This window comes from Solanum dulcamara, chromosome 10 (assembly GCF_947179165.1).
Source record: "Solanum dulcamara chromosome 10, daSolDulc1.2, whole genome shotgun sequence".
Classification (NCBI taxonomy): Eukaryota; Viridiplantae; Streptophyta; class Magnoliopsida; order Solanales; family Solanaceae; genus Solanum; species Solanum dulcamara.
The window spans coordinates 6,046,326-6,116,986 of NC_077246.1; the positions used below are offsets into that span (position 1 = coordinate 6,046,326).

The following is a 70,661-nucleotide window of genomic DNA, read 5'->3' on the forward strand; positions in this document are numbered from 1 at the left end:
ACATCTTTAATTTGCGCCCTGGAGCATTTCAGTATGCCCTGTCCCGTGACTCGCCTCAAAAACATTTTTGAAAACACTCGTTGCGAAAACTATCAAAATTGCTTAAATTCTTTGTATAATTTTACCAAAAAAATAAAGTAAAAGTTCATAACAAAAATATAATACAATACTCCAAATTTTTTTTCAACAAGTAAAATGTTATTTAATAATATGAAGCAACCATAGGGTAGGGTCCAAATTATACTTACAGAAAGGCGGTGAGATATGAATTCAACAAAATCGAATGAAACACAACATACAATCACTTAATTCCAATAAAAATACAATTACATATCGATTCAATAATTTAAGTTCAATAAAATGCTCTCTTAATTAAAAAAAACAAATGTAAGCAAAACTCCTACGGAGTAATAATAGAAGAATATGCGAGCACATCAATTATTTGCGTTTACATCAGAAGACCCACCAACTTGTTCATTCTCATCAATAAGCTTTTGAGAATTCTCCAATTTGGAAAATTTAGTTAGCAATTCATTGATACGCCTCTCTGCCAACTCGTCCTTCGCCATACAAAGCAAATTCGTTTGGCTTTTCCACCAGTTGTCTAGTTTCTCAAGGTGCCGCTTTAGGCCCCTAATTTCCATTTCCTTCGCTTCTAATTTAATTTTGTGAGTCTCTTCTAACTTATCAACTTTCCTTAGCAATTCATCAACTTGCCTCTCCGCCAACTCATCATTCGTCATACAAAATAAATCTTCACGGCTTTTCCACCAGCTATCTAAATCCTCAAGATGCCGTTTTACACCCCTAATTTCTCTTTCATTTTCTTCTAATTCAATTCTATGAGTCGCTTTTAACTTGTCAACTTTCCTTAACAATTCATTAACTTGCCTCTCAGCCAACTCATCCCCCACCATACAAAGCAACTCCTTTTGGCTTTTCCACTGGCCGTCTAGTTCCTTAAGCATATGCTTTCCATGCTCAATTTTCCTTCCCTTTGCTTCTAATTCAACTCTACGAGTTGCTTCTAATTTTTCAACTTTCCTTAGCAATTCATTAGCTTGCCTCTCTGCCAACTCGTCCTTCACCATTCTAAGCAAATCCTCACGGGTTTTCCACCGATTGTCTAGTTCCTCAAGCATTTGCTTTCCATGCTCGATTTCCCTTTCCTTCGCTTCTAATTCAACTCTATGAGTTACTTCTAACTTGTCAATTTTACTGAGAAATTCATTAACTTGCCTCTCCGCCAATTCTTCCTTCACCATATGAAGCAAATCCTCACGATTTTTCCACCAGTTGTCTAGTTTCTTAAGCATCTGCTTTCCATGCTCAATTTTCCTTTCCTTAGCTTCTAATTCAATTTTGTGAGTCGCTTCTAACTTATCAACTTTCCTTTGCAATTCATTAACTTTCCTCTCTGCCAACTCATCATTCATTATACAAAACAAATCCTCACGGCTTTTCCACCAGTTGCCTGGTTTCTCAAGATGCCGCTTTAGGCCCCTAATTTCTCTTTCCTTTGCTTCTAATTCAATTCTATGACTCGCTTTTAACTTGTTAACTTTCCTTAGCAATTCATTAACTTGCCTCTTTGCCAACTCGTCCTTCACCATATAAAGCAAATCCTTTTGGCTTTTCCACCGGCCGTCTAGTTCCTTAAGCATCTGCTTCCCCTGCTCAATTTCCCTTTCCTTTGCTTCTAATTCAACTTTATGAGTTGCTTCTAATTTGTCGACTTTCCTTAGCAATTCATTAGCTTGCCTCTCCTCTAACTCGTCCTTCACCGTATGAAGCAAATCCTCACGGTTTTTCCACCGGCTATCTAGTTCCTTAAGCACCTGCTTTCCATCCTCAATTTCCCTTTCCTTTGCTTCTAATTCAACTCTATGAGTTGCTTCTAATTTGTCAACTTTCCTTAGCAATTCATTAGCTTGCCTCTCTGCCAACTCTTCCTTCACCATACGAAGCAAATCTTCACGGTTTTTCCACTGGTTGTCTAGTTCCTTAAGCAACTGCTTTCCATGCTCAATTTCCCTTTCCTTCACTGCTAATTCAACTCTATGAGTTACTTCTAACTTGTCAACTTTCGTCGATAGCAAATGATTTTCGCTCACCAATGAGACTATGTTCTCGACCAAATCAAACTCTTTGTTTGGATCAACCTCCATGTTCAGATCAATCTCTCTATTCTAGTCGATATCAAACTCCTTATTCTAGTCCACCGTATCTTAACCTGAGAATAGTATTAATTCAAATTTGTTAATTAATAAACTATAACTTAAAGTAGTAGTTAAAAATAAAGAAAGAACAATTGCACAATTGAAGTAAATAAGAGACTAACTAAATATAGATATGCAATTCTCTAATTTGAACAAACAATTACAAGATTAAATTTAAGGAAGAGAAGAATTGAATGCAATCATAAATAATCTTACTGAAATATATTCAAGAGAGATCCAATATAGAGATGAAGGGGTAAACCTACAGAACTCCTTATTCTAGTCCATTGTATCTTAACCTGAGAATGGTATCAATTCAAATTTGTTAATTAATAAACTATAACTTAAAGTAGTAGTTGAAAATAAAGAAAGAACAATCGTACAATTGAAGTAAATAAGAGACTAACAAAATATAGATATGCAATTCTCTAATTTGAACAAACAATTACAAGATTAAATTTAAGGAAGAAGAGAATTGAATGCAAATCATAAATAATCTTACTGAAATATATTCAAGAGAGATCCAATGTAGAGATGAAGGGGTAAACCTACAAAACTCCTTATTCTAGTCCACCGTATCTTAACCTGAGAATGGTATCAATTCAAATTTGTTAATTAATAAACTATAACTTAAAGTAGTAATTGAAAATAAAGAAAGAACAATCGCACAATTGAAGTAAATAAGAGACTAACAAAATATAGATATGCAATTCTATAATTTGAACAAATAATTACAAGATTAAATTTAAGGAAGAAGAGAATTGAATGCATTCATGAATAATCTTACCGAAATATATTCAAGAGAGATCCAATGAAGAGATAAAGGGGTAAACCTACAAAACTCACCAAGAGTGTTCACCTAAAAATATTGTCTAAAAAAATAATATTCATCTTATTCTATTTATACTAGGGTTGTCAAAATGAGCTCAAATATATGTGACCCGCCCAATCCATCCAGAATTTATGGGTTGGGCTTAAGATAATTTAAAACTGGGTCAATCTCAACTTGTTCAAGCCATAACCTATTTTTCAAGAAACTTCAACTGAGCCTAGTTTAATCTCCAATTCAATCGATTTTAATTTGTAAGACTCTTTATTTGCATATATGCACTATATATTTCCATATTAGATGAGTGAATTATATTTATTTTATATATCTATCTATAGTTTCCATTTGTAAATTAAAATTTTACTTTTCTGGGACCAAAATAATCAAAAGAAATTAAACTATATTTGTTTTAGTAAAATACAGTTGAGTAATTCATCTTAAATATATGTTTTTTTTTCATAAAAGGGATATTTATATATATAAAATCAAAATCAAAAGGGTGACAAACTATTACCACCAATAGAAGAGATAGGAGTATGTGACGTGGTATGGCCACCTAAGTTACTAGTACAAGTAGATGTTTTCCGTAAGTAGGTCATTCTAAGAATGTCTGTCCAAAATACTTTAGTTGCATATATTGGTGGAACTGACAAAAACAAAAGTCTTCCAAAAACTTAATATTCTGTTCCTTCCTTGCTCAAAATATCTGCAACATTATTTTGCTTACGGAAGGTTTGCGTCATTGGTGCATCCCACATCCTCTGTATCAACAATCTGCACACTCAAGAAGATTGTTAGCATGACGAAGGCTATCCCCTTTTAGCATGTCGATAGTTTTCATTGAGTCTAGGTTTATTTCTAAGGGTGTGAGATTATGGTCATACGCCATTTGCAACTCCTATCTGAGGGCAAGAAGTTCTACCATAATTGAATTTGTATGAGGGATTTTGCAAATAAAACAAATGTTACAGTCTCTTTTATGGTTTCTGATAACCCCTCCCAGCTCTTTATTCCTTGGTTGATGTTTGTTGCTCCGTCAGTATTGAGTTTGAAGCTCCTAGGCAGTGGCGGACCCAGGAATTTTATGAAGGGGGTTCAAAAAATATTAAATACGCTAATCAGAAAAAAAATGTGCTTATTCGGATTCGAACTCGCGAGGTGAGACAAGCTAAGGCAAAATATTGAACCCTATTTTGTACTGAGCTAGTCCTTTGGCTTATGCTTAGGGGGTTCAATGTTAAATATATACACATAAATTAAAAAAATTATCTTATATATACAGTGTAATTTTTTAACAAAGGAGGTTCGGATGAACCCACTGAACTTGCCTTGGGTCCGCCCCTGCTCCTAGGTTGGGGGAGAGGGAAGGGGGCTCCCATTTAACATGGATGGTAGAGGGATGTCTGCCAACCTCTCTATGTGTTCAAACAAGCATGTTGTATTTCATTCTTGGTTGAACACTTGGTTAAAGGAGATACTATCCTTCTTGTCATTGAAGGAATTGTGGTTTCTTTGGATCCAAATATTCCAAACACAAAAAGGAAACATCACATCCCAGGGCAGAGTTGAATTCAGTTTTCCATGGACAAGTTGGGGCCATTAATACTAGTGGGAGGCGTGCATGACTTCCCTCTTCAATATCAAGAATTTTCTTTTTAATATTTTCTTAAATTGGAATTCAAATTATAGTTACAAAAGGTAAATCGCAATATGTTAATATTTTTGAGATTAAGCGCGTTAAATTGGGGGTCATGATCAACCCGATTTTTAGCCCATTTAAGCCAAAAATAAATTTGAATGGGTCATGACCCAACCCAATTTTGAGTTCAACCCATTTTAATCTCTCTAATTTCAACCTAATCTGTCCATTTGACACGCCTAATTTATACCACTAGGGTTAACTATGATTGAAAAGACTTAAATACCCTTAATTACATGTAAATCATACTATAATTAAAAAGAAATCTTAAAACATAACATTAATCTTTTCTTATATCGATTCTCTGATTTCCATATTCTCTCAAAACACTCTAAACTCTTGATGTCAAGTAGAAATTCTTCTATGCAATGAGTATTTTTCGAACATGCATTAGTAGATGATTGATGTGACAAAGTATTAGAACATAATTTTGAAACTATATTTGTATCGTAATTTAGCTATGCGCAATTTGATTTTTTTGTTGATACGGCGTATAATCATATTAAAGTTGAATATTTCAGTCTTTTGCTGTTAAGTGGTCACACTTGGAACTCCTTTGACAAAATGATAACCTCTAAATATATATTCAATAAAAATATGAATTCAATAAATCAACATAACATAACATTCAATGATTTAAGTTCAATCAAAATACAATTACATAATTATTCTCATGTTTTCCCTGTTTTTCATAATAGGCTTTGGCTTAGCCGCTATAAACGAATATAAATTTATAAGAAGAATATATATGTATTGTTAGGGGGAGGAAGCACCACAACTAAAGTTTGGTATATGATAATAAATAATGAAAATAAATTGGACACGAGATTTTACGTGGAAACCCCTCAAATAGATAGAGGAGAAAAACCATGGGGTAGAAGGATTTTACTATTATAATATGGAGTATACTTCTCTCAAATACAAGAAGAAAACAACAATAAACACTTCTCTCTTGTAAAAGAAATAACTCACTAAAAAGGACACTCAAGACTACAATATTTATCTTGGTGTATAACTCTCTTTGTGTTCTTACTCTTTTGGATTGTATTTTTTTTGTGGGATGATCTAAATGAGGGCAAGAGGCCATCTATTTATAAAAATTGGAAACGCGTAAAATACATATTTTCGTGTAAAATACGCATTTTCTTGTCAAAAGTTGCTAAATGAGGAAACAACTTTTGAAACGCGTAAAATACGCGTTTTCTTCTTGGACGGTGCATGTGCACCTCCCTTTTTGACTTTCTTGCATTCTCCCACTTGAAGATTTAATTGAGAATCAATTAAGTCTTCAGACCTTCCTTTCTACCCAATTAGTGCAATGTTATGTTTCTGCTAGGCCAATAGAAGATCGACACATATAAACTTGTTACTATTGATCAACTTCGTAAACATATCTGCTAGGTTGTCATTAGTGTGAATTTTCTGAATATCCACACTGCCTTTTTCTACTTTCTCACGAACAAAGTGATACTGAACTTGTATGTGTTTTGTCCTTGAATGAAATGTCTGATTCATTGCAAGATGCAAAGCGCTCTGACTATCACAAAACAGAGCAACCTTCTCTTGTTTGTGCCTGAGCTCCTTCAGTAACATCTGCATCCATATTGCCTCTTTGCTAGCTTGTGTAGTTGTTATATATTCTGCTTTCGTCATAGATGTAGCCATGATAGACTGCAATTTTGAAATCCAGCTTACAGCTCCTCCAGCAAGAATAAACGCATAACCTGTGGTGGACTTTCTTTTATCAAAATCGCCTGCATAATCTGAATCAACATAACCTTTAACAGTAAAGTCTGATCCTTCATAACACATTGCAATATTTGAGGTACCCTTGATATATCTCAGGATACTCTTAACAATATTTTAATACTCTCTACTAGGATTAGCCATGTATCGACTAGCCACTTTCACTGCGTGTGCAATGTCAGGTCTTGTACATACTATGACAAACATTAAACTTCCCACTGTTGATGCATACGGTACTCGAGACATCTTCATCCTCTTTGCTTCATTGCTAGGACTCATACTTGAGGATAACTTGAAATTAATAGGAAGTGGGGTAGAAATTGACATACAGTCTTGCATCTTGAAGCGTCGCAGGATTTTCTTCAAGTAGTTTTCTTGAGAAAGCCAAATATTCCTATTATTTCTGTCTCGATGAATTTGCATTTCGATAATCTTGTTTGTTGGTCCCAAGTCCTTCATTTCAAACTCCCTAGCCAACTGTGCCTTTAAATTTGTGAGACGATCTTTATTGGGGCCTTCTACCAACATGTCATCAACATACAACAACAAAATAATAAAATCTTCATCACCAAATCTCTTGTAATAAACACAAGGATCTGAACTATGTCTGTTGTATCCAAGACTTATAATGAAGAAATCAAATCTCTTATACCGAAACCTCGGCGCCTGTTTGAGACAGTATGAAGATTTGTTCAACCTGCAAACCAAATTCTTTTTTCTATGTTCTTCAAAACCTTTTAGTTGGAGCATGTAAATTTCTTCTTCAAGCTCTTCATGAAGAAATGCAGTTTTGACATCTAACTACTCCAAGTACAAGTCAAATGTAGCACACATTGGCAGGACCACTCGAATTATTGTGAGTCGAACCACTGGAGAAAATATTTCATTACAGTCTATACCTTCTTTCTGAGAGAATTCTTTTACCACCAATCTTGTACGATACTTCTCCACTTGATCATTATTATTGCGTTTGATCTTGTAGACCCATTTGTTTCGAATGGCCTTCCTTCCTTGTGATAATTGAACAAGATCCCATGTTTTATTTTTATGAAGAGCTTTAATTTCTTCTCGCATTACTGCCATCCACAGAGATAATTATTGGTCTTTCATAGCCTCGTGAAAAGTTGAAGGCTCTCCATCCTCTGTTAATAGACAATATGCAACATTGCCCTCCATAGAATAATATGAGTGTCAAGTTGGTTCTCTTCTCTCCCTAGTTGACCGTCGAACTTATGGAGTTTCGATCTCAGCTTACTCTTGTTCTTTGTGCTCTGGTGCTGCTTCAGAAGAAACTGAAACTTCTTTTATTTCTTCAATTTCAGTTGTAGTAGTCGCTGGTTTTTCTTTCGAAGTGCTACCTTATTTTGTTTGTATCTTGTTTTTAATAAATACAACATCCATGCTGATTACCACCTTGTGGGCATGAAAGTCAGGTGATTTAGCCATAGTATTTATATATTTGGCATGAAGTTTGATATTAACTTTCAATTGTGTTGGAATTAACTTCCAATGAAATTGGTATGCATTTGTCTTTCATTACTGCCTCTAAACTTGTATAATTTTAATTTTTTTTGTAGTTTTCATAAAGTTGATATGCAATAATTATGTGTATTTTATTGTACTGTAAATGGTATGAAATTGGCATAATATGTTAAGATATAAATTTTCAGGAAGGAGATACACACACATTGGAACAGAAAAGTATGTTGATTTTCAAATAGACGAAATTATATGTGCAGCATATGTCATCGGGAGGGACACAACAAGAAGACATGTTCAAATTATCCTGCTGAAAATTTATCTTAATTTATTTTAATTTTTTTTTTGTCTTTTAACTTAATGAATTCAGAGTATTTATTATGTGTGATAATCATTTGTGTATGCATTGTTTTTCAAATGTAAACTCAAAAACTAAAATTAATTAATGTTGGTAATCATTTGGCATCCACATGGTATTCAATTGGTATCCACTTAAAAAATTAAGTCCACCAATGTATGCAATTGATTTTCAATTGGTATCCTACTGATATCTAACTGAAAATATTAAGTCTAACCATGTATGCAATTAATATCTAATTGGTATCCAACTGAAAATACAACATATAATTAAGATTTCAACTGAGTAAGCCAAGCTAAAACCAGTTAATGTTGTATCCAATTGATATGCATTTGGAAAGCTTAAGTGTAACAATGTATGCAATTGACATCTAAATAGAATTTCAAAATATTTAATTCTTACTACTTTGTGTATGCAGTATTTTTCAAAACTAAAATTTCAATCTAGACACCAACTTTAATTAAAATTTCATATTATTATCTCCTTATTGAATCAAGATTGAATGAACGTTGCCATATTTCATACTGAAAAAAAAAGAAAAAAATTTTATGTTAATTTACAAAATTTATATAAAAAATAAATTAATTTAAAATCATGGATGAAAGCATAAAATTTGTATTGAAGACAAATAGGGAAGAAAAAAGAAAAGAAGCGTGCGTGAAAAAAGTTAAAGAAAAAACAACTAATGTGGGTATATTAAGGAAGAAAATTGTAAGAGAATATTAACGAGGGATTTAAGAAATAAACAGATTTAAGAAATAAGAATACTAATTTTTTTTTAAAAAAAGATTTTAATTTTTTTTAAAAAAAATGATATCAATTTTCATAACAATAAAAAAAATCGTAGAAAGAAGAAGAAAAGAGAAACTAAAACAGGATATTAATACTAATAATTAGGATATTAATTAGGAGATTGAAAACAACTAAAATAGTGTCCAACTAAATAGAGAAAATTAATGATTGATATATCTGACCATTTATAAAACACTATTTAAGAAAAAAAATATAGTTATTTAATTAGTATTGGGAAGAGGTGATTAGACAAGACATAACATAACTTTAGCTTATCTACGACATGATCTTAGATAGAAGGCTATATAGATTGCAGATAAAGATAAAAGGTTAGTAGGTAGTTGAGAGTTGTCGTATTACTAGCATGTTCATGTATTTGGCTTGATGGTAGTATAAAGCATCGTATCGATTTTAGTATTAGCCCATTCATATAGTCAGTGTATTTTGATATCTGATATCATATGTGGTTTATTGTGTTTACGTGATCTCATCTTATTGTTATTGTTACTATTACAATTCCTTACATATATTCTTCACATTGTTTTGCTATTAGTTGTCATATTTCTCTCCACTATCATTTTTCTTTTAATTACTGATTTGATTTGCTCAAGCCGATGATCTTTTGAAAACAGACTCTCTACCTTGGAGAGGTAGTGATACGGCATGCGCACATTCTACCTTTCATGGACTCCAATGTGGGATTTCACTAATACGTTATTGTTGTTATTGTTATTGTGGGTAATGGGGTCCCATATAAATAAGATGAGAAGCATTTATACGAGTACTGATGCCATGATATGAGTAAATTTGACTATTCATTGCTTGTTTAGATGTTTCCGTGACTTGTGAGCATGCCTATTCATACAATTGCTACATATGTTGCTTATCTTCCTCATATGATTGAGAATTAGTACTTTTATGATCACCTTTATGAATTCAGAGTTGGATTTTGACAATATTTCTTGATGATGATTATTGTCTTTGTTGTGTTATTATATTTGATGTTAAATCTTTGCACGAAGTAGAAAATTGAAAGTAAAGATAAGATCGACATGTGTTGATTAACTTTAATTTATCAACTATTTACACCATTTTAATGTCTTAAATTATTTGGAATCGGTATTGCACACTTGTATAACATATCATTTGGGATTAGTATTGCATGTCTGCATAACATATAATTTGGGATTACTATTGCATGCCTGCATAGTATATCATTGGGATCAGAGTGGTACGTTTGCACATTAATTATGGACCAAAAATGCACATTTGTATATCCTTATATGTATTAGAATGGCACGCTTGCACACGTATATGAACCTCGTGAGGGTAAAAGATACAAAAATTGGGATTAGATTTAGCGGAAATGGGTTTAGGTGAGAGTCTTTTTATTTGATAAAAAAAATTATGTGGACCAATGGACATTCATCACTTGTTTAGTTAAATTCCATTGTCATATTTTTGTTAACTAAAGGACATTTTGCATTTTAAAACCAATAGGAAGGAGGACATAATTGAACCATGTCTAACAAGTTAAGAACATTTTTGAATCTTTTTCGTTTTTAAAATTACTATTATATTTATATTTATATTAAAATTCAAATATTTTAAACAAAAAAAATGTATTTCCCACTAATCGCTTGATAGAGTGTATTAAAATAATGCTGAATAGAGTGTATTAGTAATGCTTGTATTAGTAGTATTTGTATTAATTATGCTTGCATTAATTATAGATAGAATATTTCTTATGCATTGTTTGATTTAGTGTATTAAAAAATAACATGCATTGCATAAAAATATTTATTTACAAAAAATATCCTCAACAATTATGATGAAAAAGATTTAAAAAAATTTTGAGGGGTAATTAAGTCTTTAACCATAATAATGCAAACATTAAATTCCTTGCATTACTAATACCTAAAAATCCATGGTATTAGTAATGCAAGCCTTAATACACAATAGAGTGTATAACTAATGCTCATGCCATGAAAAAAGTGTACCAAACAAGGTACTACTAATACACCTAATTAATGCATGCATTATATTTGCTAATACACTCTACCAAACGACCCCTAAATATGTACATTTTTTAAAATTTATGAACAAATATACATATGCGTCTTACATGATATAATATAAATTAGTTCTAATGTATCACACACGAATTGTTATGTAGAACAAATGTGTCTATTTGTTGAATTTTACACAAATTTAACTACAAACTTAAATTAGAGTACATAAATAAAAATTGAAAAATAAAGCCAAATTAAAAAACACATTTATATTATGCTCTTTTTCTTTTCCAAAAATTAGTACACAAAATTAAATTAGTGATTGCTCCAAAAGGGGCCCGATACATGACCCACCTATCTAGGTCCGATTCGCCGGCGGTTTATCCCATTCTCAAACCCTAATCCACTCATTTTATGTTCTCTTACAAGAGTTCAAGCCCTAATTGCAAATTTCCGAAGTTACTTCCAATCGCCAGATGTCGGTAAGTAGATTTCTTTGCTGAGTTCTCTGTACGGGTTATGAACATTTACTGGTGATGGCGCTTCACAGTTTTTTTTTTGTATTCTGTGTGTTTGTTTTCTTTCTTTATCCGTCAAAATTGGGAGAAAGTTGATTTCTTACATAAAATTCCTGACTTTACATTCGATTGATTTGCTGACCTGATCACTGGAAAATTTTGAGCCTCAAATGTCAATCTGTTAGAAGGATTTACTCTTTTGCTAGTGGGGGATGGTGTTGATGCAGCCTTTCCCTTGTATTTCTGCACACTGGTTGTTTCCTTGCGTCTTAACTGTGTACTAAATAGAAATGATCCAAATTTCAAGGAGCAACTTTCATGTTGCACCAAGACTGACTCTCAAATGTCGTTCTCTGATATACACCATAAATGTCTCTGTTTGCTAAATGTACAATCTGGTTGTCTAATTGTTTATTTGATCATCGTGTAATTGAACCTTCAATTTGATGTTAGTACAATTTCTTTTGTGCTGCCTGAGCATGTTTTACATGCTATTTACTACAGCAGGTGCCCCTCAATCCCAATGTAGTAGGGTTTTGGTAATGTGAATATTGGTGTTTAGTCAGTTCAAATTGGGGCCAATTTCATTCCTAGAGTATTTTTCATGCAATTTTGTTGACAAATTCTATATGGTTCTTATGCAGACTAGCAGAGGAGGGAGAGACAGAAATCGCAGGGACCATCCTCCAAGATCTGAAGAGAAGAGCCATCATGGTCGTGAAAATCCCCCTTCCAGGCATCTTTGGGTTGGAAATCTGTCTCATAGTCTTTCAGAAAGTACTTTGGCCAATCACTTCTTACGTTTTGGGGACCTGGAACGTGTAGCATTTCAACCAGGTCGAAGTTATGCTTTCATTAATTTTAAAGATGTAGAAGGGGCCTTTGCTGCTATAAGACATCTCCAAGGTTATGTTGTTGCTGGCAATCCACTTAGGATTGAGTTTACAAAGGCGGTTAGTTTTGTCAACCTTTTCCTACTTTTCCTTGTGACATTATTGTCTACGCATAGAGAATTCTTGGCAGAACACATGAAAGTACTATATTATTCCGTAGAAAATTTCTGTGAGATGCATTCTCTTACTCTTAGACGTCTGCTGTTAATGTCAATGCACCCATCCAAGTTTAATGTGGATCTTGATCTTCCATTTGTATTCTCTCTTCTTTCACTCAGCATCGTTGAGGTCATAAGATTTATTAACTACCACTATAGATTATAACAGTTGGTTGCTTGCTCCAAAAAATAAACAAAAAAAGAAAAAGAAAGAATCGCAACGGTTGGTCTAAGTGGTCAAACATTTAATCATCTGCAACCTAAGGGAAATATTGTCAAAACAAAAAAGAAGGAAAGATAGAAGATGATGACATGGAGAATCTAAAGACAATTCCACAAAATTTTCAGCAGATCAAAATTCCAAAATATTGCAAACTGTAGGATGTGACATTAACTTAGCAAATCTGAAATAGTAGAACGTGTTTATATTTTGCTCCCCAAGCGATCGTGTAGCCTCAATTTGTGAGGGTAGTGTAGTGATGAGAAATATCATAAGCTTCAGGAGAAGTCTTACTCCGCACCAAGTTTGCTCTTCAATCCACAAGTTATGAATGATCCGACTAAAAGTTGCACCAACTCCTTCCATTTCAGTGCCCTTTACTCTGTTGCCATCATAATCAATTATCAGGATTTGGGCTCCTTGCTCAAGCAATATCTGTACTCGATCATTATAAAATGCCATCAGAGTATGTGGGTGTATTGGGCTATGCATTACTCTTGCACTCTTTTAATTAATAACCGTTGAGAGAACAGATGCAGGTGTCAGTCTGTCGGATGCTTTAAATAGCAGGTAGACTCTCTCTTCAATCAATCTCCAGCTGCTTAGTGCTGCTATTGACCTGGACCATACAAGCTTCTCAGTGGCAGCATTTATCTACCAAGTCCATATCTTAGATGGTTACTTCTGTTCTAAGATAGCATTAGGTAGCACCTCTCAAACTTCATACCGGGGCAGCACTATATACGCATTTGCCAATGTTTGAATGCACATGATTCTTTCATATTCATATGCATTGAAGAGAGGATTTGTTCCCAAGGCATAGCACTAATCTTGACATGTTATTGAGATAGTGTGCTTGTTCCATTTTTGAAATCATTACTTATTAGTTTCCATGACAAAGCAAAAAGATGGTATTGATAAAGGGTGTTCTTCTCCTTTTCCTTTTTATCTTCAGTTGCAAGCAAAGGCAACAATATATGCAGCGTGTGGAATATGTTGAGAGTAAAACCATCAAAATTAGATCCTCTTCAAACTGGGAAAAATGTATTGCTAAGACCTTTCTATATGGCATGTCGTTGGTGTTGAGGGAACATCATGTAGGGCTATTAGTTCTCAAGAGATGAGAATCTAACCATCTGTATTTTACTGCTATCTTCAGTAAAAATTACTTCGGCGCAGTGCGGTACATTTCCATAGTAAAGGTTATTAATATCATACTTATCAGAATCGGCATCACAATTTTTTTTCAAAATTTCCTGGTTACTTAGTTGTTGAGATCCAGTTCAAACAACTTTTATCATGGCATCACCATTAAATAAATTCCTATGAGCTATACCTCATATAAAACAGAAGTCCTTCACAAACAAGATCTCAGGTGAGGTGCCTTCGAAAGCCACAAAGTAGAAGTGCACCTGATTTTATCCATAGAGTTGTGGTTATTGCCTTTTTGAGTCAATGAACCAAATTAAGAGGAAACGTGGAGAATAATCTTTTCTAGAGTTCAGTTCAACAAAGTAAATCCCATTCTCTTAGATTATTATGGTGTTAATGATTAACATTACAACACTCCTAATGATAAGGATTCTCATTCTCAACCATATGTTTGGTCTAAATAAGCACCTAATGAGACGATCTAATGTAGCAATACCTTCTTAGTGCTGATTTTTAACATCTGTAATATTTACCATTTCAAAAAAAGAAAAAGAAATCAATGTAGTAAAAAGACCATCCACAACTGTGAGTGATGTATCCAAATTGAAGTTTATGATCCATGACATTCTACCAAAACATGCCTCACTTGAACTGGTAGTTCATCAGCTGAAGCACCTTCCAGATAAGAAAGACTTCTTGGTTTTCTTTCTGGATTCATTCTATCATGCATCAAATTCACATACTAGACCTGAATGACTGGTAGTCATTGATATAAAACAAGCAGCAGTTCTCACATGTGTCCTACTTGAATGCTTTGAAATTGTGACACAGTTATCTGTTTCTTTGTTGTACTGTTATCTGTTTCTTTAGAGAGTACCTGTCTGGAGGCAAACACCCCTCACTTCTGAAATAAAATGATAGAAGTTAGATTGATGAGTTGGATAATTGGGCTATGTTCAGAAAAAGTATTAAGTCTTTCAACTCAGAAAATTCTACCACTGCCAACATTATCTAGACGCAAATACGAGCCAGTAAATAACTGAAGTATAATTTTTTGTCAGTATTATAGGTGCAAACTAAGGGTATCATCACTTGAGCAAAATGTGGTGCTTATAACTAAGTTGCTCCTGCTTCTGTCAGCTTCTTTTGGAAAGATGATCTATTTATATGTATTGCAAGTGAAGCATTTTCTTACTTTGCTTGCCTGCTTTCAGCTTGCTCCCTTTATATCCTTAAACTTAATATAAACCTATTACTGCACGTAGTAGTATGGAGAAATTATATCCTTAAACATAAGCTTGTTTCCCCCATATTTTTAACCAGCTCTCTTGAATTATTTACAATTTGTTTGGATGATCGGTTTCCACTTTGCTTTTATAGTGGCACCGTGAAACTGATCATTTATGTGAAGTTGGTCTCAGGGCGTGCCTATTTTTATATGTCCATAGTCTTGCAAGCTTGCCCGTTCTATCATCTTAATCTAGGAATGAGTGAATGGCTTTGCTATCAGCTGGAGTATTGTATTCCACCTATGTATTTAGGCTGTCTAACTCTCACAATGTAGTGTGGCCAGCTTTGGCAGATGATACCAGTTGATGTCCCACGAGATTCGGGTCTTAAGGCATTAGTCATCTTAAAATAATAATACTTATAAATTTGCAAAACTTGATAACATGAGTTATTTTGTTACCTTCTTCGAGGTATTAGTGATCCCACCTTGCATTGCCTATTGAATCCCATAAAGATTCAGAACATAAACCAAAATCTGCAAGACATTTCGGATGACCAATCACAAAATCTGCTAGGCATATTTACAATGTCAACAAATGATCCACAATCTCAGGGTTCTCTTTGCATAAGCAACACCAACTAATAAGTTAAAGCCTCTGTTTTTTTTGGTTGCAAATTTTCCTTTGTCAAGAAAGTTTGTGCATCTATCTGTTCCATCCAAAGCATGCTACCTTGCGCAGAGCTTTTTGTTTTTGGATTATCTTACATAGCCATTTTGTACTTATTTTTTTTTGGCAAACTAAGGTAATTTTGTTAATAACCACTACCGTGGAAAAATTACTTGGAAAAAGGACTACACCTTCCATGTTTATTTTGTACTATGCCTCTCTGAGTCCCTTGCCAATAGCTAGTGGGATTTTGCAGAAAATTTCATTCTGAGAAAATAATATTGTATTGTGTTTTCTACATTATTACAATGAGCCTATTTATAGACATTGCATTACCATCATTTTCCACGTAGGATACTTTCTGCAAATCCTATTCAAACACTCCCCTCAAGCTGGTGCATACAAGTCATATGTACCAAGCTTGTTACAAATGTAACTAATACGAGAACTAGTGAGGGACTTAGTAAAAATATCTATAGATCATGACTTTACAAATTTTGTAACAATATCTACTGTTGATATCTTTTCTCCGACAAGTGACAGTCAATCTCAATGTGCTTAGTTCTCTCATGGAATACCGGATTTGATGTGATATGAAGGGCTGCTTGATTATCACACACAAGTTTGATCTAACAAATTTCTCTAAATTTTAGTTCTCTAAGCAATAGTTTAATCCAAACTAACTCACAAGTTGCTACAACCATTGCTTGATAATCTACTTTTGCACTAGATCGAGCAACGATACTCTATTTCTTACTCTTCTAGGATACCAAATTACCCTTTACTAAAACACAATATTCAGATGTAGAACATCTATTAGGAGGTGATTCTGCCCAATCAACATTTGTATACCCAACAATCTGCTTATTAACTACTTGGAGCTGACTTTATATATCATAGAATGTGGACAGCTGCAACTCAATTACTATCATAGGGAGGATCCATAAATTGACTCACAGGATAAGTAATGATAGGTCTAGTCACTGTGAGATAAGATAATTTAACTTACAAACCAACTACCTATATCTTCCGAGATCAGTGAGTGGCTCCTCCTGTTTTGGCAGATATTTAGCATTCAGATATGTCAATGGCTCTACATCCCACCATTCCTATCTTCCAAGAATGTCATTAGGCATACTTCCGTTGTGAAAATAATAATACCTTGTTTGGACTGAGCAACCTCAAAACCTAGAAAATACTTTAGTTTGCTAAGTTCTTTAGTTTGGAAATGTTGAAAAAGACGTTGCTTTAAATTAGTGATATCATCCTGGTCATTACCAGTGACAACGTTTTCGTCAACATAAAACACCAAATAAATACATAGATTTGGAGCATAATGCCGATAAAACATAGAATGATTGACTTCAATATGAGTCATACCAAACTCCTGTATATACTATGTTGAACTTCCAAACCAGGAGATTATTTCAGACCATAGAGTGACTGGTGCAAGCGACATACTAGGCTACTAGACTTTCCCTTAGCAACAAAGATAGGTGGTTGCTACTTTTTTTATGAAGTAAATAGATATTATTAAAAAACGTCAGGTTGATGCTATCAACAAAAGTGTACAAGAGAGTTGGCTCCCGTACAAGGTCCTAAGCTAGAATTAAAGATTAAACAAAATCTAGAGAAGTGTGGACATTATTTAGAGGAGACAATATTTCCGCTGCATAAGAACATGATTGGCATTTTCTGAAGCTTGATGACACATATAGCATCTGTTGACTAGGACTATCCACCTTTTGTATAGATTATCTTGTGTAAGAATAGCATTAGTAAGAAACTAAGAGCAAGCCATGTGAAATGTGTTACTTTAAGTGGGAGCGTGATTTTCCAAACATGCTTCTGTGGTGAATTATCCAGAAAATCTATTCTGTGAGCACATGAGGTAGTAGTTGCCTTTGACTGTACAGTGCCCTTGTTTGGAGTCCCCCCAAACCATTTTGTTTGAAGGTAGCTCTTCACTCGTGGAATTTGCTTGGGTGGCTAGTAGATTGAATAGATCATTAAGCTTGCAGTCATGCAAGTTTCTCCTGAATAAGGGGCTCCAATCATTCTTGTCTCTGCATTGATTAACAAAACATTCTTTGTTGTTGGCAATTTGATAGAGTCCAAGATGTAAACCAGGTGGTTGCTACGTATAAACTTCCTCCTCAAGGTCAATATAGAGAAAAATATTCTTAATGTCCAATTGAAAAAGAGGCTAATGATGGTGGAAGGTATTCCGTGGTTTCATTTGTATTCAAGCCCAAATATCTGAATATACCTCTTAAAAACAAGGCGAGCCTTAAGCCAATTAACCTATCCGTTCGGATCAACTTTGGTATAAACCCAGCGACAACCAATAATACATTTACTTGAAGGAAGATGAACATACTCCCTAGTACCACTCACATGTAAAACAAATATCTCGTCAATCATAGCATGTTGCTATTTTGGATGAGAAAGTAATTCACATGTAGAATTACAGATGGAAACAGAGGACGATTATGATACAACAACATAATGGGGGTAATGACAGACGATGATAACTTCAAAAGGTATAATGGGGTTAATATTACTAGTGGACTATGCCTTTTTTCGAAGTGTGATCGATTTACTAGGAGAAAACAAGTCTGCATTATGTACAGGGTCCGACGCAAGATGCGAATCATCTGGGCCTGATGCTGGATGTGGACGATGATTATAAGTTAAATAGCGATGAAATTGTGGATGGAGATGTAGAAATAACCATTGATTCCTCAAAATTCGGTATGAGTGAGTCCTTAAATATATCAAAATGACCCAAAGAAGATGTAAAGTAAGGTTGAGATTCAAATAATATGCCATCAACAAACATAACGTACAGACAAAGATCAGGTGAGTAGCAACGATACTCCTTTGAACTCAAGAATAACCAAGAAAGACACATTTGAGAGCATGAGGGGCTAATTTATCTTTTTGAGGGGTAAGTTATGAACAAAACATGTGCTCTCAAAGACACCAGGGGGGGGATGAGAGTATAAAGGCGAGAGACGAAACAATATTGATATGGAGTCTGATTCTGAATTGCAGACGAGGGCATCCGATTGATTAAGAAGCAAGATGTGAGGATGCTCCAAAAATGCAATGGAACATGAAATTGAATGAGAAGAATGCGAACTATCTCAGCGAGGCGCCTATTCAGACTCTCACTACCCAGTCTGGTAAGGGATGTAAGGATTAGATGTCCAATGAATATCTTGGTGATTCATAAATTGCTAAAACTTAGAGGACTAATATTCTTAAACATTATGGACACTACAGGGGTGGAACTTCAACTTCAGAAGACAGCTCAATGACTGGGAGGTTCAGAGAGTAGCTGAATTTGTCAACACAGTGGAGCCTTTCAATAGACTCCAAACAAGGGAGGATTTTCTATAGTGGACAGGAAACAATAGAGGAGTATACAAAGTTAATAGAGATTATAAACTGATGGATCAGACAACCCGACAAATTACTAATTGGCCATGGAAACAAATATGGAAAAGCAAAATACCCCATAAAATATCTTGCTTTGTTTGGTTGTTGGCTAAAGAAGCTGCTCTTATTCAAGACAATGTCATGAAGAGAGGGATAACCTTATGCTCTAGATGTTTTCTTTGTGGGGAGACTTTAGAGACTGTTAGCCATTTATTTCTACATTGCAAGTACACTCAACAATTATGGAGAATCTTTTTGAGTCTGAAAGGAATTTCCTGGACTATGCCTAGGAAGGTTTCTGAGGCTTTAAAGAGTTGGGAGGAAGCAGGAGTACTGGCAAAAGACAGAGGCAGATGGAGGCTTATCCCTGCTGCAATATGGAAAGAGAGGAACTCTAGGTGTTTTGAGAGCATAGAGAATAGCGTGCAGAAAATGAAGCTCAACTGCATTTTGCTATTATGTTTTTGGTGTAATCAGTTATATTCAAATGATACTCTCTTTAATTGATGTTTTAGCCTCAATTTAGCCATAGAGCAGTAAGAATTGGGGCCACTTGTATATAAGGTGATTCTTTCCATATGTCCTAGCCTTGTTGGACAGAGTTATCTAGTACCTGTTGCTGGTGGGAGGTGACAGGTATTCCGTGGAATTAATTGAGGTGCATGAAAGCTGATTCGGACACCACGGTCATCAAAAAATAAAAATAAATTTGAGACTGTTAGAGGAGATTTGAGTTGGTAGGAATTGAAAAAAATCAACTCGTTGAGGAAGATAAACTGTTGTAATGTATAAATATTGTATAAACAATGTATATGGATGGATGTATATACATCTTTGACACATAGTTATACATCATATATACACTAATTATACAATATCGATAGATTACATATACATACGACCATTTTTTTTGTCGCCTGTACAGTTACGTAAGAAGCCCTTAAGAAATATGACACAATTTAGGGCACGAGTCAAATGACTAACTAATGCAAGATTAAAAGGATAACCAAGGACATAAAGAACATAATTTAGAGTGACGGGATAGGGGATTAACTTGTCCAACTCCTTTTGCTTTTGTTTGGATCCCATTGGCTAAAGTAAAAGTGGGACGAGACTGAAGAAACAATATTTTGAAAAAAAATGATTTATCACCAAAAATATGATCAGAAGTGTTGGAGTCCACAACCCACTGTCCAAGGGTATTAGACTGTGCGATTGAGGCTACTTGTGTAGATGTCTGCTTACTTGCTCGATATTGAAGGAACTCATTATATTCATCTTCAGATAAATAAACCCGTTGATTACTTGTAGTGTCAGTCTAAGCAACATGAGCATTCTTGGGTGGTTGACCATGCAAAAAATAACATACTTCATGGGTGTGTCCAAGCATATTACCCTTCTACACTTAGGTCGAGATCTTTCCATACGACCTCTTCCTCGTCGATTCTTCATAGACTGATGTTGAATTTTCTGATCTCCTCACTAAGGGTTTTGAAGTAATCATAGGATTTGAATTTCTCACTCTCAGGTTTTTGGAGCTAAAAAATCAGACCGGAAAGACATTATTGGATTAAGGGGGTTTTAATTAACCAAATCAGTGACCAGAAGTCAAGAGAACTGTTTCAAGAAGTTCCAGAACTAGAAAGTTCAAGAAACCAGCACTAGAACTAGAATGCTTGCTGGATGAAAAAAAACGAAAACCCTTTAAAAGTTGGGACTATTGGCTGGAATGTTGAAACACTTGGATGGGTCACTTCGGAATCTTTAGGTGGACACCACTAAAGACGAACAAATGTCACAACTCGTTTGAAAACCTCACACACACAGAAAAGAACTTGTTCCAGGCGACTGTTTTCCGGACCGAACTTGTGGGTTGAGATCTCCAATGCCTTTGCAGTCCGCAAGAAAACCTGAGACCCAATTTGTTAGTGCTGCACCATATAGCATCTTCCTTGTCCTAGTTCTCTTTGTGAAGAGAAGAAACGCCGGGGGCTACCATTTATGAGAACTGAGAATTTTACTGAAGAGATATAAAATTTGATCCGATTAATCCATTTGCGGCTGAAGCCCATCTACCTTAATAGGTTCAGTAAGAATCCCCAATTGACATGATCAAACACTTTTTAGATGTCTAAATTGCAAAGGATTCCTGGCTGTCCTAACTTCATTAGCAATCAATACTGTGTCTGCGACTGTTCTGTTGCTAAGAAAAGTCATTTGTGAAGCACTTTTATCTGCCAGAGCTTTGTAGAGAATCTTATAGAAGCTACCCATCAAACTGATAGGTTTGTAATCTTTAAGCTCCTTCTCACCAATCTTCTTGGGGATAAGAGCAATATAAGAAGCATTTAAGCTTCTCTCAAAAAATTCGAGATTGTGAAAGTGTTTAAGAGCATTCAACAAATCAACCTTAATTACTCCGAAACACTTTGTAGTAACCCATAGAGAACCCATTCCAACCCGGTGCTTGGTCGCTTTCACAACTTTTTATTACCTCAAGAATATCATCCTCTTGAAATGGATGATGTAGCCCTTTTTTTTCCTCATTGGTTATGCAGGGAACATACATGTACTTCCATTCTGGCCTCCTAGTCTCATTCTCTTTGTATAATGATTCATAAAAACTAAGGATCTCATTCCTTGTTATCAGTGATAGTAGCCCCAAATTCCAACTTGTCAATTTGATTGGATCTCCTGTGAGAATTAGCCATTTTGTGGAAAAAACTAGTGTTGCTATCTCCATACATTAATCAGAGGAATCTAGACTTCTGTCTCCATGAAACTTCTTCCAATTTGAGTATCTCCTCAAACTCCATTTGTAAGCTTGCTTTGGAAAGAAGTAGATCATCAGAGGGGGGTGTTTCTTCAGCATACTGGTCATTTTCCAGAATCCTATTTAGAATACACAATTTTCTTTTCTCCAAAAGTCCAAAGGAGGACTTGTTCCATTCTTTCAACTTAAGTTTCAAATAAAACACGATATGGCTTTCTAAGGCCTCATTTGTTTGCACTTAATGGAGGTTTATATCTGAATGGTTCAGATGTTATACCATTAAGGGGTCATTTGGTAGCTAGTTAGAGTTATGCAGGGATTAATTATGAGTGAGTCTATGTATTATTTTATGCAGGTATTAGTTATGTAAGATTAATTATTTATGTATTATTTATTCCACCTTCTATTCTGCATAAAATAATATATAGATTCACTCATAACTTATACATGTATTAATTATGTGGGTTTCTAAATTGTCCACCAAACGTCGAATTAATTTTATATATGAATAACTTATTGCCTATCTACCTACCAAACCACGCACAAGTTGTATGGAAATTAATATATGAATATCTTGTTTGTTATCTAGCTACCAAACGACCCCTGACTAAGTGCATTTGTTTACATTAAGCTTTATGCACTAATTTGGTCTGAATAGGTCTTAATCAAGATCTTAAGCAAGGTCGTAATATTATTAAGAGGTATTTTTGTGTGGATAATTTTCCCCACCACTCTGTCCATAACCACCGTCCACCACCTCCTTTTCCTTCACAACCACCATCGCCAAACACAAGCCACCACCACCAACCGCCTTTGCCATCACACAATCACCACTGGCAGCAACTACCGCTGTCAACCACTACCAATCGTCATCACACCTACAACCTCTATCATTATAATTTATCCATTGCCATCACAACCTCCTCGGCCACTATCAACCACTACCACCACTGGAGTCAATCCAAGTATGGTGAGAAGAAATTACCTAGTGTCTTGATCTTGACACCTTTTTTCATTGTTGGCTTTTGATAATACTATTGTTTCACACAGCAAAGGAGAAAAAGAGGTTTTCGGAGTTGTTTATTCCCTGGCTTCCCTTTGGCCCTCTCCGACAGATCATTTCAGTTTAGGGCAGATGGAGGTTATTAATTGATGCTTAGCTTAGTAATTAGTTGCATCTGAGGTGTTTATCCAAGTGCAATATTGATTTACTCCAGGGAAGATTAAATAGGTATTTAAGTTTAAGGTATCCAAATTATATGCTTTTGAAGTAGAATTTGTGCCTTCAATATGTCTAACAGAGGATGTGTTACTGTCCTGTTACTTGAAACATAGCTAGAGCTTCCTTTCATGATAATCTAGGGCTAAAATAGAAGATGTATGTTGTTGGGTTTTGTCTTCTTTGAAATGCATGGACACTTCTGTGGCTTGTGTGAAAGCAACTTCAGCAATTTTCCTATAAGTTGATTAGTCGAGTATCAGAAAGGTAATTGAAAGTTGTATGTGAGTGAATCTCACAAGTAAAATTGTGTGTGTTCGTATCATAGCTTTTGTAAGAATTGGTTATATTATCAGTGTGAAATTACAAAGCTACTTCACTTCTGCATCAATAATTTCTTGCATTTGTTCTACCAGAAGAATGTTTGGCTTTTGTTAAGACAGATCTAATTTAGTGGTTAGGACTTCTCTTTTTGTCTTTGTACTTAAAGAGAGGGTCCATTAAATGAAGTGCATTTGTTTTTAGAGTCATGATGCTGTAATGCTATTCCCTAAAGGAATTCGTTTCTGCACTTGTAAAGGATATGAGCCTGGAAGTTAAGCTGCTCCCAACTTTTTTAAATGGTGGTTAGACTATTCTTTCTAGATGATTGCATTTGTCCTGTCCTACACATGTGTGTGTTTGTGTTTGTATGTGTCCGCTTCAACATCTTACGTCCAGATTCTTGCTGCAATAGTCAGAGTACCTTCATGAAGATAATGTAGTGTTACAGCATTGGAGAGTGTATGCTAGTAATAAGAGTATGAAAAGAAAACCTTTCTGCAAGAACAAATATCAGTTTGAATTTTGAGAGTTTTGATTGATGCTTAATATAGGTCACAACTAGAGAGATATGTGACTAATGAGTTTTCTCTTTTTGGTGTTGTACTTCTCAGTTCTCAGCATTGATACAACAACTCCCCATAAGTGATTAGTACTTTCTGGTGAAAAGTTAATCTATATGCCAGCGAATTCACCTGTTTTTTTCTTTTCTTAATCTAAAATTCTATCAAGAAAAAATGGCGACAGTTCTGCTCTTAATAGGGTTTTATATCCCAGGAAAAATCATCACCAGCACCACCACGGGATGAAGAGTATTTTCCTCGTCGAGATGAACGTCCCATGATAAGAAGATCTCCACTTTCACAAAGGGATTTGAGGACTCGACACTCTACTCCTGACCTTCCACCATATCCAGACAAGTCAAGGTTAGATGATAAGGGTGGAGAACCCAGTGAGGTTTTATGGATTGGGTTTCCTGCACAACTGAAAGTAGATGAGTTCATTTTACGAAAATCCTTTTCCCCATTTGGACAGATAGATAAGATCACTGCATTTCCTGGTAGAACTTATGCCTTTGTTCGATACAAGAATGTGATGGCAGCTTGCAGGGCAAAAGAAACATTACAAGGAAAATTATTTGACAATCCTCGTGTACATATTTGTTTTGCTCGGGCGGAATCTGGAACCTCTAACAAGGAAAGGAGCCCAATGAATGATTCACCTTCCTCACATTTGAGATCATATGGGCACATTGGTTCTTCTGAGAACCTTCGACATGATAGGGACTTTGGTAATACTCCTCGAGATCATGGCATGAGGTCTCCAAGGTTTAACTCAGATATGGGTCCTGGTGATTCTCGTCTTGTTAGTTTTGGAAGAAAGGGTAATAATTCATGGGCAGGTGAAGATGGTGCACTTGATAGAAGGAGATTTCCTGTTCTGGATTCTGAACTGCGACATGGGGATAGTGCTTACAATCAGCGTAGTCCTCCAAGGAAAAGAGTTGTAGACATCCGTGAATTTTCTTCTCAGCAGTTCCCTAGACAAGATCCATTCTCTGATGATTCATGGGACTTGCCTGAGGATCCATTTGTCTTCCATGAAGCTAAGAAACTGAAGACCAGCTCCTATTTTCCTGAAAATGAGCTTCCAGAATATCCTTTCAATGATATGGAGCCAGCAAGACAGAGAGGGTACCCTGAATTTTCCCAAGCTGAGGTCCTTGATAAAAACTTTGATTCTGGGTCTCTTGTTCATAGACAGATTCCTGAGCAGTTGATGAACTCCAATGTACCTTATCCGGAGGAGAACGACCGATGGAATTCACGATTTGATGGTTTTAAGGTGGGCTCTGGTCAATTGGCTTCAAACGCTGAGCAGAAAAGGTTGACTCCTGAACCACATCCCTCATCCAAGAGTACTGAGTGGAAATGGGAAGGTACTATTGCTAAGGGAGGAACTGCTGTCTGTCGGGCTCGATGCTTTCCTGTGGGCAAACCTTTAGACATGATCTTGTAAGTAATTACATGTTTTATGGGAAGTTAATAATTCAATTGATGTTAATTTCTGATCTAATGTGCACAAGAAGTTGAAATTAAAAACTGATAGGCTACTTTAGTTAGAAATGAAAGCTTTTTTGAACTGCAGGAATCCTTCCCTTTAGACATTTGAGTTGAAGCCCTTCCTAACACAGAAATATCTCAATGCAAATATACTCGGCTATGACTGATAAAATCATACTAGTCCATGGAGCTCATGTTGTATAATAGTTGCAGTTTTCTGTACGTGCTTTTGAATTAACTTTAAAATGTTTGGATCACTGGGTATGTTCTAATACATTTGGATTAGTAAGCTTAACATTCAGGTTTCTAGCACTTCAGAGCAACTTTATACAAGACTTATATTATTAACCAATGAAAGTTTAGCTGATTGATGCTTTAATAACAAATATTTAGGCTTTGCTCAAGTTAAATATAATCATTAATCATCTATCTGATTGAAAATGAATTGTAATAGCACTCTGATAGAGTGTATTCATTGGAGAAATCAGTGTTTTACATCCCTGTTACGTAGAAGTGAATTTTCTTGATTAGTACATTTTTTATCTTAGGAGCTCGAGATAGAAAATGAATAGTGTTTAACTGAAATTTGATAGTCAACTCTACTCAATTTGGGGAGATCAAGAGATTTAATTTTTCTCCTTCTTGCCCTTTCTAGGACAATCATTATTTCTCTTGTATGGAGTTGGAAACTTTTTGTTCATGATATCAAGTACATGGGAAGGATCTAGAATGGTACTTATGTTTCAAGATTTGTTTCAAACTCTTCATCTTAGGCATTATGAATGTCTTGTCTTCTCATACATTTCTTCGCAGGGTTTTTGGGATCTAAGTTTACACTCTTAAGTAAAAAACTGAGCTATTGTCTTAGGTTGAGAACTTTTCATCCCACATGTTGTGAATAGTATTCGAATTCTTTTTCCTTCATTAAGTTTGCAATGGTTCGATCCCGCAGACCTGTATACTTGGACTGCACAGCAAGGACTAGTTTAGACATGCTTGCAAAACATTACTATCAAGCAGCTGGTTCTTGGGTTGTCTTCTTTGTTCCAGCTACTGATGCTGACATGGCATTTTATAACGAATTCATGAATTATCTTGGTGAGAAGCAGCGAGCTGCTGTGGCTAAATTGGATGATAGGACCACTATGTTTCTTGTACCTCCTTCTGACTTCTCCGAGAAAGTTCTGAAAGTACCAGGAAAACTGAGCATCTCTGGTGTTGTTTTAAGATTAGATCCTCCTGCTCCCAGTTTTGGTTCTCATCCTGAGAAGAATGAAACTGGTATTATTGGTTACCAGGGCATGACATCGTTTGCCAAGCCAATATCGCCTTCTGGGCCTAATCCTGCACTTGCATCTTATGCAGCCACTCAGAGACCAGGAATCAGCAATATGTCTTTTCCTGGGATAGATACAGGACCTCCAGCTGCTTCATTTTCAGGCTCTCTTCAGCAAGCTGGTAACTTTTCTGAGTCATTTAGTGGAGACAGGCACAATTACATGGTCAATCAGCAGTACCCTGCCGTGGGACAGAACTGGTCTTCCCATGATATGCAGAACCCAAATCCTAGTGTCAAGAATATCATCTCACAATCCTCCAGTGGAAGAAATGATCCTACTATCGGTCAGGGATATAACCCGTCCATGCCTGGCACAGGGCAGGAAAGTTCTAGCATCTATAGGGGCGAAGTTTCAGGTATTCATTCAAATGGTAATAATAGACCTCCTCCGGAGGCAAAGACACCAGCTGCACCTTTTCAATCAGAACAACTTGCATTGTTAGCCTCATCACTTCTTGGGCAGCAGAGGCAATCAGGGGTTGCATCAACTGGACAAGATTCTAGACAACCAGGCACTGCTTACATGTCTGACAACTCATACAGGCCACAGCAGAATCTTCCATTCTCAAACAATCAGCCTGTTGATCATTCATCATCACAGTTTGGTCAAATGCAGCAACAGCAGCAGCCAATGATGAGTTTGCCAGGCCCACCTCCAAGAGAGCTTCAGCATGGCACTAACGTGAACCAACTGCAAACTGCAGCTGATGAGGAAACAGACCCACAGAAACGCTTGCAGGCAACATTGCAGTTGGCAGCAGCTCTTCTTCATCAAATTCAACAGGGTAAATCATGAGCAAATATGTACCGAAGGAGGTCAATAATCACTGTATGTATTTAGATGCATTTATATATTCAGGAAGTGTCTTCATTGTGCTGTACTTTCAAACTGTTCCTCCAAATCTTTCACTTTCTAAACTTCTTTAAGTAGCTCTTGTCATTCAATAGCTTTCGTCCAAATAGTTTGATATGTATTTCTAGACTGGTTCAAATGGATAGCTCCCCGTGGAGTTGTGATTTCGAGTGCAAAAGATTGTGCCGTCACTATAGAAATGTCATTTTTCTGTTTATTTCTTTGTTGATGACTTTCTCCACACATGGGATATCTACCCTCCGGAAGACGGTGTAGTTCGTTTCACTTTGTGTAATTTCTTTTATACTATTAGGTCATTTAGATGGTAACTACATGTCCTTAACTATATTAATTATGATTTGATTAATCATAGTTAAGTTAATGTGTCATATACTTATGTCTTCATTAAATATCATGTGTGAATAAGTTTTAGTTTTTTCCGTGACAGAAACTGTATCTCCACTATCCACTATAGAACTAACTAAATTAGATCACAAAAACCATCAGTCCTATCATCCACTTTTGGCACCTATTTTTTTTTTAATGCTCTCTGTTAACAGTCAAAATCAAAATTAAATAGTCTTGATCAAAATGTTCATTTAGCTTGCAATAAGTTACTTCTGTACTATAATATAAATTACATCAAACTACTATATTCATTTGGCATTACTCTCTGTCACTAAGATCTTTCATCAAAAAAAAAAAAGAAAAGAAAAAGAAGTTACTGATCCATGGTCACATAACAATTATTTTTCTTCTTTCCGGATAGTAAAATTGTCTCCATGTGACCAATAGATTACAAGTTCGAATTGTGAAAGCACTCTCTAATGCTTACATTAAAATAGACTATCAACATCACACCCTTCGGGGTGTGGTTCTTGATCAGACCTTATGTAAATGCAGAATAATGTTTTGTACATTGAACTGTCTTTTTTTCCCATTTGTGTGGAAACATATCTAATTTATATGAAGGCTGTCCCAATTAATAAGTAGTGAAAAATATTGGTTAGTTACACCTTTTCCATTGCTATAGTTTTTTTTTTAAAAAATATAAGTGTAAGTTATTTATATATCAAATTTTGCTGATAATGTAAAACTCTTTTCATTATTAGTGTATATAATTTTTTTCTTTTTGCATAATGTTTGGCCTGGTATATTGGAGTTTCCAATTCACAAAGGTGAAAGCATTGGCACAAACAAAAAAAGAAAGAAGAAAACATTGAACAAAGCCACAAACCACCTTTAGCTAGTTCAACTAGAACTTGAATAGAACACACTAAGTTATATTCACATTTATCAATAACAATACTATTACCTCCGGTCCATTTTACTTTTTATGTTCAGTGGCGGAGCCAAAGTTTTAATTAAAGAGGTTCAAAATCTAAAGAAATAGACACACGAATTAGTCGAAGGGGGTTCGACATCTACCAATTTACATGGTTATATGATTTTCTTGATCTTGTGTTTTCTTCTTCTGCTACTCATGTACTTATGATGATCGAGTTTTAAAAATTAATGGTGAAAGAAAGATTATATTATCTGGTTCTATTCACCATCCTCGTAGCATCACTTTTCTTCTTCTTTTTCTTGTGAGAGAGGACGCACTGAGAGAGCGTGTGTATCCCAAATGCATGCAAATCACATTTGATAAATGTATGTGGGATATCGGATACATTCCAGATACATTCTAAAATATAGATACAAAAAGAGAGGTGAGTAAGAAGTTTAAATAAATGTGAATCCACTTGTATATAATATATGTAGAACAAATTACACATAATTTTAACCTCATATATCCGAAATACATATATCTGGACGCGCTAAATACATGTATCTGAAGTCCAAATTTTGATAAAATTTATAATATTGAAAATTCACGTAAAAAAATAATTTGCTTCTAAACTAACGGGGTTTATATTGTTTGCCATATTATTTAGGAATGGCAACATTGTGGTTAGGACTGTACAAGGCAAACCAATAAACCGCATCAAATCGACAAACCGAACCAAATCGGAAAAAAAACCCGACTAGTGGTTTGGTTTGACTTGGTTTGGTGTTTGAAAAAAAAACCCCGACCATTATAGGGTTGGTTTGATTTTAACTAAAAAAAGTCAAACTGAACCCAAACCGACCCGATTATAAATATACTACTTTTAAATTATGTTATACATAAAAATATTTATTAAAATATAATTTATAAATATTTTTTAAATTTTTTTAATTTTTTTTTTATAATATTTGTTTTCTTTCTTACATTTAGATTTGGACTTGAGAAACTGATCTAAATAATATACAAAAAAAAGCTCAACTTATAAAGTTATATTATAAAGTTGAAACTTCAAACATTGTTCTGCCTCCATCTTATATGTTGATATTTTGTACTAGAACTCTTTTTAAGAAGTACTGCTCTGTGCTTTTTATTAGATACTATGAAAAACCCGAGAAATCCGGAAAAATCCAAAAAACCCGAAAAACTCAAAAAAACCCGAGAAAAATTGATATCGAAAAACTCGACTTTTATTGATTTAGTTTGGTTTATAGATTTAATAACCCGACACAAATGATTTGGTTTGATTTGTAAAAAATCCAAATCAATTCGGTCCATATACACCTCTAATTGTGGTGCGAGTGGGGTACTGGTTTAATCTTTTGCGGGGGCGAAGTGGGATGGGGCGGGGCAGGTTCGCGGGTTAACGCACGGTTATTTACTCAAAAGTGGAAACTTTCAATTGAAGTTTTAAAAAAATTCAAATTTACTATAGATGTACTACTATAGTAATTTTAAGTGTGTTGTCACGTCAATCATGAGCCTTTTCAATTATAAATATGTGGTTTTATTCATTTCATATTTTCTCAATCATCTTTTATCTTCTACAAATATTATAATTTGATTTTTGAAAATTGATAATCATGTCTCAATAATCGAAAAGATTTGTCTATTCAATTGAATCGGATGTATGTAAATATGAAGTGTATTGTAAAATCCTCGATGTTTTCTTAAAATTTAGAAAAGATATATTCCTTCATGTGAAAAGATGAATAAAAAAATTGAAGTTTGGTCATTTATAGGCGAACTACTTAAACTGTTTGAGTTTTATACTATAATGAAATAGACAGAGTTAACGGTTGTTTGGGACACTTTACTCATTTTTGGATCCGTTTTGATCTGTATTTTTAGAGATGGTTCCTTTTGATATGTGGTGCCCAAAAAGTATCCGTTTTAAAGCTAAATGATGTATCTTTTGGTGTATGTTTGGTGTTCCATAAAATAAATTTCTTTAATTGAGAAATTCGTTTGGGGCCAATGTTTTAAGCCAATCACCCTTCGAAAATCAGGGATGACGGACCTGTCCATCTACTTTCTTTCACTTAAATAGTAAACATAATTCGCTTGATACCAAACTTTTAAACTTGTGACCTAAAAGTTGTTCACTTATGTTTTTCCCGATAGCCTGTTTTAAATAATTTCTAAATATTAAAGAGTATTGGACAATGAGACAAATTTTCTTTTCAAAAATATTTTTCAATTTAAAAATATTTTAGTTCTGATTTCAGAATGTTTATATCTATTGTTTTTGTCATAGATGAATAATTAGATGAATTATACCTCTTGAATTACACCCCTCCTTGTGTGTTATGTATATTTGATGATTCACTTCCCTCGACAACAAGATCTTAAGAGTATACTGTACGACCATATAATATTTTATGATTTTTTGAAAAAAATAATAGTATTCATATGCTAATGTGTAATATTTTATTAATTTATTCTCCTTTTTTTTCAAGACAATGTTCAAGACGATCTATCTGGTAAATGGAAATAATATTGTTAGATATTGGCTTGATTCTTATGATTTTGACGAAGAGACTAACTGTGGTGATACATGTGTTATCGTGGTTATTATAATTCTGATAAATGTGCAATTAATTGTGGACCACCTGATCAAAACTGGTACGTTATAATACTTTTATATAGTTTTTTTAAAAATATTTAAATATTAAAATATTGAACTGATTTATTTCAATTTAGCTTTAAAAATTAATTGGACTCTCGACAAGCAAAAATATCAAATGAATTTGAAACGGAGAAAGTATTATATTTGAATTTTCTAATTATTGCCTCTTTTTTTTTTAAAGGTATCAAGTACCAAGATCTTTTCTTGAGCAAGAGTGACAGCAATTTGATAATATTTGAGCAAGATTTGAGGAATATATTTTGGATGAAACATTACATTGATATATGGAATTATAACTTGTTAGTATTACAATATCTTCATTCTGGATGTTTATATATTACAACTTGAGAAATTATCATATAGCTTTGTTTTGCTATGTCCTGGTGTTTGCTATAACATTTTCCATAATACGAAAAAAGAAACTTATAAATGTAAAAATTATAAAGTGACACAAGAACAAACACTACTGGAATGTTGTCGCTTAAACAATGTTAACCGTCAAACAATAATAATTTTATAAATAAAAAAGAAGAAGAAAGAAAGATTACTTATTTTTTTAACAGTAAAAATATTTTAGAAATTTATATTAAATTATTTAAAATTTTATATTAATAAACAAAGTTTTTTATACCAGCATCCAAGATCATTTATGTCAAAAACATGACAAGCATCCTATAAACTTGAATTAATCCTGGCCAAAAACAATAGTAGTACTTTTATTGCAATATTTGTAAAAAAAAAAAAAAGTCTCCAGCAAGTAAGTTAAGTGGAGAGTAAAATGCCAACGTTAGACTTGAAGTGGTCACTTATTGGCTCAGCTCAGCAACTAATAATGACACAATGTTTGTAAAAACAAGTGGTATGTAAAATATTTCCAATTCATTTTAGACCATAGTTGGGTTAAATGGGTGGTCACTAACACTATGGATTAAGAATATCATTTTCATTAGAAAAACCAATCATTCACATCTCCTCAAAAGCAGGTGATTTCGCATTTTCAATCAATAACCTGTCATTCTCACATTTGCCTACTTGTTTTATCACCTCTTTTTTAAAAGGATATAGAGCAACAACTTTCTGATAATTTGACGTGAATTTTTGTGCCTATTTGATTATCATTTTATTATTGAATTTTGTTTTGATCCGATTTTAATGGTTGAAACAAGTAATGGATCATAAATTTAGGGACAAAGAACTTGCTCGTGTTCCTCTCCCTATTGTGTTATGTAGTACATGGTTCTTAACACTAGAGTGTGTCATATGTTTTTGAAACGGAAGATTATAAATTTTATTTTACTTACAAAATTTTGGTTATGATTCTGGAGATGATAATTTCTATGTTAATTAGTTCTGGAAGGTAAATACGTTTTTCAATATCTTGACACATAATATTTCCAAACAACAAATAATTTCGTTCACCATGCAAATATTTTGTTGCAGAGATCACAACACTTTGGAATTACAAAAATAATACATCCTGCTTTTAGGCATGTTTAAAATAAACCTTACATTTTGTTTACAATCTAATTTGATACTACTTACATCCAGCCATTTTCGACGATACTATAGGCCTAATGACATGTTAGGCATATCAAAACTCCGAAAGCAACAAACTGCTCAATTAAACAGATAGAAAAAATTGAACCTTGAGCTATAACAAATATATGAATTCTTTATCAAAATCAAAAATTGTTTAGGATTGTCAAATAGGCGACTCTTCTTCTCAAGCAATTCTTTGTTAGCCCGTGAGCTTTAGCACAAAATTACTCGTTAATCCTATAAGTTTTTGTGGCTTGTCCTATGCAAAGTCATTTACAACACATTGGGTTGTAATGAAAACCGAATTAAATGAGGTATTCCATAAAACACAAACAATTATTCAATAACATGAAGTCTCTACAACAACCAACATGCACAGATCCACCTTTCTATTTAACATCCGATGCAAGCGATCTCACTATCTTGTGTGGGAAAGGGTGTAAAAAAATCTTTTAAAAATTATATCACACTCCATCACCATTTACCATCACAACGAAGTAGTTGGCTCAATGGGTACTTAATGCTAATGGACTTGAGTAACATCTATAAAACATATCAAAAATCAAACATTTCAAATTTCAATTGACATGTGTATCCATTTGACTTCTTTTCTTGTTGATACTAGATACCAATGAATTCAAGATAGAAACTTCTCTATTTAAGTACTTATGCCATGGAAAAGGAGGAAAGTCAACGGTTGATATTAAACTGGATTTAAACAGGCTTATTATATCACGTTTCTATATAATTGAGGAATTGTAGCTCATTCTGAAAAATACAACTGGCTCCCTATTCCTCATTGTATCCCTATTTATTTAATAGGAATTAGTAATTTATGAGAATAAGTCAAGCTTCAAAGTTTAGTATGTAACTAAACAGATAGAAATGCTAGTACATATTTCTTTCTAATGTAGTATTATGATGACAATTTGAATATCTCATTTTCAACTGGTTCTTAAAGTACTATTCTATTGCTAATATCCATGGAAGTGCATGCACATTTTGGAAATCCTGGTCCCGATCATGGCAAAAGTGATGTCCTATCCCTCATTTAAGTTGCAAAAACCCCATAAGGAGAAGACAAGGCAGGTCTATATAGTTACTATTCTGCTTGAATTATGTGTGTGTAAAAAGAATAAAAATAAATGTGGTGGAGACTCAAGTTAGGACAATGGATCACTATCACTATAAACAAATGCTTTACCTGGACTGTGTTCAATGACACCTGATATGCCAACAAGACTTACTAAGAGATCTTGCATGTTTTATAGGGTGATTCTTATATTTTTTCATAAACAAAAATATGAGTAGTGCTTTGGACTAGGTTAACCAAGGCAATCCACCGACAGAGGCATCCCTTCACTATTGGACCTTTGATTTAGATTGGTAGGATTCTGTCTAATTTTTTCTAATTTAGAAATTGAACTCAATCAACATAGTTTCCACTCCCTCCTTCTCATAAATATATGCATATACTAAACTATGCTCATTCTAAAGCCATGTCGGTTTTGAGGAGAAAAGCCCCACTTGGTTAAGGTGGTGCATGGAAGTAACCCCAACCAGAGGAGAATGGAGCAAACATTTAATGAGTTCAACTTAACCCATCATTTTCAAGACGAACCATAAATATGCATATGAAAAATCACTAAAATGTAAACAAGCATTATATGTCAAAGCAGCAATTCCAAAATGCAATGGACTCAACGATAGAGACCTTAAAGGATGAACTTTCTTTGAAACCTTAAAGATAAACTTATAAAGTATAAATCATGCATCCGCTTGTGTGTTCACCATATTCTACTGTTAATATTTCCATAATTTTGGAAAGGTTCACATTCCATGCAAAATTAATTGTATGCTTTTTTTTAATGGTAGACAAGTGTCTTAGAAGGGGAGCCTTGGAGTAACTGGTAAAGTTGCTTCCATGTGACCAGGAGGTCACGGATTCAAGCCTTGGAAACAGCCTCTGGCAGAAATGCAAGATAAGGCTGCGTACAATAGACTCTTGTGGTCGGATCCTTCCCCAGACCCTGTGCATAGCAGGAGCTTAAGTGCACCGGACTGCCATTTTAAACAAGTGTCTTAGTTCATATTGAATTAGTTTCAATTCCATGGCATATCTCCTAGGGTCCAGACAGCCAGAACCAATTCTTAATTAATCATGTCTTTTATCTTTCAAATTAGTGGCCCTTTCTGTTAAAAATCTCTGTTGATAAAAGTCCTTTTTTTGTTTTAAAAATCACTGTTTGTCTGTTTTAGGATTCTATTCCCTAAATTTTCTCTACTTTTTTCCAATCCAGAAAGAAAGTTCAAATTATTGAAGAATATTTAGGAAAAGAGGGATGTTAGCATCATATGCATTTGTCAAACCATACCTCTATACTCAATAAAACAGTGCTTCAAATGCATGAAGTTAACGGTTGACAAATTTAGGAAGCCATAACTCTAGACTCAAGAAGTACGGAAAGTCATAAGTGAATCCAGAATTTAAACTCTATGAGTTCAGTCTTTTGAAGTTCTTAGAATTGAACTCATTGTGTTTCTAAAATTATGGCTTCATATATTATTTAATGCAATTTTAATGGATTTTTAACCATAAATTTATACTCTGCATCGAAAGTACTGGATTCAGATGAACCTGATACGCCAAGGCTGCATCCGCCTCTTAGGAAGTTAGAAGGTTCATCCAAATCTTTTTTGGAACATTTGTGCTATCTTGAGGATCCCATTTAAGTAAACAGTCTAAACCTCAAAACAGATCAATAAGAACTTTTTTGGGACCCAATAATGAGTTTTTCCAACTATATAAACCTCCCCGGACCATTCACCAAAATTACCAGCTCCAACAAATTTTACATCAAGTCGAGAAGCTCGGTTCTTCAAATCCTTCACTCTTTTTAGGTGAGAAATTCATCATGTTTTCCCATTGTGTAGTTCATTTCATTATCTAATATTGGAACTAAATCTCCTCGTGTTCCAGCTTCTACACAAAAAAACTATTGTCTTTAAAGCAAGTTTTTCAAAAAAATTACGCCTCTAATACAAGATTCATGTGCCAAGAAATTTCTTTCTAGAATGAAATCACTTTTCATGTGTAAGGAAAATGCAGTTCTAGCATATATTTAAGTGCACCAGACAGGACATGGCGCATTTACGACTTACCGAGGACATGACCTTAGATAGGAGGGTGTGGAGGACACATATCAGGGTAGAAGGCTAGTACATAGTGGCATTATTCCCCCTTATACGTAGGCGTATTAACGCATTATGATTTCTTGTACTCTGATTTATGTTATTTATGTTATGTATGTTATGTTATCTTATGTTATTTATGGTATTTATGCTATTATTTGACGATATCTACTGTTTTTTGGTGTTTTGATTATACTATTGTTTGGAACTCTTCCGTTATCTACTTTCCTACTTTTAATATTCTTGTCTGACCTTTTTCCTATGCTTCTATTGAGCCGAGGGTCTTTCGGAAACAACCGTCCTACATTGGTAGGAGTCAGGTCTGCGTACACTTTACCCTCCCCAGACCCCACGATGTGGGATTTCACTGGGTTGTTGTTGTTGTACTACAACCATGTGAAGAATGAGGCCTCAAAGAATTATAATTTTATGGTTGTTGCACATGCCTCTTACAATGGCCTTATACATGCCTTTTACAATGGCCTATTACATGCATCTAACAATGGCCTATTTTGTTTTCCATATTAAAATTTGCTTTCATAATCTTTTCATGTTCACTTCCAAATCTCCATACAGAAAATGAGCAGGGAAGGAGATTGGATCTGTGCTGCATGCCAGCACCTAAATTTCAAGAAACGGGATGCATGCCAACGATGTAGCTGCCCAAAATATGCAACCACCACTGATGTTTACATGTATGGACTAAACAAAACAGAAGTCCTAGCTGGAGACTGGTATTGCAGTGACATAAACTGCGGTTCTCACAACTACGCAAGCAGAACAAGCTGTTATAAATGTGGTGCCTTAAAAAGTGATTATTATGGTATTGGGACGGGAATGATAGCATCAACGGGTTATGGATATGACGCAAGTGCTCGTCCTGGTTGGAAGAGTGGTGATTGGATTTGCAGAAGGTTAGTTCACATTTACTCTACAACAACAATCTATGTGTAAAGCAAATTTGGTCCGCTACATAAATCCTCATTGTTCATGTCATTCCATCCAGGGGCGGAGCTACAAGCCCGTCTACAGATTCAGCAGAACCCAATAGCTTTGGTCTAAACCCTATATTTCAATATTTGTGTCTAAAGATCCACTTAATATGTATAAATAATTTATCTTGAACCCAATACATTATTTTTCTAGAATTCACAACCATAAACTTAAAATCATAACTCTGCTTGTGGCTCCATTTGAGCTCATCCCATTCCAACATTGTATAAAGAGATTGAAAATAAAAAATAAAACACTAGAAGTCTTCTATGTTTACTACTGGCTGACATTAGTTCCATCTTGTATCTGCCAGATTAGGATGTGGTATGCACAACTATGCCAGTAGAGCAGAATGTTATAAATGCAAGATGCCTAGGGATTTTGGTGAGCCATCTTCCATGTGATGCTGGTACTGCATAGTCGACGTTTTACTTTCCAACACCATTTTTCATCTACTAATATTCTGTTTATTTCTCTGTTTTTCAGGAGATGACCTGAGAGAAAATGAATTATATTGAGGGATGCGGCGACATTAAGTTCTTATTGAAGATTTACCAGAACTCATAACCTTCTTCTGTTATTTTTTTCTTCCACTCTTCCTTTTAGTTTTACTTTTCTTCTTTCCTTAGATTATTTATTCAAGATTGTAACTGTTCAAGTGTTCTAATGAATGAAATCCCTTCAGATTTTGCATTCCTTATGTCTTTCAAGTTACTAAAACTGCTTTTGTCAGAGTAATCCAATGAATAATGTTATGTAAACTTAGTATTCAGGTCTATGTGTAAAAGTCAAAAAAGGGGCCAAGGTCAAGTCAAAAAAAGGGGCCAAGAGGCAGAACTTTGTTTGACAAAGTTGATTGCAGATTTGGGAAAAGTTGGTTGCAGATTTGGGAAAAGTTGTCTGCAAATTTACACGGTAAGAAAACGCGTCCCAGAAAGAGAGAGTAAAAATACAAAGAGAGTTTTACACCAAGATAAATATTGTAGTCTTGAGTGTCCTCTTTAGTAGTTGTTCCTTTTACAAGAGAGAAGTGTTAATTGTTGTTTTCTCCTTGTATTTGAGAGCTGTGTACTCCATAAAAATATAGTGAGATCCTTCTACCCCGTGGTTTTTCCCTTCTATCATTTAGAGGGGTGTCCACGTAAAATTCTCGTGTCCAATTTATTTTCAATAATTTCATCATATCAAACTTTAATTGTGGTGCTTCCTCACCCCAACAGTGGTATCAGAGCCCTCGGTTATTCTGTCTATTTTATGCGAAGGTACTATCTGTGAATAGTAACTTTTCGTGAATAGTAAAATTCGGTGAATAGTACTATTCACATGAATAGTAAATTTCAGCAACGGTACAACTTGTCACGATTGTTCGCAAAAATATTCAGAAACGATCTAGAAGGGTGTGAAGCAAATAACAATGTCGAGTACAACAAAGTTTGATGTTGAAAAATTCAATGAGACTAATTTCTCATTGTGGAAAATGAAAATAAAAGCGATATTGAGAAAAGACAATTACTTAGCTGCAATTGATGGCAGGCCCACAGACTTTGTTGATGACAGCAAGTGGAACGACATAGACAGCAACGCAGTTGCTGATCTACACTTGGCACTAGCTAATCAAGTGTTGTCTAGTGTAGCGGAAAAGCGGACGGCGAAGGAAATATGGGATACCCTTACAGGGTTGTATGAGGCCAAGTCTTTGCATAATAAAATCTTCTTAAAAAGAAGATTGTATACTCTTCGAATGGCAGAGTCCATGTCAGTTACTGAACACATCAATACTTTGAATACTCTATTTTCGCAACTTACAACAATGGGTTGCAAAATAGAGGGTACTGAACGTGCGGAGCTTCTACTTCAAAGTTTGCCTGACTCGTATGATCAACTCATCATCAACCTGACGAACAATACAGACAGTCTAGTTTTCGATGAAATTGCAGCCGCTGTCTTGGAAGAAGAAAATAGGCGCAAAAATAAGGAAGACAGACAAGCAAGTTCGCAGCAAGCTAAAACTTTGATGATGGTGAGAGGAAGACCAACGGAATGTGGCCCCAGTGGAAGTCACAATCATGGCAGATCTCAATCAAGAAGTAAGAAGAATATCAAGTGCTACAACTTTGGCAAGAAAGGGCACTTCAAGAAAGATTGTCGGTTCAAGAAGAAGAGTGAAAATCCTGAGCCATCAAATGCTCAAGGGAATATTGCATGTACCTCGGATGATGGCGATATTTTATGTAGTGAGGCAATATCAAATAATGAAGGCAGAAAACGTTTCACTGATGTCTGGATCATGGACACAGGAGCAACATGTCACATGACTTCCAGGAGAGAATGGTTCCATCAATATAATCCTATCTCAGGAGGGTCTGTGTTCATGGGAAACGATCATGCTTTGGAAGTTATTGGTATTGGGTCCATCAAAATAAAGATGTATGATGGCACGGTTTGCACCATCCAGGAGGTACGACATGTAAAAGACTTGAAGAAGAATCTATTGTCTTTAGGACAACTAGATGATAATGGATGTTCATATAAGACTCATGATGGAGTCATGAGAATATCCAAAGGAGCGCTTGTAGTGATGAAAGCAGAAAAACTTGCTGCAAATCTATATGTGCTTAAAGGTGAAACACACCAAGAAGGAGAAGCATCAACCGCGTCAGCAAGTTCATTTGAAGAATCAACGATGATGTGGCATCGTAAACTTGGCCATATGTCGGAACGAGGTTTGAAGATTCTTGCTGAGCAAAAACTTCTTCCAGGGCTCAAAAAGGTTTCACTACCCTTTTGTGAGCATTGTGTTACCAGTAAGCAAAATAGACTGAAGTTTAGCAGTTCCTCTGCTAAAAGCAAGGAAATACTAGATCTGGTTCACTCTGATGTTTGGCAAGCACCGGTGGAGTCTCTAGGAGAAGCGAAATATTTCGTGTCATTTATCGACAATTACTCCAGGAGAAGTTGGGTGTATCCAATCAAGAGGAAGGCAGATGTTTTTTCAGCTTTCAAAGAATTCAAAGCGCGGGTGGAACTTGAATCTGAGAAAAAGATCAAGTGTTTGAGGACAGATAATGGAGGAGAATACACTGGTGATGAATTTAATAACTTCTGTAAACAAGAAGGTATTAAACGGCAGTTCACGGTGGCATATACTCCACAACAAAATGGAGTAGCAGAGCGGATGAACAGAACCTTGTTGGAACGGACAAGAGCTATGTTGGCAACTCCAGGGTTGGAAAAACCATTCTGGGCAGAACCAGTCAAAACCGCCTGTTATGTGATCAATCGGTCACCATCAACCGCAATTGATCTGAAAACGCTAATGGAGATGTGGACAGGAAAACCAGCTGATTATTCTCGCTTACATATATTCGGAAGTCCTGCTTATGTTATGTACAACACCCAAGAAAAATCGAAATTGGATCCAAAATCCAGAGAATGCATTTTCTTAGGGTATGCTAATGGAGTCAAGGGGTATCGCTTGTGGGATCCCACAGCCCGCAAGGTGGTAATCAGCAGGGATGTTGTATTTGTTGAAAACAAGATACAAGCAAAAGAAGGTAGCACTTCAAAAGAAAAATCAGAGACTACTACAGTAGAAGTTGAAGAAATAGAAGAAGTTCCAGTTACTTCTGAAGCAGCACCAGAGCAAGAAGAACAAGAGCAAGCTGAGATCGAAACTCCAGGAGTTCGACGGTCAACTAGGGAGAGAAGAGAACCAGCTTGGCACTCAGATTATTCTATAGAGAGTAATATTGCATACTGTCTATTAACAGAAGATGGAGAGCCTTCAACTTTTCAAGAAGCTATGAAAGGCCAAGAATCATCTCTGTGGGTGGCAGCAATGCAAGAAGAAATTGAAGCTCTTCATAAAAATAAAACATGGGATCTTGTTCAATTACCACAAGGAATGGGTCTACAAGATCAAACGCAATGGTAATGATCAAGTGGAGAGGTATCGTGCAAGATTGGTGGTGAAAGGATTCGCTCAGAAAGAAGGTATCGACTTCAATGAGATATTTTCTCCAGTGGTTCGACTCACAACAATTCGAGTGGTCCTGGCGATGTGTGCTACATTTGACTTGTACTTGGAGCAGTTAGATGTCAAAACTGCATTTCTTCATGGAGAACTTGAAGAAGAAATTTATATGCTCCAACCAGAAGGTTTTGAAGAACAGGGAAAAAAGAACTTGGTTTGCAGGTTGAACAAATCTCTATACGGTCTCAAACAGGCGCCGAGATGTTGGTATAAGAGATTTGATTCCTTCATTATAAGACTTGGATACAACAGACATAGTTCAGATCCTTGTGTTTATTACAAGAGATTTGGTGATGAAGACTTTGTTATTTTGTTGTTGTATGTTGACGACATGTTGGTAGCAGGCCCCAACAAAGATCGTCTCACAAATTTAAAGGCACAGTTGTCTAGGGAGTTTGAAATGAAGGACTTGGGACCAGCAAACAAGATTCTAGGTATGCAAATTCACCGAGACAGAAATAATAGGAAGATTTGGCTTTCTCAAAAGAACTACTTGAAGAAAATCTTGAGACGTTTCAAGATGCAAGACTGTAAGTCAATTTCTACCCCACTTCCTATTAATTTCAAGTTATCCTCAAGTATGTGTCCTAGTAATGAAGCAGAGAGGATGGAGATGTCTAGAGTACCGTATGCATCAGCAGTGGGAAGTTTAATGTTCGCCATGATATGTACAAGACCTGACATTGCACAAGCAGTGGGAGTGGTTAGTCGGTACATGGCTAATCCTGGAAGAGAGCATTGGAATACTGTTAAGAGAATCCTGAGATATATCAAGGGTACCTCAGATGTTACAATGTGTTATGGAGGATCAGACTTTACTATTAAAGGTTATGTTGATTCAGATTATGCAGGTGATCTTGATAAAAGCAAGTCCACCACAGGTTATGTGTTTACTCTTGTTGGAGGAGCTGTAAGCTGGGTTTCAAAACTACAATCTATCGTGGCTACATCTACGACGGGAGCAGAATATGTAGCAGCTACACAAGCTAGCAAAGAGGCAATATGGATGCAGATGTTACTGGAGGAGCTCGGGCACAAACAAGAGAAGGTTGCTCTATTTTGTGACAGTCAGAGCGCTTTGCATCTTGCAAAGAATCCGGCATTTCATTCAAGGACAAAGCACATACGAGTTCAGTATCACTTTGTTCGTGAGAAGGTGGAAGAAGGCAGTGTGGATATTCAGAAAATTCACACTAATGACAACCTGGCAGATATGTTTACGAAGCCGATCAACAGTAACAAGTTCATATGGTGTCGATCTTCTATTGGCCTAGCAGAAACGTAACATCGCAGTAATTGGGTAGAAAGGATGATGTGAAGACTTAATTGATTCTCAATTAATTCTTCAAGTGGGAGAATGTAAAAGTCAAAAAAGGGGGCCAAGGTCAAGTCAAAAAAGGGGCCAAGAGGCAGCAACTTTGTTTGACAAAGTTGGCTGCAGATTTGGGAAAAGTTGGCTGCAAATTTACACGGTAAGAAAACGCGTATACGCGTTTTATTTCTCCTATAAATAGAGTCTCTTGCCCTCATTTGAAATTATCCCAGAAAGAGAGAGTAAGAATACAAAGAGAGTTTTACACCAAGATAAATATTGTAGTCTTGAGTGTCCTCTTTAGTAGTTGTTCCTTTTACAAGAGAGAAGTGTTAATTGTTGTTTTCTCCTTGTATTTGAGAGTTGTGTACTCCATAAAAATATAGTGAGATCCTTCTACCCCGTGGTTTTTCCCTTCTATCATTTAGAGGGGTGTCCACGTAAAATTCTCGTGTCCAATTTATTTTCAATAATTTCATCATATCAAACTTTAATTGTGGTGCTTCCTCACCCCAACACTATGTACTTAATTCACAACAAGAAAAAATAGGAGAAACCATAGAAGGATTAAGGTATAAGATTCATCGAATCAATTACATGTATTGTCTTTCCAACTCTATTATGATCCGTGGTTAGTGTTCAACTCACTGTAGAACCAGATGCTTTACTTTTATATGGTCATGTGCATAAAACAAGCTATGTTGCTAGGACTCTTCAATAATGTCGAAGTGTCGATCCTTCAAAAGTCGTGCATTTATGGAGGATCCACCAATGGTACGGCAACATATTTGGAGAGTCCAAGCAGCATAGAAAACAAGTACATATAGTGTTACATATATAATTTAGAATCTCTAAGCTTTCCAAAGCTAAATGCTAGCTTTGAACTCGGATTTGTTAGCAACATCTCCACTAAGGCTAGGAATCTGGTCAATACTGATCTATGTTTATTCTGGTACTGTGACTGAATTAACTGCATATTTACTCTCCGATTGTCCTATCGATTATCTACCAGGCAGAAAATTGAACTTCCATATCCCAAACCAGACATTGAGTTATTAACAGCTTCAAGCTACTTGTCAGTTGTCAGCCTGTTGGATCCGCTCTATCTTTAGTCTAAATCTTGGAATCAAGTTTCACACATGGGAGGGTGTTAGAGATATACAATGTCTCATATTAGTAACATAAAGGTCGCGGAAAAGGTTTATAATGTTCATGGATACCCCTAAGGTTTTTCTCATAGTAAGTCAAAAAAAGAAAGCACATATAACTGAAATTATGTTCTAACAACATTTCACATGGTCAAGTATTTGTAATTGAACAACAGAAGAGGTGCTCAATTAATCTGACAACAATAAAGCAAAGTATATTAGATTGCCAATGCTAGTAAGTAGTAACAGTAACAGATATTATCTACAGTAAAAAGACAAAGAAAAGCATAAATACAACAAATATCACAAGCTACCATATAATAATTGCACAAAGAGAGGGAGGCAACTCACGTATAGACTCCGTATCTATATGTACAAAGAAGCTTGCTGCAACTATCAGATAGCAGAAAAGGAGCATCAGTCCTTTAAAGTAATTAGGCGTCCTGTCCTGTAGAAAAAAGACATTGTTTAACTGCAAGGATGCATCTTAGGAAATGTACATTCTGACCATAGCACTCGTGTACACCAACACGATGAAGCAAAACAGAAATAAATGAAAAGGATGACGAGGTGAAAAAGAAGAGCAAATCCCAAATCTGGAAAGAACTCTTATTAACCAATTAATTATTATTTTAACAGGATAAGTTATGGAATACCTGCAGAATGAAAGCTACTACAAGGACAGTCATAAAAAGTGTGGCTGCTTTGAACATTTGGAAGTCCGAATTCATCGGTGTGCCTATTATCCATCCGACTACAACACAGAATGGGATCTGCAGCAAGAGCACCATCGAAAACAGGCGTAAGATACCAAGGAGAAAAAAGATAGCAGTCAAAATTAGAATATATCTTCTTTTCTTTTTTTTACATGCACTTGACAGGCTATTAAAGGGGATAAACATGGAAAAGACAAGTTACTTTATGTATTTCTTGAAAGGCATAAACATAAACATACAATAAAACTTGGCCTCAGTGGCAAGTAAGCACTACAACAGTTGAGAGTGCATGTCTGGACACCTCAACTTGGTCTCAGCTGATAATTAAATACTTCAACTAGTCCCCATTGTGTCTCATGGACATCCTACGCTGACGTGGAACATAAATTTTGGAGGTGTCTAGATGATTATTTTGTAAGTTGGAGTATTCAGCTGACACAATGAAAACAAGTTGAGGTGTCTAGATGTGCACTTCAAAATTGGAGTGCTTACTTGTCAGCTGAGGCCAAGTTTATGTATTATGCCTTCTTGAAATAAAAAGTGAAAAAGTGAAGTGTCTTACGTAACTATGAAGTAGCTAGGATGGTACATTCATATCTTGATTAAATAGAACAAAATGAATGACTTAAGCTTATTGGTGTAATTTGGGATACAGAAACTCTGATATGTTAATTACCTACCCCAAACACGGCTATCTGTGTTGATGAGCCTATTGCCAGCCCCAAAGATATGTCCTGCAAAGTCACTAAGTAAATGAGGGATGGTGATTGTAAATCGTTAGATTTGCAACGAAGAAAGGTGAAGAATGTACAAGCTTGTCTTTGCAGGCAAGCATGACAGCACCAGCATGCTCCGCAGCGTTTCCAACAATGGGGAGCACTATCACACTTATAAATGCTATAGGAATATTCATTGCAACGGATGCCCCCTGAAAACATTGTCATATATGTTTATTGTTAGAGGGACTAAAATAACAGAAATAGAAAATAACACATTTCATAGTGTGTTCAAATACCTTCCTGTTTAACACAGAGAGAACTAAAAGTAGAGGAGAATCTCTGTACAACTAAGTTGCGGGACTCTTCAAAAATGCCGATGGGTGCAGGTTGCATCCTTCGAAGTAGTGCATATTTAGAGGATCCGACAGGGGTGAGACAACATTTTTGAACAGTCCGAGCAACATAGTTGTACAGAGTTTTCTTTTTTTCCTTTTTGACATATTCTTTATAAAAGCCTTTGTTTTGAGTTATGATAAAGTAAAACCTGGACATGTTCAATTATATAAATCTCATGGCAGTAAGTTTTAAAGGAACAAGGAGAAAAATAAGATTCTCGATTTTTCTAAAAGCTAGATGGTTCTGCAGAAAGAAGACGAAGTTGCAGAACTGCAAAAGAAGAAAATGTTAGTAGGATGCACTTACCTCTATGGTATTAACTAGGTACTCTGACAGGACTGCTATCCATAGTGTCATAACAGAAAGCCATAGGATTGACCACCATTTTGATATCTCCGGAGCTTCTTCATCATCTGAATTCCCATCAATATGATCCTCTTCCTGAAATTGTACTAAATTCAGAGGACAGCAAATTCATGAATGAAGATTGGACGCAAACGTATAGCTCATTGTAGCCTTTAAGGGCTAATAAAGGAGGAAAGTAACAAAGATAGGATTTATTGTTTTCTCTAATCCCATTAGAGATTCTCAAGACAACGTTGTTTGCCTTAACATAGTAAGTTTTTAAGGTGGAAAGAAAAAGAATAAAGATCAACATCTTCCGAACTATTGGAAACTTAGAAACAGAAGACTAGACCTATAGTCCACTAAGCAACATAGTAAGCAAGTTAGAGCATTTCGACTGTCAGAAAAGATGAGACATTCAGGAAGAATTAGGGTAACGCATATTCCGACCTTCAGAAAGCTTGGCCGCAACTATCATCATTTTTCCAGTTTTTCATTTAAAACTTTCACTTTGATATTCCAAGGTGAACTTTGTGTAAGTATACAGTTATGTGTATAGGGTAACACCATTTTTACAAAGCTGTGCTGGAAAATGAAGAACCACAACCTCGGCCATCGGCATGTAAAGATTCTTTTGATCGGTCAGCTGAAAAAAAGATATGCGCCATATGCTATAAGCATAATGCAGCTGCTAAATCTAGAAAGAGCCAACTCTGACTTCCCAAAATGCACTTCAGTGTGTGTAACGTGGAGGACAGCGGGGAACAGCAAGCACATAACTTCCATTAAAAGCAACCCTGAATTCATCCCTGTAGTTCCCTAACAAAGAATAATCCAATTATCCTTGTGTTATCCCTCGACCATGATACAGCTTGAACAAAGCTATTACTGATATTGGTGTACATAAAACACATATATATGGAGAGTGATAAATATATACCTTGTCGAAAAGCTGCTCCTTATTAGAATGAACAATTCCACCGCTAAAAAATGCACATCCAAGCACTAGTAAAGTATTGGACAGAATTGAGCCCAATAGTGACTGCTGCACTACATGAATCATTCCGATTTTCAGTGCATACATTGATATTATCAACTCTGTGGCATTTCCAAAAGTGGCATTTAGAAGTCCTCCGACTGTAAAAGTTTTTAACTGCAGATTTATCGAGATGATATTGGCTAAATGGATTGCAACTTCAGGGAAAAGGGAAACAGGTTGATATAGTTTTCTATCTCAGTTTGAAATTTATGTGACGAAAACATTATATAGTGTGAGATGACATAAAATTTATTCATGTCTTCTACCATCAGGGTGAAGACGAGAATTGAACTAGTGCCTAGTCCTTCTTGCTGATCAGCATATTTTATCACACATATAAAAATTGACATCCGAAAAGAAGATTAACAGACCAAAAGAAAGGAAGATACATATAGTTAATGCCTTTATATATCGTATACTCAAGTAAAAGTGTTGGGTTTAATTGATAATTTGAATAAGAAATTGAGGGGAAAAGAAGTGGAGGGAAAAATGATATATTCTCTCTTGCTTTATTAAATAAGTTTTGGTCCCACATAGGTGGTGTAAAGGAAAAGTCTCCTACTTAAAAGTAGAAGCATTCCTTTATGTTGCTAAAGGGTCAAGAAGAGGGTCTCCCCTTGCGCCGTCGTCGTCGTCGCTCGGCTACGGCTAATATTATTTATTTATTTAATTAATTAAGTGAAAAAATCCTGACCCGTGACCTGTGACCCGCGGCCCATTTCTTTTCCGAATTAATTTAAAAATATTTCCCTCCGTTTTTCGAACGGATTTTTGAAAGGTTGCAACCTTGTCCGAAAAGTTGCAAACCTTTTCTCAACAAGCAAATCTATTCCCAACAGGTGCCTTTTAACAGTCTATATATATCTGTTAATCCTCAGAATACGAAAATTTCTAAAATACAATCTTCTTCTTCTTTCTACACTTCCTAAAACTCGTGTGAAATACAGCCTTCAAGTGGTTCGCAGTCACCAAAGATTTGCAGTACCTCTACTTTGGTGAGTAAATCGTTCTATCCTGGGAGGAAAGATTCCAAAACCTCGGGTACTTTGAGGGAAATAATTTCCTTAAGGACACACTGTGTATTCAGTGGGCTTGATTTTATTCTGACAATAATTTTTTTATATACTATTATTATTTTCAAATTCATTTCAGATTCTGTTTTTATCACTTTCATAAGTTATTGTTACTGTTTAATATTTTTTAATATAGTTTACTAACAATCTTAAGGAAATTACTGTTATTTATTGTTTTCTGATCAAACTGTATTCTGTTTTTGGAGACTAAAACCTGTGTGGTTTTCTACTCCATATGAAATAAATATTCTGACTTGAAGAGTATAAAAACTTCGTTGGAATATTAAAGTTCATACTTGTACAATAATTTGAAGAGTATAAAAACTTCATCGTTGCTTTTATAAAAGGTCTGATATTCTGAAATAGTAAGACAGTTTGTCTATTTTTTTACAGTGAAAAAAAATGACAAGTGATACTGCTACTACTTCTGCGACTGTTGCTGCAACAAGCCGCACTTCTGTGCCACCGGCAGAAAAATCAGAAAAATTTTCTGGAGCCAACTTCAAAGGATGGCAGCAAAGGGTGTTCTTTTGGCTTACCACTCTTGGTATGCAGAAGTTCACCAATGAAGACCCTCCTGTGTCTGTTGCTGATATGCCGGCTAATGAAAAATTTATGATTACTAAGACATGGACACATGCAGATTTTCTATGCAAGGGCTACATCCTAAGTGCTTTGGATGATGATTTGTACAATGTCTACAGTGATGTGAAAACTTCTAAAGAATTGTGGAATGCACTTGAGAAGAAGTACAAGACTGAAGACGCATGCTTGAAAAAATTTGTGGTTGCTAAGTTCCTAGACTATAAAATGATAGATAGCAGAACTGTTGGAACCCAAGTTCAAGAACTACAACTTATTTTTCATGACCTTATTGTTGAAGGTATGGTAGTTAATGAAGTATTTCAAGTGGCTGCAATGATAGAAAAATTGCCTCCTTCATGGAGAGATTTCAAAAATTATTTAAAGCACAAGCGCAAGAAAATGAAGTTGAAAGATCTTGTGATTCGTCTCAAGATTGAGGAAGATAACAAAACAGCAGAAAAGAAGTCGCGTGGAAATTCAACAATTATGGGAGCAAACATCGTTGAAGATGCTTCTCCAAAGAATAAGAAAAGGAAGCAACCTTTTGGAAAGAATCAGGAGCAGAACAAGAAAAAATTCAAGGGCAATTGTTATAATTGTGGGAAAGTTGGCCACAAAGCTCCAGATTGTCGTCTTCCGAAAAAGGACAAGAGAAAGGGACAAGCCAATATGATGGAAAATAAAGAAGGTATTGATGATCTGTGTGCAATGCTATCAAAATGCAACCTAGTAGGTAATCCCAAAGAATGGTGGCTTGATTCGGGAGCTACTTCGCATGTGTGTGCAGTCCGAGAAGCCTTCTCTACTTATTCTCCTGCACCACCTGATGCGACGATCTATATGAGAGATTCTGCTACTGCTAAGATTGAAGGATATGGAAGAGTATTTCTGAAAATGACATCCGGCAAGGTGGTGACGCTGAACAAAGTTTATCATGTTCCACAAATGCGAAAGAATTTGGTGTCTGCCGGTCTTCTTATCAAGAATGGATTCAAGTGTGTTCTAGTTTCAGACAAAGTAGTTGTCAGTAAGAATGAAATGTATCTAGGAAAAGGCTAACTCACTGAGGGTCTTTTCAAACTAAATGTAATGGTTGTTGATGATAATAAAGTTCAAGCTTCTTCTTACTTATTTGAGTCAAATAATTTATGGCATTTATGTTTAGGACATGTCAATCATAAAACCTTGCGAAAATTGATTAACTTAAATATATTGCCTAACTTTGATTGCAATAAATCAAAATGTCAAGTATGTGTTGAGTCTAAGTATGCTAAGCATCCTTATAAATCTATTGAAAGGAATTCTAGTCCCTTAGAATTGATTCACACAGACATTTGTGATATGAAGTCTACACCAACTCGTGGTGGGAAGAAGTATTTTATAACTTTTATTGATGATTGCACTAGATATTGTTATGTGTATTTGCTTAATAGTAAGGATGAAACAATTGATGCATTTAAGCAATACAAGAACGAAGTGGAAAATCAATTGAATAAAAAAATAAAAATGATTAGAAGTGATAGGGGTGGAGAATACGAATCTCCTTTTGAAGAGATATGTTTAGAATATGGAATTATTCATCAAACTACTGCTCCCTACACACCACAATTAAATGGAATTGCGGAAAGGAAAAACCGAACATTAAAAAAAATGATGAATGCTTTATTAATAAGTTCTGGTTTACCGTAGAACTTGTGGGGGAAAGCTATCCTTACAGCTAATCGAATACTCAACAGAGTACCCCACAGCAAAACACAAACTATTCCATATAAACTATGGAAAGGAAGAAAATCCAACTTGAAATATTTCAAAATGTGGGGGTGTTTAGCAAAGGTCCAAGTTCTTTTGCCCAAAAGGGTAAAAATCAGACCAAACACCGTAGATTGTGTTTTTATTGGCTATGCTACAAACAGCAAAGCTTGTCGATTTTTGGTTCACAAATCGGACAATCCTGAAATTAATGTTAATATGGTAATTAAATCAGATAATGCTGAATTCTTTGAAAATATTTATCCGTATAAAACTAAATGTGAGTCCTCAAGTGAAAGATCTAAACGACCACGAGTAGAACCAAAGGAAAGTAAACCAACTCAAGAGGATCCAAGGCGTAGTAAACGTCAAAGGTTATCTACTTCCTTTGGACCAGATTTTGTGACATTCTTGCTTGAAAATGAGCCTCAAACATTTAAAGCTGCAATGTCTTCTTCTGATTCAGTATTTTGGAAAGAGGCAATCAATAGTAAGATTCAATCAATTTTAAATAACCATACATGGGAATTGGTTGATCTTCCTCCTGGAAATAAACCTTTAGGATCAAAATGGATATTTAAAAGGAAAATGAAAGTTGATGGCACTATTGATAAATATAAGGCAAGACTTGTGGTCAAAGGTTATAGGCAAAAAAAAGGCCTTGATTACTTTGACACATACTCGTCGGTAACAAGGATAACATCTATTCGGGTGTTAGTGGCACTTGCAGCTATATATGTTCTTGAAATCCATCAAATGGATGTTAAGACGGCTTTCTTAAATGGAGAATTAGAGGAAGAAATTTACATGGAACAACCTGAGGGTTTTGTAGTTCCAGGTAAAGAAAGGAAAGTGTGCAAACTTGTTAATTCACTTTATGGACTTAAACAAGCACCTAAACAATGGCATGCGAAATTTGACCAAACAATGTTGGCAAATGGATTTAAGATTAATAAGTGTAAAAAATGTGTTTACATTAAAAATACTCCAAATCATGAAGTCATTGTTTGTTTATATGTTGATGACATGTTGATAATAAGTAAAGACATTGCCAATGTAAATGCTACGAATCGTATGCTTGCTAGCAAATTTGACATGAAAGACTTAGGGGTTGCTGACTTGATCTTAGGAATTAGAATCCATAAAACTCCACAAGGTCTAGCATTATCACAGTCACATTATATTGAAAACATACTTGATAAGTTCAAGTATTTAAATTTCAATATTGCAAAAACTTCAATTGATGTAAGTTTTGCACTTCAAAATAATAAAGGTAAAAGTGACTCACAATTGGACTATGCACGAGTTTTGGGAAGTTTGATGTATATTATGAATTGTACACGACTAGATATAGCATGTGCTATTAGCAAGTTGAGTCGATTCACGAATAATCCCAATCAAACTCATTGGATGGCAATGAAACGAGTCTTGGGGTATTTGAAACACATCCAAAACTATGCTTTGCATTATAATAAATATCCCACAGTAATTGAGGGATATAGTGATGCAAACTGGATTACCGGATCATCTGAAGTTAAATCCACAAGTGGATATGTTTTCACCGTTGGTGGAGGAGCAGTGTCTTGAAAATCATCAAAACAGACATGCATCGCCCGCTCTACAATGAAGTTTGAATTTATAGCTTTAGACAAGGCTGGTGAAGAAGCTAAATGGCTCAGAAATATTTTGGAAGATATTCCATTTTGGCCCAAACCTTTGGCACCCATATGTATACATTGTGATAGCTAAGCGACAATAGGAAGGGAAGGAAATGTTATGTATAACGGAAAATCGCATCACATTCGACGGCGACACAATACTGTTAGACAACTACTCTCTAGTGGTGTTATCACTATTGACTACGTAAAGTCAAAAGATAACGTATCGGATCCACTAAAAAAAGGCCTATCTAGAGAGGCTGTTGAAAGATCATCGAGGGGAATGGGGTTAAGGCCTAGGACAAGTCATCATGGCGGTAACTCTACCTAGTAGACTGGAGATCCCAAGAACTAGGTTCAAAGAGATCAAACAAAGTTATGATTGACGGTTCAACATTGTCAAATAATTCAACCCATTCTCATGATAATGACAATGTTCAGAAACAAAGAATAAAACCTTAAGGCTTTTTAATGAGTTAATAAAGCATTAAAGATTTTTTAATGATTATCTAAGTCTGGCGGAAAATGACTAGATAGTGTCTATAGGACTACACATTTAGAAATTGCCTATGTGAATGTGAAGTATAAGCCGCTTCAAGGGGAATGACGGTAATGGCCCATTCTCTATGCATTCACGAAATCAGGCGGTGTTCATGGCTGAAACGAACACAACCGTGAGAACCATAGATGATTGATGATTAATTGTGTGACTTATGTTGTCTAGTTATACAACAAAGTTCGACGGTTCAAAGATATCACATCTACCGATTGATCGAGTATATCCTATATAAGTTTACTATGGAAAGTTCAAAGGGAAACCTACTTATCCAGATGTAATTAATTTTCGCTTGTATATCACACACTTATCAGTGCATTTCTTTATCTTGTAGACATTCCCCATTCATGTGGGAGATTGTTGGGTTTAATTGATAATTTAAATGGGAAATTGAGGGGAAAAGAAGTGGAGGGAAAAATGATATTTTCTCTCTAGCTTTATTAAATAAGCTTTGGTCTCACATAGGTGGTGGAAAGGAAAAGTCTCCTACTTAAAAGTAGAAGCACTCTTTTATGTTGCTAAAGGGTCAAGAAGAGGGTCTCCCCTCGCGCCGTCGTCGTTGTCGCTCGCTCGGCTCGGCTTCGGCTACGGCTACGGCTTCAGATTTGGATTTAGATTTGGATTTGGTCAATTGATATGATTGATTGATAATCTTTTTGGATTAAATTTCCTTTAATTTTTAATTAATTAATATTATTTATTTAATTAATTAAGTGAAAAAATCCTGACCTGTGACTTGTGACCCGCAACCCATTTCTTTCCCAGATTAATTTAAAAATATTTTCCTCCATTTTTCCAATGGATTTTTGAAAGGTTGCAACTTTTTCCGAAAAGTTGCAAACCTTTTCTCAACAGACAAATCTATTCCCAACAGGTGTCTTTTAACAGTCTATATATATCTGTTAATCCTCAGAATGTTCAATACGAAAATTTCTAAAATACAATCTTCTTCTTCTTTCTACACTTCCTAAAACTCGTGTGAAATACAGCCTTCAAGTGGTTCGCAATCACCAAAGAATTGTAGTACCTCTACTTTGGTGAGTAAATCGTTCTATCCTGGGAGGAAAAATTCCAAAACCTCGGGTACTTTGAGGGGAATAATTTCCTTAAGAACACACTGTGTATTCAGTGGGCTCGATTTTATTCTAACAATAATTTTTTTATATACTGTTATTATTTTCAGATTCATTCCAGATTCTGTTTTTATTACTTTCATAAGTTATTGTTACTGTTTAATATTTTTTAATACAGTTTACTAACAAAAAGTTAATGATACGGAGAGGAGATGAAGGATGTGAATCATGCTGTTTTGTTTTTAGCAACTCCAGTAAAGGGGGAAAAAATACTTGAGTTGATTACAGAAATATATATGCACAGACACAGGTAAAGACAAGACTACCTGTAGGTCCAGCTTATGCTTATGCTTATGCTCCAAACACGATGTGTATGTTAATATATTTTAACAGAAAAAAATCAGGAAGCTATTGTCTTTCCGTATTATGCGAACATTCAAGGACAGACATAAATAAGTGTGATCTTGTCTAGCTCAAAAGAACTTCCATATCACGGTTAAGAACTACAAATAATGCCTTCACATGTCAAGAAATGCTGGCATGTCTTTGGCAATTATACATTGAATCCTCCTTGATTATTATGATTTACTCATGCAACATATCTTAGAAATTGGTTGTAGAGAATTACTCTGTGGCCCAACCTAAACGCTCTGCAAGGGGAATGATGCCTAACAAGCTAAGTATGAATATCCACCCCTGAAATATGTTGCAAGAAAACAATGTCAGCAAAACTCGTATAGTTTGACAACTCACATGTTGATCAGTTAATTCATAGACAAGTATGGCTAAATGTTAAATCACCATTGAAGGTGCTCAAACACACTCTTCCAAAGATGAAGAGTGAGCTGAGGTGAAGAGAGAAAGGAGAGATAGAAAACGTAGAGAGAGAGAGAGAGAGAGAGAGAGAAGAGTAAAGTAAGAGAGAAGGATTAGAAAATATCAGTATGTATTGTGTATGCTTATACTGTACATCCATACATTTATATACTTGTACACTAAAGAGTATTTGTTGAGTATTGAACACAACTACTTGCTAACTTCCTCTAACTGCTTCTTAACAGATTACTAACTACTTTTAGTTAGTCTAACTACCTACCAACAACCATTAGCTTGTCAATTAACCATTTAGTCAACACTCCCCCTCAAGCTTATGGTTTAAACAAATTCATGACTCCTAAGCCACTTAGGAGTGTTTGATGTTGTGCTTTGCCCAAGCTCTTTGTGAGATTCAGTGTGAGTGAACTCAGTTTTCGGAATTCCTTAACAAATCTTTTCTCTTACGAAGTGACAGTCTATGTCTATGTGTTTGGTCCTCTCATGGAAAATTGGGTTTGCTGCAATTTGTATTACAGATTTGCTGTCACACATCATTCTAATAGGAAGATCAACTTGGATACCAAGTTCTCTGAATAAGCCAATTAGCCAGGTTACCTTAGCTGCACAATTTGCCATACTCCTCAACTCAGCCTCAGCTGAGCTTCTAGAGATTGTCTCTTGTTTCTTGGATTTCCAGGAGATGAGAGCCTCACCAAATTTAATTAAGTAACCTGTGATAGACCTCCTAGTCTCTAGACATGCACTCCAGTCTGAGTCACAATAAGCAAGAAGTTGATTTGAAGAGACTGCTGGCATGAAGAGTCCAAGACCTGGGCTTCTTTGATGTATCTTATCACTCTGAGTGCTGCAACCATGTGTGATTCCTTGGGGCAATGCATATATTAACTTAACTTCTGTACTAATAATGCTAGGTCAGGTCTGGTCATTGTAAGGTAGAGAAGTCTTCCAACTAGCCTTTGGTATCTGCCAGGATCCTTCAACACAGGATCTGTGTGTTTTTCTTTGGGAGGAATATATTCATCAAACTTTACAGATGTAAGTTTCAGATTTTGTTCAAGTGGTGTACCTGTAGGTTTAGCTCCCCCTAGACCAGCTTCAACTATTAATTTCAAGGCATACTTTCTTTGAGACAAGTGTATACCTTGACTGGATCTGGCAACTTCAATACCTAGGAAAAACTTGAGTTCTCCTAGATCCTTCATCTTGAATTGTTTCTGCAGGTCTTTCCTTGTGCTGTCTATAAGAGTTTGTCTGTCCCAGTGATCAGAAGATCATCTACATAGACTAATATAATGGCTATGTCACCTTCATCCTGCTTAGTGAACAAGGAGTAGTCATAGTGACTCTGAGTAAATCCCAGCTGCACCAATGCTTCTGTTAACTTCAGGTTCCATTGTCTGGGAGCTTGTTTGAGGCCATAGAGTGACTTGTGGAGTTTGCAGACTTTACCCTTCTCTCCCTGTCTGGAAAACCCAACATGAATAGTCATATAGACCTCCTCTAAGAGATCACCATTGAGGAAAGCATTATGGACATCCATTTGATGAATAGACCACCTTTTAGTAGCAGCTAGAGCAATAACTGATCTGACAGTGACCATCTTTGCAACAGGGATGAAAGTTTCACTGTAATCTAAACCTTCTTGTTGGTTGTACCCTTTTGCAACTAGTCTAGCCTTAAATCTTTCAACCTCACCTGAAACCTTGTACTTAACCTTGTATACCCACTTGCAGCCAATAGGTTTCTTTCCAGGAGGCAGGTCCACCACAGACCAGGTATGATTATCCTGCAAGGCAGAAATCTCAAGTTGCATGGCCTGAATCCACTTGGGATCCAGAGAAGCTTCAGAGTAGGATGAGGGTTCAGAAATAGCAGAGTAAGCAACTAGAGTGTGGACATAGGCTGGAGACAGATGAGCATAGGACAAGTGTGCAGAGATGGGGTATAAAGAAGATGTGCTATAATTGGTAGTGACAAAGTCCAGAAGCCACAGGGGAGACTTAGTTTGTCTAGATGACTTCCTAGTGGTAAGAACATGGATTTAAGGAGAAAGGTCTATAGAGGGTGAAGGCATATCAGTACAGACATTAGAGGGGATTGATGGCAAGTGAGAGGAGAGAGGAGGTGGAAGAGGTGATGTAGAAGGGGGTTCAACAGTATGTGTGGGAGTAGTAAGAACAGGAAAAATGGGATTTGAGGAGGTTTGTAAATCTTTGAAAGGAAAGACATCTTCCTTGAACACTACATTTCTATTGACAAATAGTGATTTGGAGTGCAAGTCATATAGAAGGTAGCCTTTTTGTGACAGAGAGTACCCCATCATGACTGCAAGAATGGCTCTAGGTGCAAATTTGTCTGAAACCTTTGGACAAGCAACATAGCACAGGCATCCAAAGGTTCTGATGTGAGTGAGTGAAGGAGGCTGTGAATGTAGCAATTAAAAGGGAGATTTGTAATGAAGTAGTTTGGAGGGAAGTATGTTGAGAAGATAGACAGCAGTTGTAACACACTCACCCCAAAATTTCAAGGGAATGCTGGCTTGAAACCTGAGAGCCCTGGCCATGTCCAAGATAGTTCTGTGTTTCCTTTCAGCAACACTATTTTGTTGGGGTGTATATGTACATATACTCTGATGAAGGATCCCAAGGGTGGACAGTAGAGATTGGAATTTATGACTAAAGAACTCACTGCCATTATCAGATCTAAAGGTCTTAACAGTGGTAGAAAAGAGATTGTGAACCTATGAGAAAAACTTTCTCAGCACCACTATAGTGCCAGCTTTGGAGGTAATAAGAAACACCCAAGTATATCTTGAAAAATCATCTACTATAGTAACAAAATATTTCATTCCAGCATAAGTTGGTACTCTATAGGGACCCCATATATCACAATGAACAAGTTCAAACATAGACTTAGACACATTAGAACTAGTTGGAAATGAGAGTTTAGTTTGTTTAGCTAAAGGACAAACAGTGCAAGATAAGTCCACAGTTGTTTGTACAAGGTCAAGCCCTGTGGACTTCTTTATTATAACTATAGGTGCATGACCTAATCTTCTATGCCACAAAGACATGGACTCAATTTGACTTGATTGATGTGCTGAAGGAACAGGAACAACTGAAGGAACTGAGTTGATGAAATCTTCCTTGAGGATGTAGAGACCTTGCTCTTCTCTACCAATCCCCCTGACCAGTCCATTGGAGAGATCCTAAAAGAGACAAAAATCAGGAAAGAATGCAGCCATACAATGAAGTTCCTTAGTGAGCTGTGATACAGATAATAAGTTACACTTGAAGTCTGGAACAAATAGCACATTGCTGATACTTTGGTTTCCAAACACTTTTGTTCTCACAGTGTGTGAGACGGATGTTGCATTTCTAGTGAGAAGTTGTACTTCTCTCTTATCAGAGTTAGGCACAGGTTGAATTGTGTCCAGTGCATCAAGACTAGCAGTCATATGATCTATTGCTCCTGTATCAACTATCCATTCCATAGGTACATGTTTGGATACTAAGGTAGACAAGATACTACCTGCAGAGGCTGCTTTGACTGAGTGTTCCCCTGCGTTTTCAGTTCCTTTTGCTAGCATCTGCATGATCTGCTGGTACTGGCTTTGTGTGAAGAAGCATGTTAGAGCTGGGAGATTTGAACTGGTAACATCAGGTTGGAAGGTCTTTGCTTGATTTGCATAGGAGTTGTGGGAATAGGAAGTAGCACTTTTCTTCTTTGACTTCCAGCCTGCAGGATAACCTTTAACCTTGAAGCATTGTTCTTTGGTGTGTCCCCTGTATCCACACACTTCACACACCACCACAGCCTTCTGAGGCTTCTGTGAATGTGGCTTATATTGAGAGTCATAGTGTCCTCTATTTGGTTGACCACCTCCACCTCCTTGTTGATGTCCAAAGTTACCACTCCCTTGAGTATGAGTTTTCTGACTGAATAGGGATGTACTTTCAATAGACCTATGATTGGAAGTGTCCGAACTTGCATGCATCAGATTTCTCTGACTCTCATGATCTAGGATGAGGGAGAAAGCTTTGTTTAGGTTAGGAGTGGGAGTCTGAAGTAGAATTTGACCTCTGGCAGCTGAGTAGGACTCATTCAGTCCCATTAGAAACTGAAGTAGTCGTTGATACTCGAAATGTTCTTTAAATTTCCTGGACTCATCACAAGAGCATCCTGGACAAGGCATAATTGAGTCAAACTCATTCCATAGGCTCTTTAGTGTAGTATAATAGTCAGTTACTGACAAAACTCCTTGGTTTAGACTATGAATCTCTTTATGAAGGTGAAACACATGCACTCCATTGATCTTGTCAAACCTCTCCTTCAAGTCACACCACACTCTGTGGGCATCGTCACTATACACTACACTACTAAGCAGTCCTGGTCTTACAGCGTTCATAATCCATGACAGGACAACCGCGTTGCACTTTTCCCAAATATCAACATACTCAAGACCAAACTTAGACTTAGGAAATCTACCATCCACAAACCCTAGCTTGCTTTTACCCCGTAGTCCAATACGCATGGATCTACTCCAGATTGCGTAATGTTTTGAACCTGTGAGTTGCAAGGAGATCAAGGAGCTTCCTGGAGTGTCGTTTGGTTGAAGATAGAGTGGATGGTTGTGGTCTATCACCAGAACTCTAAAGTGTTCTGTTTCAGCTGCGAATTTTGTGTTTAAGTTGTTCGTTCCTGTAGGTCCAGCTTCAACCTCAGTTGTGACAGCCATATTTTCACACCTTGAGCTTTGATTTTCTTCTTAGTTGTGAATTGCAGATTCCACTGCTGTTAGGCTTTGAATCTTAAGTAATTGAGTGTCGTAACACACCGTAGGCCACAGTATGGCTCTGATACCATGTTAAATCACCATTGAAGGTGCTCAAACACACTCTTTCAAAGATGAAGAGTGAGCTGAGGTGAAGAGAGAAAGGAGAGATAGAAAACGTATAGAGAGAGAGAGAGATAGAAGAGTAAAGTAAGAGAGAAGGATTAGAAAATATCAGTAGGTATTGTGTATGCTTATACTGTACATCCATACATTTATATACTTGTACACTGAAGAGTATTTGTTGAGTATTGAATACAACTACTTGCTAACTTCCTCTAACTGCTTCTTAACGGATTACTAACTACTTTTAGTTAGTCTAACTACCTACCAACAACTATTAGCTTGTCAATTAACCATTTAGTCAACACTAAAGGGCCACAAGGTACAAGTATGTTCAACTTGTTGGAGAAAAACACAATCTTAATGTTCCTTCATATGCGATACAATATACTTTTACGACTGTCATCATCTGCCTCAAGATCATAAGAAGATCTTTGAGGAGCGGTGCCCAAAGAAGATGTCTTTCTATCAAAATGCTCTAATCTGACAAGGTTATCATCCTCAAGTTGAAGTATTGCTCTTTCATCTGATGATCCCATCTGAACCAGCCAAGGTCACTTCATTAGATGTGATGAAGGACAAATTATATTCTATTCATTCGGAGACAATCATAAATATACAGAGATATAAAGTTTTTGATCATAAAGAGAATTAAGTTAATAGACACGAACAAAAAGCAACAAGATTAATCTTCAAAGAAGGCAAATTTGATAGAGTGAATGAGTGGCAGAGGGTGCAGGGAAAAAGTTGACAGGATTTGATATTATTCTTTATGAGAGTAAGTAGGGGCGGAGTTATCCTTGTCCAATTGGAGTCAATTGACCACACTTTCGCCAAAAAGTTACATAGTATAAATTGATCAATTTTAAATTGTATGTATATATACAATATGTTGAAACAATTCTAGATAGTGATGCCACGAACTGATAAGGAAAAAGGCGAAGTAAATTAACTGATAAGGAAATATTTGATTTCTCATCCTTTTTCTTCGTATTTCAAAATCAAGCTAGGAACAATGCATAAATATCCCTCAAATGTTAATTGGATTTTCAACTACATACCTAAGAATTTTACACTCACAAACTAAAAGGGGCTCCTAGTTATCTCTTTTATCAATGTAATATTTTACGATTTATAAAAATTTAAGAGAAAAGGCATTCTTTAAAATTGAAAATTGATTTATCACCAAAAATATGATATATCTTTTTTTGTTTTTCTTCCTCATAGTTTCGGTCAGCAACACAATAGCAACCACCAACAAACATCATGCATGCTTTAATGTTAGCATTAGTGATTGTATCCACTTTGGCACAGGCTACGAGAGCATCTCTGGTAGCTTATTTGTTGAAGAGTTCTCCGTCTTCTGTAGTGCCACCACTTTTTCTACAACGTAACAAGACATGTTTTTATGCATGTTCTTTGAGAGATTCCTATTACTCCAAATAATTTTTAAGTGAAATTAATTATGAAATTGATTAACTATATTATATAGTTCACTGTGACAACGGAATATCACTATACCAAAAATGATCTTTAGCGGCAATTAATTAATGTCAATAGCTTAATTGCCACTAAAAATATCTTTTTAGAGGCAATTAACATTCTTTGTAAATTAACTAATGCCGATAAAGATTTTAGCATTCTTTGTTAATATGCATATTTGTTGCCACTAAAAATTATTTTTATTTTAGTGTAAGTCAACGTACACGTAAAAGAAATATTCAAAACCGCGTACTTTTTTTTTCCTCAAACAAATTAAACAAAATTCAAACTTTGGGGACTTTGCATATGTAGCAAGGACTTCAAAATTCAAAAAGTCTAGCTACATTAAAATTACTCGTCGGTTAGTGGGGTCCAAGTGTTTTTTTTAAAATAAATAAATTAATTAATAAAATGACTATAAAGAAAAATTGTGGAAATGATCTCTACTTACGAATTAAATTTTAAAAAATAACATTTTCAAATTTCTTATTTGTAAAAATAAAGAATATTTTATAAAAAGTACATAAACTAAAAAAAATTTCATAAAATACTACAAAACCAAATCATCGTGAGAAAATGAGATCTCTTGCGCACTTACAATTTAAATAGAAAAAAACGATCTTTTTCAAATCTTCCGTAAAAATAAAAATCTCTTTTATTTATTTATTTATTTTGCAGGTAATAACGGCAACCCATGACATCAATTGGTAAAAGCTGTATTTTTTCCCTTTAAAACTAAGTTATGGGTGGCAAGTGAACTGCAACACAGAATGATATGGACATTTTAATTTGTTAATCATATATGTGATGTGACAATATAATAAACATTTATATATGACAAACGCATCTAGCCATTTCTATTACATTAACACAATATTTTGTTAACCAGAAATGAACAAGGCTTCTAGTTTTTTTACTTTCTATTTTGTTCTTGTAAATTTTCTTATTATATCATGGTGCCTACAAAGTGAAGCTAGGATGATCTTGAACTTGGAGAACTTGTCTTCTGTCAAATTCAAAGGTGTTGTACGAGGTCGCAGTAATCGGCAGATTCCGATTAAAGGCAACCCTTCACCAACATCAAACACTCTTAGTCATTTGTATGTATTTTCTCTATTTCAATTTGTTTGTCTGATTTTAATTTGACACGAAATTTATGTAAATAAAGAATATTTTTTAATGTTGTAATCTTAAACTAGAGATATATAGAGTGTAACAAAATATCTTTTAAATTTTAATATGAAACATGTTACATGAAAAATTAAAATTAAAAAGTTATCAAAACCATGAGAAATTCTTTTTTAAAGGAAATATTTGAGAGGCAATTTGGGTCATTGTGTATGTTTGGTACGATGGAACAAATAATTTCAGGAAAATATTTTTCAGAAAAATAAGTGAATTTCTTATTTAATTTTTAATATATTTAATAAATAAGTAGAAAATATTATTGTAAAATTATCATTTATAATCTTTTCAAACACTATGGGATGCATGGGATTAGAGGTGTGGGATCCTGGGAATGGGGCTATGATGGGGTTGGGAAAAAATAATTAGTGTGAAATACTAACTTCCGCCAAGGAAGTCTCTTTTTTTTTTCCAAGGAACTTATTTAATTATTAGAAGTAATTTTTAAATATTTTAACTAATCAAATATTTTTAAAAAATTAAAATATTTTTTTGATATCAAGCACATCCTTCATCGTCTTTTCTTGATCTTCCGGAGCAATGAATATTTGGTTGCAACTTGAGTAGCCATCTAGCAAATCAATACCAACTACGACCCAAGTTTGTCAAGCATTTGATCCATAAAAGGCATAGAGATTTTATTTTTAATTAAATTTTTCCTGGTTGTTTTATGAAAGATTTATCTAACGGATATTATAAATTTTTGATGTCTATGCAGTGACTATCGTCCACCTCCGATGATAAGCAAATAGGGAAAATCATGAAGAAGCAATAATGAAATATTGATCGCCGGAGACGACTTGTTCGAGTGAATAACTTATATGGTCATCAAACTATAGTAAATCATTCATTAAGAGTTAATTAGTTACTTATGTTTATTTTGTTGCTATAAACTTACTTAAGTAGATTAGTTTATTTTGTTGCTATAAACTTACTTAAGTAGATTAGTTTTTTCATAAAGTCATTGTAACCAACCAAATTAAGGGAAAATTACGGTCTCTGTCTATTTTTGAAAATGTTTACCTCATGGAGCTCATACTATATAATCCATATTTGTGTATAAACACATTTTATATAATATTATACATTTTATATAATAATATTTCTCCAGATATAATGTTGTATATTAGGCTACATGACGCGTAAATATTTTCAAGCTGTATATTTTTTTAAAATTTCACAAAAACTAAAGGATAATTACATAAACCTTCCCTCAAGTTTGACTTCTTATCATTTAATTACATCCTTTGTTGTTTAATTATGATATTATATTGTTTATCTATCTTATTTTATTTTTTTAAAATTAATTATCACTCCTTCCGTTTCAATTTGTTTGTCCCATTTCGACTTGATAATTGACACAAAGTTTAAGAAAGTTTTTTTAAAAAAAAACGTTTGTATGTTGCGGTTTTAAATTAAAGATATACAACTTTTATATCTTTAAACATATCATGTAGAAAATTGAAACTAAAAAGTTGTCAAAAAAATAAGACATATTTAAAAAACGAACTAAAAAGAAAAGTAAGACAAACAAATTGAAACAAAATGAGAATTAGTATAAGAGATATGATTTAACTAATCTATCTTTTATAATATATTTCTTTTTATTTAATTAACTTTATAAAGAAAAATTACGTGAATTGACAAACATTTAATAGTTATTATGTACTTAAGTTATAGTTTCGGTTAATTACTAAATGCAGCTACAATTTGATTAATTTTGCTAGTTAATTGTATAATTCAATTGCTAATTGTATAAATCCAGAATTTATATAATTCGATTCCTGATTGTATAAATTCAGAATTTGTATATGCTTACCCTAACTATTTGTATATGATTTGTTGATATATTTGATTTTTATAAATTATGAAAAATTCTGTAACACCCCAAATTTTTTTTTGCCAAGACTCAAACCATTCTTCATATGCGTATAGACTCAAAATGAATGACTTGTAATTGTATATATGAGTTAGGTTCAATTGCTAATTATTTGAAGGGTATTAGATGTGGTTTAGGTTCATGAAGGATCTCTAACACCAAGCCAAGTCCAAAGAATTTCTATCGGCTAAGTTTTTCGATGAGTCCGTATAAGGGTCAACTTCAAACGATCATAACTTTCAGAATATTAAGAGTTAGGTGTCCCATTAACTATCAAATTAAATTTCTTTGAGTCTTCTTTCCAACGTCACCCAGATTGTATTTTTTTGGTGTTCGGAGTCAAAAGTTATGAGCATTTTACTATCGACTATCACTGCAGCGATTTCAGGCCTGGAGCTGGAGTGGCGTCCGATGCCACTATAGCGCCCAAAACTAGCTGCAGTAGTTTGTCCTTTGGCGCGGTGCACCACTATAGCGCCTGCAAGGTTTTGAACCCATTTTTTAGATTTTTCTTGAGAAAAAGGCATTCTGGACCTTTTCCACCCATCTTATATCTAAACCACTACATTGGGGATCACCATTTCCGCCCCCATATCAGTTTCTAAGGAATTTTCTCTCCAAAAATACCCAAGAACGTTGAAAGCAAGAATTGGAGAAGAGAAGGAGGGCTAGAGTTCAAGTTCTTCGAGTAAGGCCATCAAATCCTTGATTTGTTCTTCAAGTCAGGCATGTAAAGCTACTCACAACGTTGGATTGATTTCATCCGCGTGTCCTACATCTTCATTGATTCGAGTTGAGTTGAGTTTTGAGGTTCCATGAGTTGAGTTCTTGAGTTATCTATAATTTCTATTGAGTTTTTGTATATAAATTCATATGTATTAATGATGTTCTTGAGTTGAGTTTTGTTGAGAGTATGGATTCATGTATTCATTCACATGAACCCAAGATTAGATTTCATTTTTGTCATAATTTGTCTTGAGGTTGAGATTGATGGTTTTCATGTACAAATAATATTTTCAAAGTGAGATGATGCATATTTTAATGAATTTGATGAAATTGAACATAGAGCTAAATGAGGATTTTGGAGCAAGATGTTGATGATGATGTAAATGATGGTTATTTTTTTGTAAAACGATTGATGAATATGTAATGTTGATGTGATGTTTTGAGATGGAGTGGATTGGAGTCTAATGCAACTACATGATATAATTTGTATAATTCGATTTGATTGGATTCTTATGAGAATTTTTAGTATAAATGAGTATTTGAGAAGGAGTTTTTAAAATTATTTGTGAACGTTTTTGCATAAATTATTTATGCATTATTTTGAGTTTAAAGAATGATTATTTTCATCTTTGATCTAGAAAGAGTTTAAGCATGAGTTGAGTTTGAGAAGTCTCTTAATTATTATTTTGAGCATGAGTATTTTGAGTATAAACGAATTGAGCATTTTTACATTAAAACATCTATTTTGAGATATAGTTGAGGAGTTAAAATTTTGATCTAAATGCATTTAATATTTACTGCATTCATTGAGTTGAGATTGAATCAAATTTAAAAAGAATAGTTTGATGATTGAGATGAGTTGATTTTGAAAGTAAGTCCAATGAGACTAAATGAGTTGATTTGAAACTAAGTCCAAAGAGACTAAATGAGTATTTTGAGTATTTTACTCACCTGATAGATATGAGCATATTGAGTCTTGGGAGGAGTATTGAGCACCGAATTGGGTATAAGTATAGTCTATACTTGAATCCCATGAACTACGTAGCCAACGTAGGAAGGGATTGGATCGTGAAAGTCGGATGTTTCCCTATTTCATTGTCCTGAATGATAGGACTTGATTGATGGATGGATTCATGATTGGCTGATTCGTTCATACCCTGGCAAAGTATGAACGGACTTGGAAACAACGTCGGCTTGTTGTACATCACTGGCTCATATCTGATGTTTGTCGGTTAGAGAAACTCCTAAATTGAGTGGATTGTGCATGATATAATTGGTTTGATTGAGATTGTAGATGATTGAGTCAAATTGTAAAACATTGCTAAATTCTAATTTGCATATCTATTGAGTTGAGTCATTTGACTTTATTGTTGAGTTGATTATATATTATTGGATTGGATGATATGTGATTGGATTGTATACGATTGGACTGGATCAGATTGGATCGGATTGTATATGATTGGATTGGATGGAATTGTAAATGCTTGGATTGGATTGAATTGGATTGTACATGATTGGATTGGATTGTATATGATTGGATTGGATTGTATACGATTGGATATGATTGTATATGAAGGAATTGGATCGAATTGTAAATGATTGGATTAAATTGGATTGTATATGATTGGATTGGATTGTATATGATTGGTCTCTGTCTAAACTGTTATGACACCTTGATTGAGTCTCCCTTATTTTTTTGACTTGAGATATTTGAACCGATATTATTCTATCTTGACGCATGTTTCATTCTGCCATATTACATACTCGTACATTCCACGTACTGGCGTCCATATGGACCTGCATCGTTGCATGATGCAGAGAAAGGTTTAAGAGATCATCAATAGGTGCACCGTTGAGGATCTGTTCACATTCAGCTTATTGGTGAGTCCTCCCCTACATTCGGAGGATACCACTTATGTTATTCTTGCGTCGAATTTAGTCTTTTCATTCTCATTTGAGGTAGCCATAAACCTGTCATTGACACTAATTAGATAGTAGTGATAAAGGCTTCATAGACTAGATAGTGATAGGTCGATTGAGTATTTTATTTTCTTGAATTGTTCTTGTCAGACTATTTAATGACATAGATTGGAGATTGATTTTGTCACGACCCAAAAACTGAGGTCATGATGGCACACATCTCAAAACCCAATCTGATGTGTAACCCTAAAAATAAAATTCATACAAGACTTCCAAAGAGGAAAGTGATTCCACGATTTAAATAAAAAGAAAAAAAAACAATGAAGAAATTATCCCAAAACCTGGTGTCATAAGTATAAAGAGCATCTAATACAAGGTTCGAATCTGAAGATACAACATAAGTCTCTGAATGATACAAAAGACTGAAAAATAAAGATAGACTAGTGACGATCCGAATTCTGGGACCTCACCACTAATCTGAGAATTACACAATCCGCTAGAATATTAACTGCCACGTGGGGTACCCCGACTAGTATCTGCATCAAAAAGGGACACAGAAGTAGGGGTGAGTACAATTCACATGTACTCAGTAGGTTTTAGCTGACTGAGTATAAGGAATTAATCAAACCTATGAAATAAACTAAGGAACGCTTCCACCTGCATATAGAAAAGTCCCACTTCGGCATCGGTGCCGCCAGTTTATATATATAGTGGCACGAATAAAGTATAATAACAACTCATAATCACAATTAATCAAATAATTCAAGCAGCACAAATGTCAATGCAATGCAATGCAATATGATGATGCAATGATGTGGTGGTACGGTGGAATCAAGACTGTCGCACAGCCTGTCGTATATACCTGCCGAGCTGTGCTACCAAGCAGGACCCATGGGGGTCTCGCAGACCATATACCTCAATCACAATATCTCATTATCCTTGCCACCTCCTCGTGGTCAAGGGATCACAATGCATCCACTACCCTGCCGGAAAACTACCTCGGTCAGGGACTCAAGATACAAAGGTTGGGATCACAATGCATCCACTACCCTACCGGAAAACTGCCTCGGTCAGGGACTCAAGATACAAAGGTTTAAAGGTGTTTCATTTTCTTTCTCAAAAAGAATTTCCATATTTCTCAACTTCCCATGTTTCATGATGTGATGAATGAGGATGAATGCATCAAAACACATATGCATGGAAGTAATAATCAACTCACATGTGGTATAATGTTCAAAGTTCTCAAAACTTAACCTACACATGATATTCACCCTCAATAAATAGTAACGGGAAGAACACACTTTCATTTAAATATTCACCCCTTTCTCAATAATATTTCAATACTCAAGTATGCTCAAAACCCCCAACTCAATCTCTCAGGCGGCATCACAAGTCAAATAATATACTCAAGCCTCTCTCTTAGGCAAATCATAATTCACATGCTCTCAAAGCAAATAAGATAACAAATAAGGCCCCCACACGGGCTATGTAATACAAATAAACCCCGTCACGGCAACACATTAATAAATAAGCCTCCACACGGACATCATAATATATATAACATTCTCAACTCATACTACAACCCCATCCCAAAGTCTATAACATATGAATGATTAATTACCCCATCTCAATCTCAAAGAAAGATAGCCAAACCTACCTCAATTGCCGAAACCGCACTCGAATACCTCCACCGGACAAGTAACTCTCGAATTCAGCGCTCAGAATGACAACCCACTATCAACAATGAAACATACACGTCACAAGGAGTCCAATGACACCCATATTGATAGGTTTCGGAACCGGGGGTAAAATGGTCCTAAAATTAACTATTTTCGAAAAGGGTCAAATCTGTAAATTTATTGAACAATCCCATTCTATTGGTAATAAGGAACTCATGGTTGAAAAACCCATAAAAATAGAGCTCAAAACGAGTTGGAAATCACAATTTTCCTTAAATTCGGATTAGGGAAGAAACAAGGATTTTTGGGGTTTGAAACTAAAATTTAAGAGTTAAAATCGTCAAAAACTTAATGAAAAAGGAAGGTTTTAGGTCAAAAATCACTTACCCAACACTTTGCCTCGAAAATCTCTTCTCAAATCACCTCAAGGAGTTCAAGAACTCAAACAAATGTTGAAAAATATTGAAATGAGAAGAAAGGGGCATTTTCTGCCCAAAAAGTTACTGTTCACGCGTGTTACTGTTCACGCGTGTTACTGTTCACGCGTGTTTTGTACAAATTTACGAAAATCACCCTCAAGGTCATTACAATATCCACCACTAAAAAGGATGTTCGTCCTCGAACATAAGATAAAATAAAGTACCTGGGGTCTCAAAAAGCTGAGGGTATCGAGCCTGCATATCAGACTCTAACTCCCAAGTCGCCTCCTCAGCAGGCCGATGCTGCCACTGCACCTTGACCGAAGCGACCTCCTTGGTCCTGAGTCTACGAAGCCGCATATCTAGAATAACTGTCGGCTCCTCCTCATAAGTCAAATCCGGACTCAACTCTACCGCATCATAAGAAATCACATGAGACTCATCCGGTATGTACTTGCGAAGCATGGAAACATGAAACACCGGATGGACAGCTGACAATTTAGGGGGTAAGGCCAACTTATACGCCACTCCACCTACTCTCCTCAGGATTTCAAACGGGCCAACAAACCTTGGGCTAAGCTTGCCCTTCTTTCCGAACCTCATCACACCCTTCATGGGCGATATTTTAAGCCACACGCAATCACCCACCATGAACTCTAAGGGACGAACCCTCCTATCAGCATAACTCTTCTGACGACTCTGAGCTGTCAATAGTCGACCCTGAATCAAACGTACCCGCTCCACAGCATCCCTAAGTAAGTCAGTATCCAATGCATCAACCGCAACAGAATCAAACCATCCAATGGGTGATCGACACCTACGACCATACAATGCCTCAAATGGTGCCATTTGAATGCTGGAGTGATAACTGTTATTATAGGCAAACTCTGCTAAGGGCAAGTGTTGGTCCCATCGGGCACCAAAATCAATCACACAGGCCCTAAGCATATCCTCCAACACCTGAATAGTCCGTTCAGACTGACCATCGGTTTGGGGATGAAATGCTGAACTCATCTCTAGTCGCGTACCCAAACCACGCTGTAATGCCTTCCAAAAGTGAGAGGTGAACACTGAACCCCGATCCGATACAATAGAGATAGGCACCCCATGCAGCCTAACAATCTCACGAAGATAGATCCTAGCTAACTGATCCGCATTGTAGCTAGTCTTCACCGGAAGGAAATGGGCTGATTTGGTCAATCGATCCACAATCACCCAGACAGAGTCATACTTACCCAATGCCATGGGTAATCCAGACACGAAGTTCATAGTGATACGCTCCCATTTCCACTCAGGAATGGGCATCCTTTGCATAGGACCACCCGGTTTCTGATGCTCATACTTCACTTGTTGGCAATTTAGACACTTAGCCACAAAATCAATAATGTCTCTCTTCATGCCACACCACCAATAATGTTGTTTCAAGTCATGAAACATCTTTGCCACTCCCGGGTGAATCGAATACTTGGAACAATGAGCCTCCTCTAATATCATACGTACCCATTCACTAACCTTGGGCACACAAATGCGACCATTAATCCTCAAAACTCCTTCCTGATCAAGAGAGGCT

General features: G+C 35.5%; 3 protein-coding genes across 4 annotated transcripts; 2 read left to right on the forward strand and 1 right to left on the reverse strand.

Annotated features, from left to right (window-relative positions):
- Positions 1-434: 434 nt before the first annotated feature.
- On the reverse strand, positions 435-2,168 carry LOC129871046 (uncharacterized). Its single transcript, XM_055945910.1, has 2 exons — positions 1,884-2,168; positions 435-1,838 (listed from the first exon to the last, which is right to left on the reverse strand). The coding sequence occupies exons 1-2, from the start codon at positions 2,166-2,168 to the stop codon at positions 435-437; spliced, it is 1,689 nt and encodes a 562-aa protein (XP_055801885.1).
- Positions 2,169-11,451: 9,283 nt separating this feature from the next.
- Positions 11,452-28,362, forward strand: LOC129871732 (flowering time control protein FPA). Its single transcript, XM_055946703.1, has 4 exons — positions 11,452-11,616; positions 12,297-12,605; positions 24,508-25,745; positions 26,746-28,362. The coding sequence occupies exons 1-4, from the start codon at positions 11,611-11,613 to the stop codon at positions 27,926-27,928; spliced, it is 2,736 nt and encodes a 911-aa protein (XP_055802678.1). The 5' UTR covers positions 11,452-11,610; the 3' UTR covers positions 27,929-28,362.
- An 8,710-nt stretch (positions 28,363-37,072) lies between these two features.
- On the forward strand, positions 37,073-38,325 carry LOC129871165 (uncharacterized). 2 transcript variants are annotated; one of them, XM_055946049.1, is made up of 3 exons: positions 37,073-37,586; positions 37,979-38,074; positions 38,152-38,196. In XM_055946049.1, the coding sequence occupies exons 1-2, from the start codon at positions 37,252-37,254 to the stop codon at positions 38,067-38,069; spliced, it is 426 nt and encodes a 141-aa protein (XP_055802024.1). In that variant the 5' UTR covers positions 37,073-37,251; the 3' UTR covers positions 38,070-38,074; positions 38,152-38,196. The 2 variants fall into 2 exon arrangements, with proteins under 2 accessions (XP_055802024.1, XP_055802023.1); XM_055946048.1 differs by having other exon boundaries at positions 37,081-37,586; positions 37,979-38,049; positions 38,152-38,325.
- Positions 38,326-70,661: the final 32,336 nt, after the last annotated feature.

Coding starts and splice junctions, on each gene's coding strand:
- LOC129871046 (XM_055945910.1), bottom strand. CDS start 2,168: ATGGAGGTTGATCCAAACAAAGAGTTTGATTTGGTCGAGAACATAGTC. Junction 1,839..1,883: donor AATTAGAAGCAACTCATAGA/GTTGAATTAGAA, acceptor GATGGAAAGCAG/GTGCTTAAGGAACTAGATAG.
- LOC129871732 (XM_055946703.1), top strand. Junction 12,606..24,507: donor GGATTGAGTTTACAAAGGCG/GTTAGTTTTGTC, acceptor TTTATATCCCAG/GAAAAATCATCACCAGCACC. Junction 25,746..26,745: donor AAACCTTTAGACATGATCTT/GTAAGTAATTAC, acceptor TCGATCCCGCAG/ACCTGTATACTTGGACTGCA.
- LOC129871165 (XM_055946048.1), top strand. CDS start 37,252: ATGAGCAGGGAAGGAGATTGGATCTGTGCTGCATGCCAGCACCTAAAT. Junction 37,587..37,978: donor GGTGATTGGATTTGCAGAAG/GTTAGTTCACAT, acceptor TGTATCTGCCAG/ATTAGGATGTGGTATGCACA. Junction 38,050..38,151: donor CAAGATGCCTAGGGATTTTG/GTGAGCCATCTT, acceptor TCTGTTTTTCAG/GAGATGACCTGAGAGAAAAT.